At 47.3% G+C, this 70,376-nt stretch overlaps 1 protein-coding gene across 1 annotated transcript; it reads right to left on the reverse strand.

Annotated features, from left to right (window-relative positions):
- Positions 1-21,570: 21,570 nt before the first annotated feature.
- On the reverse strand, positions 21,571-41,586 carry LOC147698216 (uncharacterized). The gene is made up of 5 exons (XM_086933409.1): positions 41,529-41,586; positions 36,353-36,388; positions 26,135-26,572; positions 22,408-22,623; positions 21,571-21,894 (listed from the first exon to the last, which is right to left on the reverse strand). Exons 3-5 carry the CDS (start codon positions 26,570-26,572, stop codon positions 21,610-21,612), a joined length of 939 nt encoding a protein of 312 aa, XP_086789535.1. The 5' UTR covers positions 36,353-36,388; positions 41,529-41,586; the 3' UTR covers positions 21,571-21,609.
- Positions 41,587-70,376: the final 28,790 nt, after the last annotated feature.

The following is a 70,376-nucleotide window of genomic DNA, read 5'->3' on the forward strand; positions in this document are numbered from 1 at the left end:
ACCGCCAAAGAAGTCGTAGCAAAGTTTGAGAAAGTCATCACCACCCACTGCATTTTTGAGCGAGTCAAGACCGATAATGGACCACCATTTCAGGGACAAGAGTTTGCGGATTATCTCAAAGAGTGGGGAATTCAACACCGGAAGGTGACCCCCCGATGGCCTCAAGCCAATGGGGAGGTTGAAAGATTTATGCGCACTCTGAATAAAGTCATCCGGATCGCACACGCTGAAGAAGCCCCACTGGAGAGGGCTATCTACACATTCCTGAGAGAGTACCGGCTCACACCCCATCGCACTACCGAGGCCGCCCCAGGCCCGTCGGCAATGGGAAGGAAAGTCCGTGACACACTCCCCAACCATGACACCTGGACCCCTAACAAAGTAAGTCCCCGATGGACTCTGATCAACAGGAGGCGATCAAACGACTATGCCAGCTTCCGGCGCAGAGCCAAAGAACCTTCCATTCGGGAAAGGGATCGAGTCTATGTGAAAGACAGATATCCCGGGAGCAAGTTCAGGCTCCCATTCGAACCAAGACCCTGGACAGTCACATGCCGGACCGATACCATGGTGACAGCTCAAAGGAGCAGAGAAACCGTCACTCGGAACATATCTTTCTTTAAGAGAGCCGCCCTTCAACCCGGAGAGCACCCAGACCAAGAGCTACCCAGCTCACCGGAAGGACATGACAGTCTGCCAGGAAATGAACAAGGGACCCAATTGAACAGCTCACCAGCGGATCCCCTGGCCATGAGGACACTAACAACCACCAGCCCCCACCTCCCGGTGGGGCCCCGCCAGAGTGGAACACCTCAGCAAGATGCACAGCGGAGAGCACTATTCCGCGGAGAAGCAGCGGGCTATGGACTGAGAAGAAACCCGGCCCCCTCTTCGCAACTGGCTGACTTTGCTGTAGACTGAGACTGGAGTGATCAACCGCCGGACTGGTAACAGGCCACACGGCCGTTTTGTTTGATCTACCCACAGAACTCTTGCATAACGAACTTTGAGTGATTGTTGTAGTTTTTGTTCTAATAAAGGTTAAAAGGAATGTAATGTCCGTAGACTGCAGCCAGCAGTCTAGTTGTTGGAGCACGTACACGTGCGCATACGCGGTGTGTGTCATCACACCGCGTACATGATAAATAATAAAGGAGGCGTGGCCCGAGGTTAGTTCGGACCACGCGGACCATAATAGCGTGTCGGAGTCCGTGTGTGTCGCGCAGCGCTGGCGGCCCTGCGCCCGTGTTATTAAAACACGACAGGGCAGAAGCAGATGACAGGAGGGAATTTGAAAGGTGATTGGAGAGGGGGAACTTGATTGAAGGTGAGCAATTAAAGGAAACAAAAGGAAATTTAAAGAAAATGATAGGAGGGAGGCAAAAGAAGAGGAGCAATGAGGCATGTTTATGACTTCTGCTTGAAAGCTGTCCCGACACCTAATGGGAGCAGTAATGGGGCAATGTAACCTTCCCCGAAATAGCATGGGCTATTGGACAGGCCGTCAATTAATGTTAAAACATGAAAACACATAAGAACCAACAGCTGATCAAAAGGCTATTCTTTCTGAACTAAGTCTTAGATCTATGTATGTAGAACGTTGATAATCTTGATTTCTCCCAGATAGATAAACCTCAGGGTTGTAACAAGCATTGGAAATGCAATAGGTCTCGCAGCATTAGAGTTAGTGCTTTTAGAATTGTTTATGGGTTTTTTGTTGTAAATCTTTAGCATTTTTATTTTTTGTAGCCAATGCTAAAGAATTACAAATCAAAAAAGCCATAAACAATTGTAAAAGCTTTAACTAAAAATCCTCTGAGACCTATTGCACTGTGTGAGGGTGAGGTGTTGAGGGTGAGTGAGGGTGAGGGTGAGTGAGGAGTTGAGGGTGAGTGAGGTGTTGAGGGTGAGTGAGGGGTTGAGGGTGAGTGAGAGTGAGAGTGAGTGAGGGTGAGGGTGAGTGAGGGTGATTGTGAGTTAGGGTGAGGGGTTGAGGGTGGGTGAGGGGGAGGGTGAGGGGGTGAGGGTGAGTGAGGGGTTGAGGGTGAGTGAGGGTGAGTGAGGGTGAGTGAGGGTGACTGAGTGTGAGTGAGTGTGAGTGAGGGTGAGTGAGGGTGAGTGAGGGTGAGTGAGAGTGAGTGAGGGTGAGGTGTTGATGGTGAGGGGTTGAGGGTGAGGTGTTGAGGGTGAGGTGTTGAGCGTGAGGTGTTGAGGGTGAGGTGTTGAGGGTGAGGTGTTGAGGTTGAGGTGTTGAGGGTGATTGAGTGTGAGTGAGTGAGGGTGAGGTGTTGAGGGTGAGTGAGTGAGGGTGAGGTGTTGAGAGTGAGTGAGGGTGAGGTGTTGAGGGTGAGGAGTTGAGGGTGAGGGGGTGAGGGGGTGAGGTGTTGAGCGTGAGGGGTTGAGGGTGAGGGCGAGTGAGGGTGAGGGGGTGAGGGGTTGAGGGGGTGAGGGTGAGGTGTTGAGGGTGAGTGAGTGAGGGTGAGGCTGAGGTGTAGAGTGTGAGTGAGAGTAAGAGTGAGGGTGATTGAGGGTTTCAGTGTTAGTGAGGGTGAGGTATTGAGGGTGAGTGAGGGGAAGGGTGATTGAGGGATTGAGAGTTAGTGAGGGTGAGGTGTTGAGTGTTAGTGATGGTGAGGTGTTGAGGGTGAGTGAGGGTGAGGGTGAGTGAGGGGGAGGGGGAGGCGTTGAGGATGAGTGAGGTGTTTAGGGTGAAGTGTTGAGGGTGTGGGTGAGGAATTGAGGGTGAGGGAGGGTGAGTGAGGGTGAATGGTTGAGGGTGAGTGATTGAGGGTGAGGGGTTGAGGCTGATGTTTTGTGGGTGAGTGAGGGTGAGATGTTGATGGTGAGTGAAGGTGAGGTGTTGGGTGAGGCGTTGAGGGTGAGTGAAGTTGAGGGTGGTTGAGTGAGGATGAGTGAGAGTGAGGGTGAGTGAGGAGTTGAGGGTGAGGTGTTGAGGGTGAGTGAGTGAGGGTGAGGTGTTGAGGGTGAGTGAGGGTGAGTGAGTGTGTGGTGTTGAGGGTGAGTGAGGATGAGTGAGAGTGAGGGTGACTGAGGATTTGAGGGTGAGGCGTTGAGGGTGAGGCGTTGCGGGTGAGTGAGGGTGAGAGTGATTGAGGGTGAGTGAGTGTCAGTGAGGGTGAGGTGTTGAGTGTGAGTGAGGATGAGTGTGAGTGATGGTGAGTCAGGTGTTGAGGGTGAGTGAGGTGTTGAGGGTGAGTGAGGAGTTGAGGGTGAGTGATGTTCAGGGTGAGTGAGGGTGAGGGTGGGTGAGGTGTTGAGGGTGAGGTGTTGAGTGTGAGTGAGGGGTTGAGGGTGAGTGAGGGTGAGTGAGGGTGTGCAGTTGAAGGGGAGGCGTTGAAGGTGAGTGAGGGTGAGTGAGTGAGGGTGAGGTGTTGAGGGTGAGTGAGTGATGGTGAGGCGTTGAGGGTGGGTGAGTGAGGTTGAGTGTTTGAGTGTGAGGCATTGAGCGTGAGTGAGTGAGGGTGAGGTGTTGAGGGTGAGGTGTTGAGGGTGAGTGTTGTTGATAGTTGTTGAGTGAGGATGATTGAGAGTGAGTGTGAGTGAGGTGTTGAGGGTGAGGTGTTGAGGGTGAGGGGTTGAGGGCGAGGCGTTGAGGGTGAGTGAGGGTGAGGGTGAGTGAGGGTGATGTCTCGAGGGTGAGTGAGGGTGAGTGAGGGTGAGGGTGAGTGAGGGTGAGTCAGGGTGAGGATGAGTGAGGGTGAGGGTGAGGGTTTGAGGGTGAGTGAGGGTGAGTGAGGGTGAGTGTTTGAGTCTGAGTGAGGGTGAGATGTTGAGGGTGGGTGAGGGGGGTGAGGGTGAGGGTGTGGGTGAGTGGTGTGAGTGTTAAGGGTGTTGTGTATGAGGGGTGTTAGTATGAGGGATTTGAGGGTGAGGGGGTGAGGGTGAGTGTGATGGGAGGGGAGGCATAGTGAGGGATGTTGAGGGGGTGAGGGAGTGTAAGGGAGAGTGAGGGTGAGACTGAGCGGGTGTGAGCGGATGAGTGAGGGAGTGTGTGAGAGTGTGAGTGAGGGAGTGTGGGAGGTGGTGTGTGAGAGCGTGAGTGATGGGGTGTGTGAGGGGTGTGTGAGAGGGTGTGTGAGAGTGTGAGGGTGTGTTTGGGTGAATGAGGGTGAATGAGGGGGTGTGAGGGGGTGAGGGTGGGGTGTTGAGGGAGTGAGTGTGAGTGTGTGAGGGGTGAGGTTGAGGGGGTGAGTGTGAGGGGGTGAGTGTTAGGGGGTGTGAGGGGGTGAGGATGAGTGATGTTGTTTGCGTCAGAGAGTGTGTGAAGTGTCGTGAGTGTGAGAGTGTTGTGATGATTTTTAGGGGAGCGTGTTTGTGTGAGGGTACGTTGTTTGAGGATGAGGGGGTGTGTGTGTGTGAGGGTGATTGAGGGTGTGTGAGGAGTTGTTATTCAGAGTGTGTCTGAAGGTGTTTGACGATGTGTGAGGGTGAGGGTGTGTGAGTGTGACTTTGAGTCGTTGGGAGTGAGTGGGGGTGTGAGGGTGATGGGGTGTGAGGGTGAGGGGGTGTGAGTGTGTGAGTGTGTGAGTGTGAGGGTGAGTAAGTGTGTGTGAGGCTGAAGGTGTGTGATGGTGTATGAGGGAGATGTTGTGTTAGCGTTATTGAGCGGGTGTGAAGGAGTGTGATAGTTTTGTTGTGTGAGGGTGATGTTATGAGTGTGTGTATGTTAATATTAATTAAGTAATGTGTTGTTTTTAACAAAAGGTGTCAGATGTCCCCTTTCTATTCCTTCTGTCTTATGTGTATATTAGTATGTAATTTAAGTGTGTATGTTTTGTACTAACTGTGTCTTTTTTTTTTTAACGTGTTTGTGGAGTCCCTTTTTTATTTTTTTTTCAAAATGGCCGACGTATTGCGTCACGTCGACGTCGGCTATGTTTAGCGGTCTAGTTTATTTTTGAGTTGTGTGTGTTTTTTGTTTACGTTTATTTTTAGCCAATCGGAGCGCGACCTTTTTGACGTAGCGTTCCGATTTGCATACGTCAACCGTGGAATTCCCCAGAGATCGAGAATGTTGGTGCGCGGAAGGCGTGTTCTTGTTCCTGTGGTGTTGCTGCGTCGTTTGACAGGTAAGAATGTAATCCTAAGTTTCTTTTAATGTAATGTAATGTAGTATATATACTATGTTAAAGTTAAATACTTGCGAAATGTATTTATTTCGCTCGTAATATTTGTAAATGTTTGTAATGTAACGTAAAGTTTTGTTTTTTATTGGCGATATGTGATGCATATGTTTTGTTAAACTGTAATGTAATGTATTTTTTTGCTGTTTTTGGTAATTCGACGTACAAAAGGTGTTTGTTGAATTTTGAAGTGCTAAATGTGTTTTAATATATTGATGTAAGTTGTGTTTGCATTATCTTTTTGTGTGATGCTGAAGTAGTCGGATAATATGTTATTGACGTACTTGATGTATGAAATGAAACTTTGTGTCTTTGCTGACTGTAGTATTCTTAGCAATGTATGAATGACATGTACAGTGAAGTAATGTATTTTTCGTTTGCTTTTTGTGAATGAATAGTTCTATGTTCGTAATATGTTTCTTATATTAGAACTAATTCCGTCTGAATAACTGCTATTGTGTTATGCGTATCTCTTTTTGTGTAACTGTCGACTATTGTCTTAAATGCGTCCCATTTTCCGGATGAATCGTTCTTGTTTATTGCCCTCAGAAAAATTTGACTGTTTCCGAATAGTTGTATTTTCGTAATATTTTCTTTATATTAGATGGAATTCCGTGTGAAGAAGTGCTATTGTTGTATGCGTACGGTTTTTTGTGTAACTGTTGACTATTGTCTTTAATCCGTCCCATTCTCCGGATGAATAGTGCTTGTTTATTGCTCCACGAAAAAGTTGGCTGTTTCACTTGTGTCTTTGTACATCCTCGTCCTCGCTTCCTGCCACATATTTGTATTTGTTTCCTTTGTGTAATATTGTTGTAATATCGTACGAATTAGATCTACTTTTTGGCCCGAAGCCTGATTAACATCCTTGCATCCTTTTAGGTCAATTATGTTAAGTATTTTTTGTGTCTAACGTATCTGATGCAGTACTCCGTCGACCCCCTTGTTTTCCGTTGTGAAATTTCTTTATGTGTATGAAAATGGCCTAACATTCCTAAAATTGCAGAGTGGGTGAATGCTGCAGAGTGGGTGAATGCTGCAGAGTGGGTGAATGATGCAGATTGGGTGAATGATGGAGATTGGGTGAATGATGGAGATTGGGTGAATGATGGAGATTGGGTGAATGATGGTGAGTGGGTGAATGATGGTGAGTGGGTGAATGATGCAGAGTTGGTGAAAGATGGATAGTGGGTGAATGATGGATAGTGTGTGAATGATGGAGAGGCAGAGTGCTGTTGCGTTTTTGAGGGTCAGTGTGTGTAACTGAGGTTGAGTCGTTGAGGGTGAGTGAGGGTGATGTTGAGTGAAGGTGAGGGTGAGGTGTTGAATGTTATTGAGGGTGAGGGTGAGGTGTTGAGGGTGAGTGAGGGTGAGTGATAGTGAGGGTGAGTGAGGGAGGGTCATTGAGGGTGATGTTTTGAGGGTGAGGGGGGGAGGTGTTGAGAGTGACTGAGGGTGAGGTGTTAAGGGTGAGTGAGTGTGAGGTGTTGAGGGTGAGTGAGGATGAGTGAGGGTGAGTGAGGTGTTAAGGATGAGATGTTGAGGGTGAGTGAGGGTGATGTTGAGTGTAGATGAGGGTGATGTGTTGAGTGTGAGTGAGGGTGAGGGTAAGGTGTTGTGGGTGAGTGAGGGTAAGGTGTTGAGGGTGAGTGAAAGTAATGTGTTGAGTGTGAGTGAGGGTGAGATGTTGATGGTGGGTGTGGGTGAGGAGTTGAGGGTGAGTGAGGATGAGGGGTGAATGAGTTGTTGAGGGTGAGGTGTTGAGGGTGAGTGATGTTGAGGGTGAGTTAGTGTTACGGGATGATGGTGTGATGGTGAGGGTGAATGATGGTGGGCGAGTGTGAGTGTGTGAGACTTATTGAGAATGTGTGTGGGTGTGTGCGGATGTGTGATTGTTTGTGAGGGCGTGTGTGTGTGAGGGTGGGAGTCTGTGAGTGTTGGAGCATGTGCGGGTGTGTTTTTGTGGTCATGAAGGTGAGTGTGGGTGAGGGTGGGTGAGTGTGAAAGAGGGTGAGGTGTTGAGGGTGAGTGAGCGTGAGTGAATTTGAGAGTGATAGTGAGTGTAGGTGAGTGTGAAGTGTTGTGGGTGAGTGAGGGTGAGGGTGAGGGTAAGGTGTTGTGGGTGAGTGAGGGTGAGGTGTTGAGGGTTATTGAGGGTGAGTTGTTGAGGGTGAATGAAGTTGAGCGTGATTGCGGTTGAGATGTTGAGGGTGAGTGTGTGTGACTGAGGGTGAGGCCTTGAGGTTGAGTGAGGGTGAGTGATGGTGAGGGTGAGTGAGGGTGTGGAATTGTGGGTGAGGTGTTGAGGGTGAAGTTAGTGAGGGTGAGGTGTTGAGGGTGAGGGTCTGAGGGTGAATGAGGGTGAGGTGTTGAGGGTGAGTGAGGGTGAGGTAGTGAGGTCGCACTCTGATGTTTATTTTTTGTCTGACTTGGCTTAGTCTTGTGTTTTTTGGACCCGTATGTGACTTTTTTCGCCACTATGCATTTTTTTTTGTTTGTTTATTGTTGTAGGGAAAAGTATTATGTATGCACTGTTTATGTTCTCTTTGTGTGTTTTGTTTTTTATATTTTCTTCATTTCAGGGAATGAGCTGCTACGATCGACAGGTAATGACAATTTAATTTTCATATTATTAAAGAGTGTCTTTGTGACTTTTATACTTTTGTTTATGCATTTGCTTATTGTAAAGCTAATGTAATTATTGTTTTAGCTCTCTCTGCTCGCATTTACTTTCTGCCTGGCTTCTTTCATTAGAGTGTTTTTTTTATTTTATCAATGGCTGCTATTTCGGTGTATTTGTTGCCATGGATTGAGTTCCGTTTTGCCGTACGTGTTTTTTGGTCGCACTTGGCTTGTATTTAGTATTTTTCTCTTCCAAGGCATCCCTGAAGTCCATTTCTGCAGCACGCAGCAATCGCACATTATTAACATTCGGCACCCCCACAGTACCATTGAGCAACATCACATCATCACTCTTGCCCACTAGAGCCGTATTTAGTACACCCCCAGTGTCATTTAGATATAGTACTGCAGTACTGTACAGCAGCAAAGCATGCTTCTTTTGCTGTAATTGTGTGTGCAACGTAAAAAAAGTTGTCCTAAAGCCTGCACTTCTGGCTGGTGGTGTGTGTGACTGTTGAAAGCGTGGACTGATGCCTGTTTGTGTGCGTGTATGCATGGTGAAAGGATGCACTGCTGACTGATGCGTGTGTATGCCTGGTGAAAGTGCCCATTGCTATCTATTGGTGTATGTGCCTGTTAAAAGCGCACATGTTTTGATTGTATGACATTTGCCTGCTGAGTAATGCTGTAGTGGTAATGAGTGGTGCTGTGGTGGTAAATGTTTGTGTGTGGTTGTAGTGTGATAGTGTGTTCTTGTTGAATGATACTGTTTTGTTGGTGTAGAGTGATGTTGGTGTGTTGCTGAGTGATGTTAGTGTGGTGCTTAGTAATGCTGTTGTTGTGATGTGTTGTTCTGTGCTAGTGATGAGTGGTGCTGTGTTGGTGTTTAATAATTACCAGCACAGCATATCTCAGCACCACAACAGTTGCACTTCTCCCAACAATGGCATCACTGATGTCCACGAATGCAACACGCAGCAATTCCACTTTATCATTCTGCACCCCCACAGTACCATTGAGCAACAAAACAGCATCACTCTGCACCACCACAGCCCCATTTAGCTCACGAACAGTCTCATTCATACATACTACAGCAGTACTGATGACTGTTGTGTATATACGCCTGGTGATAGAGTCCATTGATAGCTGTGTGTGTGTGTGCTTCTTAAAAGCGTCCATTTTTTTATTGTATGAAGTTTGTCTGCTGAGTAATGCTGTAGTGGTGATGAGTGGTGCTGTTGTGGTAAGTGTTTTTGTGTGTAGTTGTAGTGTGATAGTGTGTTGTTGTTGAATGATGCTGTTGTGGTGGGGCAGAGTGATGTTGGTGTGTTGCTGAGTGATGTTAGTGTGGTGCTTAGTAATGCTGTTGTTGTGATGTGTTTTTCTGTGCTAGTGATGAGTGGTGCTGTGTTGGTGTTTAATAATTACCACTACAGCATAACTCATCACCCCAACAGTTGCACTTCTCCCAACAACGCCATCACTGATGTCCACGAATGCAACACGCAGCAATACCACTTTATCTTTCTGCACCCCCACAGTACCATTGAGCAACAACTCAGCATCACCCTGCACTACCACATCCGTCTTTCGCACAACAACAGTCTCATTTATACCTACTACTGCAGTACTGATGACTGTTATGTGTGTATGCCTGTTGAAAGTGCCCATTGATAGCTGTTGTTGTGTGTGTGACTGTTAAAAGCGTACAAGTTTTTATTGTATGACCTTTGTCTGCTGAGTCATGCTGTGGTGGTGATGAGTGGTGCTGTGGTGGTAAGTGTTTGTGTGGTTGTAGTGTGATAGTGTGTTGATGGTGAGTGTGGGTGAAGTGTTGAGGGTGAGGGGATGATGGTGTGAGGGTGACGGTGTGAGGGTGAGGGTGAGTGATTGTTGGCGAGGGTGAGGCTATGAGGCTTATTGAGAATGTGAGTGGGTGTGCGAGGATGTGTGAGAGTGTGTGAGTGTGTGAGTGTGGATGTGTGTGAGGGTGGGGGTGTGTGAGCGTGTGGGCATGTGAGTGTGTGGTAGAGGTCATGAGGTTGAGTGAGGGTGTGTGAGGGTGTGAGGGTGAGTGAGGATGTGTGATGTTGAGGGTGTGAAGGTGTGTGAAGGTGGGGGTGGGTGAGGGTGCCTGAGTGTGATTGAGGGTGAAGCGTTGAGGGTGAGTGAGGGTGAGGTGTTGAGGCTCAGTGAGGGTGAGGGTGGGTGAGCGTTAGTGAGTGAGGGTGATTGAGTTGTTGAGGGTGAGGTGTTGAGGTTGAGTGAGGGTGATGTGTTGTGGGTGAGTCAGGGTGAGTAGTTGAGGGTGAGGGTGAGGGTGAGTGAGGGTGAGGTGATGAGGGTGAGGGCCTGAGGGTGAGTGAGGGAGGCTGATTGTGGGTGAGGTTTTGAGGCTGCGGGTGAGTAAGGGTGAGGTGTTGAGGGTGAGGGGCTGAGGGTGAATGAGGGTGAGGTGTTGAGGGTGAATGAGTGTGAGGGTGAGTGAAGGTGAGGGTGATGTTTTGTGGGTGAGTGCGGATGAGTGATGGTGAATGAGGTTGAGGGTGATTGAGGGTGAGTGGATGATGGTGTGAGGGTAACGGTGTGAGGGTGAGGGTGAGTGATTGTGGGTGAGGGTGAGGGTGTGAGCCTTATTGAGAATGTGTGTGGGTGTGTGAGGATGTGTGAGAGTGTGTGAGTGTGGGTGTGTGTAAGGGTGGGGGGTGTGTGAGGGTGGGGGCATGTGAGGGTGTGGTTGAAGTCATGATGTTGAGTGAGGGTGTGTGAGGGTGAGTGAGGATGTGTTATGTTGAGGGTGTGAATGTGTGTGAGGGTGGGGGTGGGTGAGGGTGCGTGAGTCTGATTGAGGGTGAAGCGTAGAGGGTCAGTGAGGGTGAGGTGTTGAGGCTGAGTGAGGGTGAGACTTGTTGAGCGTTAGTGAGTGAGGGTGATTGAGTTGTTGAGGGTGATGTGTTGAAGTTGAGTGAGGGTGATGTGTTGTGGGTGAGTGAGGGTGATTGGGTGAGTGAGGGTGAGTTGTTGAGGGTGAGGGGCTGAGTGTGAGTGAGGGATAGTTATTGTGTTGAGGTTTTGAGGGTGAGGGTGAGTGAGGGTGAGTTGTTGAGGGTGAAGGGCTGAGTGTGAGTGAGGGATAGTTATTGTGTTGAGGTGTTGAGGGTGAGGGTGAGTAAGGGTGAGGTGTTGAGGGTGAGGGGCTGAGGGTGAATGAGGGTGAGGTGTTGAGGGTCAGTGAGTGTGAGGTCTTGAGGGTGAGTGAGGATGAGTGAGAGTGAGTGAGTGTGGTGTTGAGGGTGAGGTGTTGAGGGTGAATGAGGGTGAAGGTGAGTGAAGGTGAGGGTGAGGTGTTGAGTGTGAGTGTGAGTGCGGGTGAGTGAGAGTGAGGGTAAGGTGTTGTGGGTGAGTGAGGGTAAGGTGTTGTGGTGAGTGATGGTGAGGTGTTGAGGGTGAGTGAGTTGTTGAGGGTGAGGTGTTGATGTTGGGTGAGGTGTTGAGGGTGAGTGATTGTGAGTTGTTGAGGGTGAGTGAGGGTGAGTGAGCATGAGGTGTTGAGGATGAGGGGCTGAGGGCGAGTGAGGTGTTGAGGGTGAGTGAGGGTGAGGTATTGAGGGTGAGTGAGGGTGAGGTATTGAGGGTGAGTGAGGGTGTTTTTTTGAGGGTGAGTGAGGGTGAGTTGTTAAGGGTGAGTGAGGGTGAGGTGCTGAGGGTGAGTGATGTTGAGTGAATGTGAGTGAGGGTGACTGAGGGTGTGATTGGCATATGTGAGTCTCTATCATGTGTTAATGTTGATTATAATGTAAATATTTTTTTTTTTAGTATGTGTATACGTTTGTAAAAGTATTTAGTGTATGTACTTAAACTGTGTTTTATTTCTGTTCTGGTAAAGAGTATTACGCAATGTATTCCCTTTACGTTTGTTACGTAAGGGATGTTAGCGTTCTATTTTTTTGTTGATGGTGATGTAATGTTTAGCGTTACGTAATTTTTAGCCAATCGCAGCTCTACGTTGTGTGACGTAGCGTTGCAGTTGACGTGCGTCAACGGGGCGTTTTCTACATTGGTGTGAATGTTCGTGCGGTAAAGGTGTGTTATTCCTCCGTCGTTGTTGCTGCGTCGTCTGACTGGTAAGATGTACATTTTTTAACATTGAGTACATGAATTTGAATGTATTAATACTTGTGTGTATATACGTATTATTAATAATGTTTTATTAGGATGTATGAGTGTTTTATTTGTATTGCACCTTGTGTATTATCGAGTTTTGAGTTACAATATCCTTTAGTACTGTTCTAAAAGATATATGTTTGAATAATGGGATTCTTTCGAAATGTTACATAAAGCAATGTTTATTTTTGTATGTGTTATGTCTTTGAAATTGCGTCCGTTGTTATTTCGCGCTCACTTTCCTAGTGTTTTGAATTTTTCTTGATCTTTATGCGAATGTTGGCTCGTGTTTAAGTTGATTGTTCGGCATGCATTGACTAATCTTTGCTAGTGTCTTCCTGGTATGTAGTTTCTGTAGTTTCGTTTCGCCTGAGGTGGCACTGTGATGTTTATTTTTCCTCTGACTTTGCTTTTTCTTGTGTCATTTGTACCCGTATGTGACTTGTTTCGCCGCTATTCATTTATTTTGTTTGTTGCTTGTTGTAGTTAAAAGTATTATGTATGCACTGTTTATGTTCTCTTTTTTGTGTGTTTTTTTTATATTTTCTACATTTCAGGGAATGAGCTGCTACGATCGACAGGTAATGACAATTTTATTTTCATATTATGAAAGAGTGCCTTTGTGAGTTCTTATACTTTTGTTTATGCATTTCCTTATTGTGATGTTAATGTAATTATTGTTTTCGGTCTTGCTTTGCTCGCACGTATTTTCTGTCTGGCTCCTCTCATTAGAGTGTGTTTAGTATTTTATCAATGGCTGCTATTTAGTTTTATTCTTTGGCATGGATTGAGTTCCGTTTTGCCGTACGTGTTTTTCGGTCGCACTTGCCTTGTGTGTAGTAATTTTCTCTTGCACGGCATCCCTTATGTCCATTTCTGCAGCAATAGCACATTATTAACATTCGGCACCCCCACACTACAATTGAGCAACATGAGATCATCACTCTTTGCCACTAGAGCCGTATTTAGAACCCCCCCAGTCTCATTTAGACATAGCCATTACAAGAGGGGAGGGTTTTACCCAAGCAGTCACGGGGACCTGGGCGGTAAGTAGTACATGTAAGGGGAGGGGGGTCCCCGTCTGAAGAAAGGTTATATTGCACAACCTACGCAAAATGGTTCAAAACATATTGGAAAGGAAAGAATACAAGAAATTCTTCACTTTTGAGAAGTGTGTATTGTTAATTATTCACAATACATTGATGAACAACTTCAAGCAATTTCATATAATTATCACAGAATAGTTGTGCCCCGATGGGAAAAAGGGGAAAGGGGAGAGAAGGGGGTGCTCGGGGGAAGGGTTAGTGGGGGATGAATGAACACAGTTGTGGGTGATGAGTACACACAGTATAGATACAGTCAAAACAAATACAACAACAAAGGCCAATTGATTAATAAAGGCATAAATTGATAAATAATTTTCTCAAAAAAACTTTCGACGGACACTAAGTCAGTGCTAGACTGTAAAGGACATGTGCCGGAAGTTGAGTGGTAGACACCGTCGACGTTTCGACCCCTGTGAGTAGGCTCGGTTCAGTCCTTAAGTGGGGTCTTCATCAGGACTAGGAAGGTGGGGGGGAGAGTGGGGCGGTCCTGTTGAATAAAGTAGGGAATCTATAAATCAATGATTTAGGTAAAGCAGCAGCTTAGTCAATGCATTCAAACTATGATGGAGGGCCATAAGGAATTACCATGGATTCGTGGCCTGTAGGGCTCACGTTGTGGAACAACGGCGGGCTGTTGAGAGTCACAAGTCACATGCCGGGAGAGTCAATCTCACCTTGAACTACAGAGGAGTATCAGAGACAAAGAAACCAGTCAGGGTGGCATGGTCCTATACATCTGTCACACAATTAAAAAACACACCTAAAGCTAAAGAAGCCTATTGGAGTGAAAGGTGGAGCACCTTAAAGGTGCCAATGTACAGCTCTGGTTGGAATGTGCATCACTGGTAGCTGTGGCAATGATGTAACTAAGTCGAAAAATAGAGGTGAGCATCATGCAATTAAAAGAGGGGGAGCCTGTGTGTGAAAGAATGATCAATATTGGAATTAAAGTGCAGACAAGTGTACGTAGGCCAAACTCAACAGAAGATCAAGTCACGTATCTCTTCCCACTCCAGCAGGCTACGCTGTAATGTGGTAGGGGCCCCTTTAGTTGACCACTGGCAAAAGAAAGGACATGCTGTCTCTGATCTAAGATGGTTTGTAGTCGAAAGGGTTATCTTGGGTAGAAGAGGAGGGAATTTGCCATCGGTGCTCAACACCAGAGAATCCAAATGGATGTCCCTCTTAGACTCTATCCAACATGGCTTGAATGAACAAGATAGCAGTTTAGCTCAGCTGGCAGCCCTGGGTTAATTTTACCGATTATCCTTTACATTACTGTATACTCATATCTTTACGCAGAAGACTGGTTAACGCATCTTCCTTTCAACCTCATGCTCGAGAGTTGCAGGACGTACTTTAACTGTATCTGATGAGTGTACCCTTTGTTTTTTCCAGCCAATGAACCTTATTAGTCCAACATAGCCGGCATGCGTGAGTTACTGCATCACTTTTATATTCCCAATTCATTATTCATCTTTCCCTCTTCTTGCAAGAGAGCTGTAGGACCTATATCATTGACTGTATTTGATGAGATTGCTCAGTAATATGTATTCATTTCCAACGGTAGTCCGCATACAGTACCTATTTGGGTTTATTTAATTTTATGATCAATGTACCCGCTTTCAACCTCTTGTTAGAGAGTTGCGCGGTAATCTTCTGACTCTATTTGATGAGCTTGTTCAGTAATATGTATTCATTTCCAAAGGTAGTCCGCATACAGTACCTATTTGGGTTTATTAAACTTATGATCAATGTACCCGCTTTCAACCTCTTGTGAGAGAGTTGCGCGGTAATCTTCAATTGTAACAGTTATAATGGTAAAACTTCATGTGCCAGAGTTGTGTGACACAATATTAAATCACGTTAATTTAGTGCATCAATTCACTGAAAATGCACCCCTTTTTACCCCATGTGCTTGAGTTGCGCAAATATTATTAAATCTCTCAATTCACTGTGAGCCATTATGTATTACCCCAGCCGCATAGTAACTCCTCGTTTTCCATGACTCGCGTCACACATCTAATAGCGAGGCCCCGCCCACCCGAACTCCGCGTAGCAGTCTCCGGCGGAGTTTTGGAGCCGTGACAGCAGCACTAACGGTATGTTTACCGCGATGCGCTAAGGCGTGTTAACGGTTGGGTCAACCACTCGGCCCCCTCTCGCTTTCTTACCGAGTCCCGCTTCTCTTTCATAGACTCGAGATCGAGCACGTCGCCCCAGCCTAACGAGCCCATCGGGCTCTGAATTCAGAACGCGTGCACCGGGTACCTCAACGGACCTGTTTCCCACAGAAGAAACTCTATTTAGGTATGAGATGCAGCCCTAGCGCTGCTTGTGCTCTTTACCATATTTGCCTTTTATTATTCATCATTAGAGAGTGCGATTACATACGAGATTTTATCTGTTTCCTTTTAAGACCCTTCACTCTATATATATATGCTGCCAGCAAGTGACGAGCAAACATCCTAACCTGTGGGCCACTACTTCTTATGTACAGGTAATCTTCCCTTCTCCAACAGGCATGATGCCCCAGCAGCTGGCGACCGATATTCATTAGTGACGCCCCGTTTGCATCGCTTTCATATATAAGCTGGCCTTATGACAATTGCATCACGCTGGGCACTTTAATTCCAATATTGATCATTCTTTCACACACAGGCTCCCCCTCTTTTAATTGCATGATGCTCACCTCTATTTTTCGACTTAGTTACATCATTGCCACAGCTACCAGTGTTGCACATTCCAACCAGAGCTGTACATTGGCACCTTTAAGGTGCTCCACCTTTCACTCCAATAGGCTTCTTTAGCTTTAGGTGTGTTTTTTAATTGTGTGACAGATGTATAGGACCATGCCACCCTGACTGGTTTCTTTGTCTCTGATACTCCTCTGTAGTTCAAGGTGAGATTGACTCTCCCGGCATGTGACTTGTGACTCTCAACAGCCCGCCGTCGTTCCACAACGTGAGCCCTACAGGCCACGAATCCATGGTAATTCCTTATGGCCCTCCATCATAGTTTGAATGCATTGACTAAGCTGCTGCTTTACCTAAATCATTGATTTATAGATTCCCTACTTTATTCAACAGGACCGCCCCACTCTCCCCCCCACCTTCCTAGTCCTGATGAAGACCCCACTTAAGGACTGAACCGAGCCTACTCACAGGGGTCGAAACGTCGACGGTGTCTACCACTCAACTTCCGGCACATGTCCTTTACAGTCTAGCACTGACTTAGTGTCCGTCGAAAGTTTTTTTGAGAAAATTATTTATCAATTTATGCCTTTATTAATCAATTGGCCTTTGTTGTTGTATTTGTTTTGACTGTATCTATACTGTGTGTACTCATCACCCACAACTGTGTTCATTCATCCCCCACTAACCCTTCCCCCGAGCACCCCCTTCTCTCCCCTTTCCCCTTTTTCCCATCGGGGCACAACTATTCTGTGATAATTATATGAAATTGCTTGAAGTTGTTCATCAATGTATTGTGAATAATTAACAATACACACTTCTCAAAAGTGAAGAATTTCTTGTATTCTTTCCTTTCCAATATGTTTTGAACCATTTTGCGTAGGTTGTGCAATATAACCTTACTTCAGACGGGGACCCCCCTCCTTACATGTACTATCATTTAGACATAGAACTGCAGTACTGTACAGCACCAAAGCATGCTTGTATAGCTGTAATTGTGTGTGCAACGTACAAAAAGTTGTTCTAAAGCGTGCACTTCCGGCTGGTGGTGTGTGTGACTGTTGAAAGCGTGGATTGATGGCTGTTTGTGTGGGTGTATGCATGGTGAAAGGATGCACTGATGACTGTTGTGTGTGTACGCCTTGTGAAAGTGTCCATTGCTAGCTATTAGTGTGTGTGCCTGTTAAAAGCGCACATGTTTGGATTGTATGTCGTTTGTCTGCTGAGTAATGCTGTAGTGGTAATGAGTGGTGCTGTGGTGGTAAGTGTTTGTGTGTGGTTGTAGTGTGATAGTGTGTTGTTGTTGAATGATGCTGTTGTGGTGGTGCAGAGTGATGTTGGTGTGTTGCTGAGTGATGTTAGTGTGGTGCTTAGTAATGCTGTTGTTGTGATGTGTTGTTCTGTGCTAGTGAGGAGTGGTGCTGTGTTGGTGTTTAAGAATTACCACCACAGCATAACTCAGCACCACAACAGTTGCACTTCTCCCAACAATGGCATCACTGATGTCCACGAAAGCAACACGCAGCAATACCACTTTTTCATTCTGCACCCCCACAGTACCATTGAGCAACAACAGAGCATCACTCTGCACCACCACAGCCGTATTTAGCACACCAACAGTCTCATTCATACATACTACCGCAGTACTGATGACTGTTGTGTATGTACGCCTGGTGAAAGAGTCCATTGATAGCTGTTGGTGTGTGTGCTTCTTAAAAGCGTCCATAATGTTATTGTATGTCGTTTGTCTGCTGAGTAATGTTGTAATGGTGGTGAGTGGTGCTGTTGTGATAAGTGTTTGTGTGTAGTTGTAGTGTGATAGTGTGTTGTTGTTGAATGATGCTGTTGTGGTGGTGCAGAGTGATGTTGGTGTGTTGCTGAGTGCTGTTAATGTGGTGCTTAGTAATGCTGTTGTTGTGATGTGTTGTACTGTGCTAGTGATGAGTGGTGCTGTGTTGGTGTTTAATAATTACCACTACAGCATAACTCATCACCACAACAGTTGCACTTCTCCCAACAACGCCATCACTGATGTCCACGAATGCAACACGCAGCAATACCACTTTATCTTTCTGCACCCCCACAGTACCATTGAGCACCAACACAGCATCACCCTGCACTACAACATCCGTCTTTCGCACAACAACAGTCTCATTTATACCTACTACTGCAGTACTGATGGCTGTTATGTGTGTATGCCTGTTGAAAGTGCCCATTGATAGCTGTTGTTGTGTGTGTGACTGTTAAAAGCGTACATGTTTTTATTGTATGACCTTTGTCTGCTGAGTCATGCTGTGGTGGTGATGAGTGGTGCTGTGGTGGTAAGTGTTTGTGTGGTTGTAGTGTGATAGTGTGTTGATGGTGAGTGAGGGTGAGGTGTTGAGGGTGAGGGGATGATGGTGTGAGGGTGACGGTGTGAGGGTGAGGGTGAGTGATTGTTGGCGAGCGTGAGGCTATGAGGCTTATTGAGAATGTGAGTGGGTGTGCGAGGATGTGTGAGAGTGTGTGAGTGTGGATGTGTGTGAGGGTGGGGGTGTGTGAGCGTGTGGGCATGTGAGTGTGTGGTGCTTAGTAATGCTGTTGTTGTGATGTGTTGTTCTGTGCTAGTGATGAGTGGTGCTGTGTTGGTGTTTAATAATTACCACCACAGCATAACTCAGCACCACAACAGTTGCACTTCTCCCAACAATGGCATCACTGATGTCCACGAATGCAACATGCAGCAATACCACTTTATCTTTCTGCAGCCCCACAGTACCATTGAGCAACAACACAGCATCACTCTGCACTTCCACATCCGTATTTTGCACACCAACAGTCTCATTTAGACATAGTACTGCAGTACTGATGACTGTTGTGTGTGTATGCCTGGTGAAAGTGGCCATTGATAGCTGTTGTTGTGTGTGTGACTGTTAAAAGCGTACATGTTTTTATTGTATGACCTTTGTTTGCTGCAGTGGTGATGAGTGGTGCTGTGGTGGTAATTGTTTTTTTGTGTGGTTGTAGTGTGATAGTGTGTTGAGGGTGAGTGAGGGTGAGGTGTTGAGGGTGAGTGAGGGTGAGGCGTTGAGGGTGAGTGAGGTTGAGGGTGAGTCAGTGTGAGGCGTTGAGGGTGAGTGAGGGTGAGGCTCTGAGGGTGAGTGAGGCGTTGAGGGTGAGTGAGGGTGAGGCGTTGAGGGTGAGTGAGGGTGAGGTGTTGAGGGTGATTGAGGATGAGTGAGAGTGAGGGTAAGTAAGGGGTTGAGGGGGAGGTGTTGAGGGTGATTGAAGTGGTTCTGTGGTGGTAAGTGTTTGTGTGTGGTTGTAGTGTGATAGTGTGTTGAGGGTGAGTGAGTATGAGGGTGAGTGAGGGTGAGAGTGAGTGAGAATGAGGGGGAGGTGTTGAGGGTGAGTGAGGATGAGTGAGGGTGAGGAGTTGAGGGTGAGTGAGGGTGAGGGGCTGAGGGTGAGTGATGTGTTGAGGGTGAGGTGTTGAGTGTGATTGAGGATGAGTGAGAGTGAGGGTGAGTGATGTGTTGAGGTTGACTGAGGGTGAGGTGTTGAGGGTGAGTGAGGGTGAGGTGTTGAGGCTGAGGGTGAGGGGCTGAGGGTGAGTGTGGGTGAGGCGTTGAGGGTGAGGCGTTGAGGGTGAGTGAGAGTGAGGTGCTGAGGGTGAGGGGGTGAGGGTGAGTGTGGGTGAGGCGTTGAGGGTGAGTGAGGGTGAGGTGTTGAGGGTGATTGAGGATGAGTGAGAGTGAGTGTGAGTGTGAGTGAGGAGTTAAGGGTGAGGTGTTTAGGGTGAGTGAAGTGTTGCTGTGGTGGTAATTGTTTGTGTGTGGTTGTAGTGTGATAGTGTGTTGACGGTGAGTGAGGGTGAATGAGGGTGATGTTTTGAGGGTGAGTGAGGGTGAGTGAGTATGAGGGTGAGGTGTTGAGGGTGAGGTGTTGAGGGTGATTGATGATGAGTGAGATTGAGGGTGAGTGAGGAGTTAAGGGTGAGGTGTTGAGGGTGAGTGAAGTGTTGCTGTGGTGGTAAGTGTTTGTTTGTTGTTGTAGTGTGATAGTGTGTTGACGGTGAGTGAGGGTGAATGAGGGTAAGGTGTTGAGGGTGAGTGAGTATGAGGGTGAGGTGTTGATGGTGAGTTGTTGAGGGTGAGTGAGGGTGAGTGAGGATGAGTGTGGGTGAGGTGTTGAGGGTGAGGAGTTGAGGGTGAGTGAGGGTGAGGGGCTGAGGGTGAGTGAGGTATTGAGGGTGAGGTGTTGAGAGTATTGAGGATGAGTGAGAGTGAGGGTGAGTGATGTGTTGATGATGAGTTGTTGAGGGTGAGTGAGGGTGAGGTGTTGAGGGTGAGTGAGGGTGACGTGTTGAGGCTGAGGGTGAGGGGGTGAGGGTGAGTGTTGGTGAGGCGTTGAGGGTGATGTGTTGAGGGTGATTGAGGATGAGTAAGAGTGAGGGTGAGTGAGGGGTTAAGGGTGAGGTGTTGAGTGTGAGTGAAGTGTTGCTGTGGTTGTAAGTGTTTGTGTGTTGTTTTAGTGTGATAGTATGTTGAGGATGAGTGAGGGTGAGTGAGGATGAGTGAGGGTGAGTGAGGGTGAGGTGTTGAGTGTGATTGAGGGTGAGGTGTTGAGGGTGAGTGAGGGTGAGGGGCTGAGTGTTATTGAGGAGTTGAGGCTGAGTGTGGTTGAGGTGTTGTGTGTTATTGCGGATGAGTGAGAGTGAGTGTGAGTGAGAGTTTAAGGGTGAGGTGTTGAGGGTGAGTGAAGTGGTGCAGTGGTGGTAAGTGTTTGTGTGTTGTTTTAGTGTGATAGTGTGTTGAGGGTAAGTGTGGTTGAGGGTAATTGAGGCTGATGTGTTGAGGGTGAGTGAGGGTGAAGTGTTGAGTGTGAGTGAGGATGACGGTGATTGAGGGTGAGGTGGTGAGGGTGAGGGGCTGAAGGTGAGTGAGGGGCTGAGGGTGAGTGAGGGTGAGGCGTTGAGGGTGAGTGAGGGAGAGGTGTTGAGAGTGAGGGTGAGTGAGGGTTTGAGGGTGCGGTGTTGAGGGTGAGTGAGGGTGAGTGAGGGTGAGGTGTTGATGGTGAGTGAAGGTGGGTGAGGGTGATGGTGATGTGTTGAGGGTGAGTGAGGGTGAGGTGTTGAGGGAGAGTGAGGGTGAGGTGTTGAGGGTGAGTGAGTGTAATTGAGGGTGGGTGATGAGTTGAGGGTGAGTGAGTGTGAGTGAGGGTGTGATTGGCAAATGTGAGTGTTTTGCATGTGTGAATTGTTATTTTAATGTAAAGTGTGTTTGTGTTTTTGTATGTTGTTGTTGTAGAATGATGCTGTTGTGGTGGTGTAGAGTGATGTTGGTGTGTTGCTGAGTGATGTTAGTGTGGTGCTTCCTAATGCTGTTGTTGTGATGTGTTGTTCTGTGTTGATGATGAGTTGTGCTGTGTTAGTGTTCAACTATTACCACCACAGCATAACTCATCCCAACAACAGTTGCACTTCTCCCAACAACCTAATTTGTGATGTCCACCAATGCAACACGCAGCAATACCACCTTATCATTCAGCCCCCCCACAGTAACATTGAGCAACAACACAGCATAACTCTGCACCAGCACAGGCGTATTTAGCACAACAACAGTCTCATTCATACATACTACTGTAGTGCGTGCAAGCTACAAAGTATGTGTATTTTGTATATGTTTTTGTAATGTCAAATGGATTGGCTGAATGTTGTATGTGGGTGTGACTATGTTGTATAAATTGAGTGTATTAGTTATAATTTGCCTTTTGTATTGAAAAAATTACCATAGAAGTTGTAAAATTTGTATTCCACACTTTTTTATTTTTGAAAAAAAAACACAAATATTTATTGTTTAACTTTGTACAAAAATAAGATATCCTGGCAACATGCAAATTTTAGTCAGAACATATTTCATCGTCTTTTTCTTTCAGAATCTTTATGATTTTGCCATTACAAAAGACAACTTCAAAAGTTTGTGGCAAAAAATGGACAAGGGCATCCCCGATGTTGTCAACTTCCTCATCTAACATAAACCATTTAATTAAGATCTCGTTTTCGATGGGCATAGATTGATATTCGTCTGTGTTTGTCACTTTTATTGTGATAATACTATTTTCCTCTGTGGTGCTTTCAACACCATAAATTTGAATGTCCATCTTTTCCTCTGGTGGGGCTGTTACCTGTTGAGAGAAAACAAAAGCAACAATTAGTTTTTAAATTTGTATACTTTATGTTTTGTGTAAGGCCTATAGTGGGTGAAAGGGACAGAGTGGTTGAAAGGGACACATTGGGTGAAATGGACTGAGTAGGTGAAAGGGTCCCAGTTGTTGATAGGGTTTGAGTGGGTGATAGGTCGAGAGTGGGTGATAGGTCTAGAGTGGGTGATAAGTCTAGAGTGGGTGATAAGTCTAGAGTGGGTGATAAGTCTAGAGTGGGTGATAGGCCTAGAGTGTGTGAAAGGGCCAGAGTTGTTGAAAGGTCCCGAGTGGGTGAAAGGTCCCGAGTGGGTGAAAGGTCCCGAGTGGGTGAAAGGTCCCGAGTGGGTGAAAGGTCCCGAGTGGGTGAAATGTCCCGAGTGGGTAAAAGGTCCAGAGTGGGTGCAAGGGGCAGAGTGGGTGAAAGGGCAAGACTGGGTGAAAGTCCAAGAGTGGCTGAAAGAGATAATTCCAAAAGGTTTTGTTTGTTGTGCTTACCTCCATTTTGCTATGGCGCGTTGTATTCAATATTTTTTGGCAATTGAATTCATGTACAGTGACATGAGTCAGGGTGACATATTTGCCAAGATGTATTTTAAATAGTGACGCTTCTCTCCACAGTGTCACTTTTATATCATCAGTTGCATCTTTTATTGTAATCGATTTGAGTGGGGTATCTTGCCCATTGATAAACACAGTCTTTGCGTCCTCTTCCTACACAAAAAGTAAGCATTCTATTAAATAGTGACTGTAAAAACACATATTACTAGTGCATTGTATGAAAGGCAATATAATGTATCATATTTAACGACCCAAATGAACATCCTTTCTAAAAGATTGAATTGTTTATTGCAAAAAATGGCTTTGCAGAGACTACTTGTGTTTGTAGTATACACCAAAGCACTGCCATCTTATAGTTTTCAAAACTCGTACTTGCTACATAGTGTGAAGGGTGTATAATTCTATTTTTTTTGAGTTAGTTATTGAAGTTACTAAAGGTGTAATGTGTGTGTAAGTCAACTATGCATTTTTTAAGTAGACATGATGACATGAGTGAGGGTGAGGGTGAGTTATTGAGTGTGAGGTGTTGAGTGTGAGTGAGTGAGGGTGAGGAGTTGATGGGGAGTGAGGGTGAGTGAGGATGAGGTGTTACGTGAGGGTGAGGGTGAATGTAAGTGAGGGTGAGTGAGGGTGAGGGTGAGTGAGGGTGAGAGGGTGAGGGTGAGAGATTGAAGGTGAGTGAGGGTGAGAAGTTGAGGGTGAGTAAGGATGAGGGTGAGTGTGAGTGAGGCTGAGTGAGGGTCATTTAGGGTGAGGGGTTGAGGGTGAGTGAGAGTGAGTGAGTGTTGAGGGTGAGAGATTGAGGGTGATTGAGGTTGAGAAGTTGAGGGTGAGTAAGGATGAGGGTGAGTGTGGGTGAGTGAGGGTGAGTGATTGAGTGAGGGTGAGGTGTTGAGGGTGAGTGAGGGTGAGGGTGAGGCTGAGGTGTTGAGTGAGAGTGAGGGTGACTGAGGAGTTGAGGGAGAAGGGTTAAGTTTTTGAGGGGGAGGTGTTGATGGCTAGTGAGGGTGACTGAGGGTGAGGAGTTGAGTGTGATTGAGGGTGAGTGAGATTGAGTGTGAGTGAGGCATTGAGGGTGAAGTGTTGAGGGTGAGGTGTTGAGGGTGAGTCAGTGTGAGGTTTTGAGGGTGAGTGAGGGTGACTAAGGGTGAGGCATTGAGGTAAACACAGTGTTTGCGTTCTCTTCCTAAACAAAAAGTAAGCATTGTATAAAATAGTGACTGTAAAAACACATATTACTAGTGCGTTGTATGAATGGCCATATAATGTATTATATTTAGCGACCCAAATGAACATCCTTTCTAAATGATAGCAATATTTATTGCAAAAAATGGCTTTGTAGAGAGTACTTGTATTTGTAGTATACAGCAAAGCACTGGCATATTATAGTTTTCAAAACTCGTACTTTCTACATAGAGTGAAAGAGTGTATAATGCGATTTTTTTTAGCTTGTTAATGAAGTTACTAAAGGTGTAATGTGTGTGTAAGCCAACTATGCATTTTTTTAGTAGACATGATGACATGAGTGAGGGTGAGGGTGAGGGTGAGTGATTGAGGGTGAGGTGTTGAGGGTGAGTGAGGGTTAGGGTGAGTGAGGGTGGGGTTGAGGGTGAGTGAGGGTGAGTGAGGATGAGGTGTTACGTGAGGGTGAGTGTGAGTGAGGCTGAGTTAGGGTGAGGGGTTGAGGGTGAGTGAGAGTGAGTGAGTGTTGAGGGGGAGAGATTGAGGGTGAGAAGTTGAGGGTGAGTAAGGATGAGTGTGAGTGTGGGTGAGTGAGGGTGAGTGATTGAGTGAGGGTGAGGTGTTGAGGGTGAGGCTGAGGTGTTGAGGTGTTGAGGTGTTGAGTGAGAGTGAGGGTGACTGAGGAGTTGAGGGAGAAGTGTTGAATTTTTGAGGGGGAGGTGTTGAGGGCTAGTGAGGGTGAGTGAGGGTGAGTGAGTGGGAGGTGTTGAGGGTGATTGAGGGTGAGTGAGATTGAGGGTGAGTGAGGCATTAAGGGTGAATTGTTGAGGGTGAGGTGTTGAGGGTGAGTGAGGGTGAGGTGTTGAGGGTGAGTGAGGGTGAGAAGTTGAGGGTGAGTAAGGATGAGGGTGAGTGAGGGTGAGTGATTGAGGTTGAGGCGTTGAGGGTGAGGCTGAGGTGTTGAGGTGTTGAGTGAGAGTGAGGGTGAGTGAGGAGTTGAGGGAGAAGGGTAGAGTTTTTGAGTGGGAGGTGTTGAGGGCTAGTGAGGGTGAGTGAGGGTGAGTGAGGGGGAGGTGTTGAGGGTGATTGAGGGTGAGTGAGATTGAGGGTGAGTGAGGCATTAAGGGTGAATTGTTGAGGGTGAGGTGTTGAGGGAGAGTGAGGGTGAGGTGTTGAGGGTGAGTGAGGGTGACTGAGGGTGAGGCATTGATGTAAAGACAGTCTTTGCGTCCTTTTGGTAAACCAAAAAAGAACCATTCTATAAAATAGTGACAGTAAAAACACATAGTACTAGTGCGTTGTATGAATGGCAATATAATGTATTATATTTCACGACCCAAATGAACATCCTTTCTACCAGATTGCATTATTTTTTGTAAAAAATGGCTTTGTGGAGAGTACTTGAATTTGTAGTATACCCCAAAGCACTGGCCTATTATATTTCCCAAAACTCTTACTTTCTACATAGTGTGAAACAGTGTATAATGCAACCTTTTTTGAGCTTGTTAGTGAAGTTACTAAGGGCCCGATGTAGGTAAATCCCATTTACCTATTTTGAAATACCGAATCCTACCGATTCGGTATTTCAAAATCGGTAAATGGTATGTAGGTCCCAACATCTGGATTCGTTACCGAATCCTTAACAATTCTTTAATTACCGATTCGGTAAATACCGAATCGGTAATGCCCATTCATTCCTATAGGCTTTGAAGCCCATAGGAATGATTAGGCATTACCGATTCGGTATTTACCGAATCGGTAATTAAAGAATTCACAAGGGTGCAGGGGGTGTCACTTTGACACCCTCTGGCACCCCCAAAACAGGCACAGGTGCCATGTGGCAAGCATACCTGCCCTAAGGGCAGGTCTGCCTGTCACATGACATAGGTGTGCATGCACACATGTGCATGCACACCGGAATCGGTATTTTACCATGGATTTGTATTCCATGGTAAAATACCGATTCTGTAAGCCATGTGCAGAAGGTACATTGCCTACCTACATTGCATTTTCGGTAATTTTACCGAATGGGTAAATATTACCGAATCGGTAATTATTTTACCGATTCGGTACATATTACCGAATCGGTAAATTTATCGATTCGGTAATGATACCGATTCGGTAAAATTACCGAAAATGTCCCCCTACATCTCAATAGCCCTTTACCGATCGGAAACGGCCGAAAATCGGTATTTTCGGCCGATTCGTATCGGTAAAGGGCTACCTACATCGGGCCCCTAAATGTGTAATTTGTGTGTAAGCCAACTATGCATTTTTTTAGTAGACATGATGACATGTTTGCGTTCATACTTCTGGCACATATTGTCCCTGAAACAGTCATAAGACTATTTAGACTTGCAATTTAAAAAAGTAAAAAATACATAAGATATGTCATTTACAATACTAATAAGTCCAACTTTTCAAATGCGAGACAATGGTTTTTTTTTAGTTGACATGATGACATGTTTGTGTTCATACTTACGGCAATTATTGTCCCTGAAACGGTCATCAGACTTTTTAGACTTGCCCGTTTTATTTCCTTGATGGGAGAAGCCGATGGTGCAGGCGGATGCAAAATGTTGTTTGCTTGTTGGATCAGGCCCTCCTCAATTGTCATTGCGGGAAATTTGGTTACTTTAGTTTGCTTTGTAATTAAAATTGTTTTGTTTTTGATAATAAAGTTTCGTATCAGTAGTCCACAGTTAGTTTTAGTTTGCTCATATACATTTTCTTGGTAACAAGTACATTTTATGGTTCCAGTTTTATCTGCTAAAGCCAAATGGAATAAAATTTTCTGCTCTTGTTTAGCATTTTTGTAAGTAGTTTTCCCTGAGCAGTTGATGACATTAACTCTTATGGGTTTCTGGTATGGTTTGTTGTCATCGGTATTAATGTTCATTATTTCTTCAATAGACATCATCTGAAATAGAAAATGTGATATAACATGTTAAATACAAACCCATATTGCTTTATGATCACTGTAATAGCATTCTAAAGTACCATAGTTGTGTAGTTGGTCATTTGTATATATATGATCTAAAATGGATTGGTAGTTAGTTGTGTAACTGTTAATGAGTGGGACACCCCCGCGCCGCACGGCCACCAGCTGCTGCGTGTGCCCCTTGCCTGCCCTCTGCCTCGCTGCTGCCTCGTTTTGCCGATTGCCGGCGGGCGCCGCCGCGGTTGTTTTTGCCCTTGTTTTGTCCAACATTTGTGCCTGTTTGATATAACTTTGGTTTTCTCCTTGTTTTCCTTGTTTTGTCGTGAATTTGTGCCCGTTCTGTATAAATTTTATTTCCCCCGTGTTGTGGTTTCCTTCCTTGTTGTCCGCCTACCTCGCCGCCCTCCGCCCTCCCTTCCCGCCACCGCCGCTTTTCCCCGCCCCTTTTTCTATTCTGTACCCTCCCCGCTCCCGCCTCCCAGCTGCTCCGCCCACCCGCGCACTTCGCCTTAAATGGCGACCGTGCGAACGCGCAGCGGTCACGCGCAGCGGGCGCGCCGATTGTGCGCCGAAGGGGCGCCAAAGGTAAGCCCGTCTACGCCCTTCCGCGACTGGACCGCGCCCAGTGCCAGGACCCCTGGACCTCGAAGACCCCGACCGACCCGCCTGACGTACTCCGCCGCCACCCTCACCGCTCTCAACACCGGCCGACTCCCAGAATGCCATCAAGCCTCTCCACGACGTACCCACGGACCCTTCAGCTGCCACGCCTGCAAGTTCACTTGCATCCGAACCTGCCTCGCACCAGCACCCACCAAGCCGAACACCAGCAGCACCCACCTCAAGTGCATCCTACTCAACACCCGCTCCGTCCACAGACATGCCATCGAACTCTGGAACCTCCTCGACACCACAGCTCCAGACGTTGCCTTCCTCACGGAGACCTGGATGAACGCCTCTTCAGCTCCCGACATCGCCATCGCCATCCCAGAGGGCTACAAGATCGTCCGGAGGGACCGAAACGCCAACCAGATGGGAGGAGGCATCGCCATCATCCACAGGAGCACCATCCGTCTCACGACCAGCACCGACAACTCCCTGACCACCGCCGAACACCTGCATTTCCAGATCCACACCAACCCGAACACCACCCTCAGAGGCACCCTGATCTACCGACCCCCTGGACCACGCACACAATTCAGCGAGGACATCGCCGACTTCGTCAGCCCACATGCCCTCCCCTCCGCTGACTACATCCTCCTGGGAGACCTCAACTTCCATCTGGAGAACAACAACGACCGCAACACCAGCACCCTGCTCGACAACCTCGCCAACCTGGGACTCAAGCAACTGGTGTCCACCCCCACCCACCTCGCCGGACACACACTCGACGCTGTCTTCTCATCCAGCAAGGACATCGACTTCAGCCACGCCACAGAGCTTCAATGGACGGACCACAGCTGCGTCCACTTCACCTTCAAGAAAACAACGACCCACCACCACCAGCAACAGGCCGCCCGCAGAAGCTGGAACAAGATCACAGCAGACCAGCTCGCCACCTCCCTGAGCCAGCACCCTCCTGCCAGCTCAGCGAACCCCAGCCAGGCCGCCGACAACCTCACGAAGTGGATCAGCAACTGCGCGGACGAACTCGCCCCACTGAGGACCCCGCCCAGCAGACCCGGCAGCAAGAAAGCCCCATGGTTCACCGACGAACTCAAGAGCTCCAAGAAGAACTGCCGAGCCCTCGAGAAAGTCTGGAGAAGGGAACCGACACCGGACAACAGGACCTCCTTCAAACTTGCCACCCGGAAACACCACCAGCTGATCCGCGCCGCCAAGAAAACAGCATTCAAGGACCGGTTGGACAACAACGCACACAACTGCAAGGAACTCTTCAACATCGTCAAAGAGCTTTCCAACCCCAGCGCAGGAAACAACGACATCACCCCATCGCAAGACCTCTGCAACTCCCTGGCTTCATACTTCCACAACAAGATCGCGGACATACACAACAGCTTCAACAACCAACCAACGCACACCATGACCGAACAACCACCCCCCACCACCACCCTCCACGCCTGGACCCCGATCAGCACCGAAGACACCATCCGCACGATGAACTCCATCCACTCCGGATCACCGACCGACCCCTGCCCTCACCACGTCTTCAACAAGGCCGACGCTGTCATCGCACCCCACCTGCGAGACATCATCAACACATCCTTCGACACCACCATCTTCCCCGAGAGCTGGAAACACGCCGAACTCAGCGCTCTACTCAAGAAACCAACAGCGGACCCCACCGACCTCAAGAATTACCGCCCCATCTCGCTCCTCCCGTTTCCAGCCAAAGTCATCGAGAAGACCGTCAACAAGCAGATGGCCGCTTTCCTCGAGACGAACGGATCCCTCGACCCCTCACAGTCCGGCTTCCGAGCCAACCACAGCACCGAGACCGCCCTCATCGCCGCCACCGATGACATCCGAGCCCTGATGGACAACGGAGAAACAGCGGCCCTCATCCTCCTGGACCTCTCCGCGGCATTCGACACGGTCTGCCACCGCACCCTAGTACGGCGCCTCAGCAACGTCGGAATCCAGGACAAGGCGCTGGAATGGATCATCTCCTTCCTCGACGGGAGAACACAGAGAGTCCGCCTACCACCGTACAAGTCAGAGGCCACCGAAGTCATCTGCGGCGTCCCCCAAGGATCATCTCTGAGCCCCACCCTCTTCAACGTCTACATGAGCCCCCTCGCGGCCATCGTACGCAAACACAACCTCAGCATAATCTCCTACGCCGACGACACCCAGCTGATCCTCTCCCTGACCAACGACCCCGCCGCCGCCAGAGCCAACCTGCACGAAGGGATGAAAGAGGTAGCCGAGTGGATGACGACCAGCCGCCTGAAACTGAACTCGGACAAGACGGAGGTCCTCATCCTGGGCTCCTCTCCCTCCGCCTGGGACGACTCCTGGTGGCCTCCCGCCCTGGGCACCGCACCCAAACCGACAGACCATGCACGCAACCTGGGCTTCATCCTGGACTCCTCCCTCTCCATGACCAGGCAAGTCAACAACGTCTCCTCGGCATGCTTCAACATCCTACGCATGCTACGGACGATCTTCTGGTGGATCCCCACCGAGACCAGGAAGACCGTCACCCAGGCCCTCGTCACCAGCCGACTGGACTACGGCAACGCCCTCTACGCCGGTACCACCGCCAAGCTCCAGAAGAGACTCCAGCGGATCCAGAACGCCTCAGCCAGACTCATCCTCGACATCCCACGAACCAGCCACATCTCCGGACATCTGAGAGACCTTCACTGGCTCCCCGTCAACAAAAGAATCACCTTCCGCCTCCTCACCCACGCACACAAAGCCCTACACGACCAAGGCCCGAGCTACCTCAACAGCCGAGTCAACTTCTACGCTCCCAAACGCCACCTCCGATCAGCCAACCACGCCCTCGCCGCCGTCCCCCGCATCCGAAGAGCGACTACAGGAGGAAGGTCCTTCTCCTACCTGGCCGCCAAGACCTGGAACTCCCTCCCGACCGACCTGCGCCTGACCCAAGACCACCTCTCCTTCAGGAAGAAGCTGAAGACCTGGCTGTTCGAGCAGTAGCGGCTCCCCCCCCCCCAGCGCCTTGAGACCCTACGGGTATGTAGCGCGCTTTATAAGTGTCACTGATTGATTGATTGATTGATTGATTGACATTGTAATTTTGTTTCAAAGAATCCAAGTAATTGCTTGCTGTTTGCATTTTGTTGAGATACATCCACATTGAAATCCCCTATAATAATCAATTTGTGTGTGGGGTAAAAATCCGTAATATTTGTGATGAAATCAAAAAGAGAAGTTATACTTTTTTGGGGTGGTTTGTATAAAATAATAATAAGGTAATCTGTGTTATCAATCTGTAGAGTAAAATGTAAAATGTCTATCCCTTCAAGTGTCTCATAAATAGGCAATATAAATAAATCTTTTTTGTAGTACATAATCATTCCATGGTTTGTGTTGTATGTATGAAATTTATCAAATATAATGTGATGGTATTGTTCTATCGTGAAATCATTAGCTGTAGCATTTCTTGTAGTGTTGATCTCAGTTAAGCAAATAATGTCTGCTTCTAATATATTCCTATCCGCTACCATAGATGAAAAAATTTTCTGTAGTGATCTTATATTGTGTGCAATGATATTGAAATGTGCACTGTATGTATGTAACTGTGGGATATGTATTTCAAGTGGCATTTCTGTCCTTAATCTGTGCATTTCCTCATTAACTTGTGGATGTACTAAAATTTTACGTTCATCAAAATTGTGTACATATACATTTTGTATTGATTTTGCCCTGCTAATAGCAACATAATGCAAATGATGAATCTTGCTGTTATTAAAGTGTATATAAAGTGGTTCGAGAGTTGCACCTTGTGTGCGATGTATAGTGCGTGCTGATGCTTGGCGTAAAGGAAATTGCTTCCGTATAATGGTAATACATTTTTTAGTGTATTGGAAATGTCTAGCTATAGCATGTATTGGTGTCCATGTATTTTGTATTTGTGAATGAAATAAGTGTTTATATTGTTGTCTGGTTGTTTGTCCTATAGTGGGATTGTCAAATAACAACCAAACAATAATAGGTGTGTTGTTAATCAATTCAACTAATTGTACAACACCAGTTGCGCCATTTGTTAAACCATCATTGACATCCACATTGCAACTTAAATCATAACGAAGTTGTAAGGCAATGTGTAATGTATGTGAAAGGCCCATTGTTTTCTGTGGATCTTTGGGCAGTTGCTTAAGAATAGTTTTTTTCACATTTTCAGACAAATCAGAACTGACGGTATCGCTTGCTACTGTTATGTAGACTGGATAATCTTTGCAATGTTGTTCTAAAACCTTTTGGTTAATTTCATTAACTTCTAGATTAGTTGACATGATATATGGAATTGTTTCTAATAAACTCTCATCAGGTTGTATTTCCCTTTGCTTAATTTGTGAAATATCTTCTTCAGTATGCTTGCCTTCTCTCAATCGGTTTAGTAATTGAGCAAATTGTAGATCTTCTTTTTGGCGCATCATTTTTGTTAATTCAAAAATTTTAAAATGTTCTTTCCATAAGTTAGCACTTAAAGGACCATACATTTGTGTAGAATCCTGAAAAATGTATCTGTCAAATACAGGTTTTAATTGGTAAAAGTCACCAATGGCTAAAATAGAAATTCCTCCGAATGGTTCATTAGATGATTTAATTTCTTGAAGCCTGTTATGTATAAAATTCAACATATTGTGTCCTACCATTGAAATTTCATCAATAATAACAACTCTAACATGCATCATTTCCATTTGTAGAGCAGTTCTATGTTCATGACTCAGTTGTTTATAAGTCAAACTTTGCGACACAGGTATTTTGAAAGTGCTATGCAGTGTTTTGCCATTAATATTATGGGCAGCCTTTCCTGTTGGAGCAGTAAGTAAGATATAAACATTATCAGGATTTTCACCGGCCTTAGTGTTATAGTAGCGTAGTAAAGTTTGATATAGTGCAGATATTACAAAACTTTTCCCAACACCAGCCCCTCCAGTGCAAAAAGTATAGCATGGAGTGCTTGTAGTTTTAAACCAATGCAAGTGATGGTAAACAAATTTAAGTTGTTCTTCCGTTAAGTTTTGCATAAGTTGTTGGTATTTTTCATTGGGTAAAATAACGTTAGTTGAGCTTTGTTCTTCAGTTGTAGTTCTAATTCCTAAATCTAGAGCCAAATCATATCTATTATTATGTTCTGGATTTTGGTCTTCTGTCTGTATATTAACAGTTGGTGATAGAGGAGGTGAAATTACATTTTCATGACACTGTTCATGAATAATGTTTGTAACTTCGCCATGCTGTTTGTTATAGATTTTTAGTTGTGTGTCAACAAATGTTTTAACTTCCAGATACCTATCATAGTAAGTTTCCTTGTTGATTAGTATTTTTTCTTCTTCCCTCCATGGATAGTGCAACATTAATATTTCTCTATAATACTCTTCTGGTTCATTATTTTTGCTAAATCTGCAAAAGCGTATTATTTTCCCTTGTCTGCGCTTATTTAAAGCATAATCATAATTCTGTTTCTGTTGTTCTTTATTTCCGTCACTACATTCTATTTCAAATTCTTCCTCATCTGAGCTGTAAAAGTTTTGTTCTGCAAGTAAATCTTCGCAATCATTTATTTCTTTCCCATGTGTTTTTTTCTTCACATAGTTGAAATTAGCCGCATAGTCTGCTAACGTGCACATCTCTAATGATTGTGGCCGTTTGCAGTACTTAATAATAATATTTTCACATTGAATGTCAGTTGAATTTTCGGGCAAGTTATTAATAGTTTCGATATCACGCATTAAATAAGTTCTTTTCTCTGGACGGCTAGTATTAATAAATACAAATGATCGTGAGCTTTTCCGTAATGGTATTTGAAGAATTAGATATGCTGCTTCTTGAGCACTAATTTCTGTGCAGTTGAGGAATTTGTTTCCTATGTGTTTAAGTTGATCTTTGATATTACTATTGCTTGTTACCTCTTTAGCAGCTTGCGCTAGAAGTTTGCTAATTCCTCTTTGCGATTTACTGATATATGAGATAATATAGACTGCACAAGCATAAGGGTCTAGTATAAACTGCAAGTCTATTTTTGCTCGCCAAGCTTCTAAAAGAGTACTATTGTAGTTATTGATGAAGCATTCGCCTGGTGTTCTTTTAAAAAAAATAGTTGTTTTTTGTAAGCTAGTTTGTATAGAAGTAATATATTCTTTATCATCCATTTTAATGAAGTCTAAAAATTCCTCAAAAGAAAGTGTATTAAAAGTAGTATTATTCATAGCTTCATGTATTATTTTCATATTATCTTGCCATTGCTTATTTGTCTCCTCAAGTGTTAATGGCTCTAATATGAGCGTTCTTGACATTGGATATTTTGGATATTGATATTTGCATGTCCGTTGCTGTTTACGTCTGCAATTTTTGGTGTGACCATGCCTTTGTAGATTTATTAACGGTTGTAAAACAGGGTTCTCAGACTTATGACAAGTGATATATTTGTCAATAAAGCTATTGACTTCTTCCACTGGTGAAACACCATACAATGGTGCTTTGTTTACCCAGAGTAATGCATGTATATGTGGAGAACCTCTTTGTTGGAATTCGACTCTGTAAAAGTAGTCTACTATTTCCCCAATTGGATTAGTGCCATTCAGCAAAACACAATTAAAGAATTTCCTAACTTGATAGTCAAACTGTCTTGCACATGTTATTGGATCTTCTTGTATTAATTTACTTTTAGTTTCCCAAGACATGTTTAAGAATTCTTCCTCTGTACATTCCTTTAAGTTTCTAACTCTCAATAGTATATTTATTAAATGGTGCCATTTTGTTTCAGCAGCAGATAAAGTCAAAAAGAAAGTGGGTATGCCAAGTTGCCTTATCATTGCAAAAATATCTTTTTTGCAACCTTCCCAATATGGAGGTGAACTGCGTATAGTTTTTAATACTTTGTAACCCTCATTAAACTGTAAAACATTGGCAATATTACATTTAATGTCTTTAGCAGTTATTTTATTTCCATCTGTAAAATGTTTTCTGATGGAAATGTTGATTTTACCATGGATCTGCTTAATATGTAATTTCTTCAGTTTAAAAAACACATTAGTAATAGATTTAGCGACTCTTCTATCATAACTCCTTAACTCTGCTTGGCAAATAGTACTATAATGTACCGGTATGTGTCTTTCCTTATTGTTAGGCCTTCGTTCACCACAAAAAATAGTAGGGAAAGCCAAAAACTCTGAATCTTTATCCTCATATAAACCTCTTGGCGTGTTATGTTCAGCTGGAGCGAAACTTAACACATTCAGCGAATTACTAGTAATAGTTTCATTTGTTAACATAGTATCCAAATTCCCAGCTTCTATGTTGTCAGAACTATCAGATGAATTGTTTGTCTCAGAAGTCTCATTGTGAGATTCTATTTCTGGAGGTATATACTCCCAGTCAGGGTTAATCGTAACACCATATTCATTAAACATTGTACTATTTTTAGCTAGCCATGTAGCTGCCTTTTTTACTGTATTTGGTCTAATATTCTCATAATGTGTATATGATTTATAGATTAATTTCCTTTTTAATTTCACTGGGATTGTCATGGCGTCATTAATTTGCCTTGGTAAAATTGTAACAGTTGTCATAACATCTGCAGGTACATTAACTACTGCACCTGATAATGATTTTTGAAAACCGCGTGGCAGACTCCGAATTTGTAAGAATGGTATCCTAGGTGAAACTAATCTTTCTTCTAAATCATATAATTCTAATTCAACTGGTACATTTGGGAAGCCCATGCCATTTACAATAGAACATGGTGGTATTTTGTTTTTGCGAATGTAATAATAGCAAGTCTTACAAATAAAATTGGTTTTCTTGTTACTAATGTTACACTTGTTGAAAATTTCGGATTGGCTAACACTGCGTATATTTAGCAACGTTTGTTTATGCCACAGTTGATTGCAAAGAGTACAAATGTACTCTGGCCCATGCAATATTTCCCGGTGGAATTTGCGAATGATTGTATGGATTTGTTTACCTCGTTTCTGTCTTTGGCCCTGCGTGAATATGGGTATGTTATTATCAGTAGCACTTAGTTGACTGTTGGTAATGTCTTCTTCAGCTGTATTAACTTTTTTTCTTTGTACAACTTTAGTTGGACATGTACTTGAATCCCTTTTTCTTTTCCGAGACTGTTTATTTGTTCCCTGTATAGCTTTACTATTACCTGGTAATTGTGCTAAATGATTAGTATTGCTATTCCCTCCCTTACTTTTATTCAGTAAATCATCAGAAGACATTGTTGTTGATGTTATAGTCTGATTAGGAGTACATTCAGTAGTATGTACCCAAATTTTTCTTTCTTGCGGTAGGTGACTATTTTTTTTGTGCACAGTAAGTGCTTTTGTAAAGGATTTCCTTTTAATGACTTTTATATCTATTGGTGTTAATTCAAATTGGACACATTGCTCAGCCTGATGTGTAAAGTTATATGCTAGTTTCATAACATATTGAATTAGCCCTTCAAAAGAATTAAATGCAATTGTAACACATGTTCCGTTTGAATGAGGCATGCCTTCATGGTCCCTACTATGTGAATCAAATACAAAGTATGATTGCATATGTTTGAAAATAGCTATTACATAAACATTCATACAAAGTAGAACACCACAGTGCTTATTAATAGTAACATTTAATGCTGTGCTAATATCTGGGTAGGCTTTATCAAAACGTTTAAGGACATCACCGTAGTAAGCATTCCGTAGCAAAAGTGAATATATCTCTTGATTGTGGTCTATATACCTTGGCAGGTCATCTGGATGCATAAGTGTTTCTTTGTTAATAGAATGCATTTGTAGATATAAAGCGTCCCCACGGTCCATTATATAATGCAGATCATTAGAGTTCCAAGTAGTTACTGGCTTGCATTAATTGTGCAAGACAGCAAAAGCACTATTTGGTAAGCATTGCTTACCTTGTGATTTGCTATTAAATTTGCTATTCCCTTGATGGTAACTTGCTTTCAAGCATCTCTGCATCTTATAAGTTATACTGAAATGTTTTTATCAACAAATGTAAATTAAGAAGGTTTGTGAAGTAACAAATTTTTTTGGGGACTGTAAGGTATGAACTTTTTACAAATTTTAAACTAAGTGGCAAAGTAGTATTTACCTTAACTTCTGTTTCTTTTGTTGTTGTTTTAATAATCTGAAAGGAGAAAAAAAACATAATGGTTAGAATATATCTTTTCGAATTCTTCCCGTAAAGGCCACATTAGCATGTAAATAGTCTTTTAAAGACCTGTTAAGAGCTCTAGTGCTGCTGTGAGTGTATGCGCCACGGCTGGCACACAGGCAGGGTGAGATGATAGAGGGAGAGAGAGGGAGTGGGAGGAAAAGGGGGACAGAGAGAGAGTGAGTGAGTGCGTGAAAAGTTAATACTGAGAGACGTAAAAAAATGTGTGTGTGTGTTATCTTGTAACTTGGACTGGTTAATGTGTTGCATTGAATCTGAGAATGAATGCGGTGTGCGTGTAATATTGAAAGTGTACCCAGTTAGTGTGCAAGTAATGTACAAAGACAGAAAGGGAGGGAAATGCCGAGGGAGTAAAAGGGAGGGAGAGTGAGGGAGATGGAGAGTGAGGGAGAGGGAGGGAAAGTGAGGGAAAGGAAGGAAAATGGAGTGAAAGGAAGGGAAAGGGAGTGAGAGGGAGAGTGATAGGAAGGGAGACGGGGATGGAGGGAGGGAGAGAGAGGGGGAGGGAGACAGAGGGATTAACAAAGTTAGAGTGAGAAAGAGGAAGGCAGGAGAGAGGGAGGGGGAGCTAGAGAGGGAGAGAGAGGGTGAGTGTGGGTGAGGGGTTGAGGGTGAGTGAGGGTGAAATGTTGAGGATGTGAGTGTGAGGGTGAGGTGTTGAGTGTTAGTGAGGTGAGGTGTTGAGGGTGAGGGTGAGTGAGGGGGAGGGGTTGAGGGTGAGTGAGGGTGAGTGGTATTGAGGGTGAGTGAGGGTGAGGGGTTGAGGGTGAGGGATTGAGGGTGAATGAGGGTGAGGGTGAGGGTGATTGAGGGTGAGGGGTTGGGTGAGGGTGGGTGAGGGTGAGTGAGGGTGAGGGGTTGAGGGTGAGTGAGGGTGAGGCGTCGAGGGTGAGTGAAGAGTTGAGGGTGAGGCATTGAGGGTGAGGGGTTGAGGGTGAATGAGGATAAGTGAGGGTGAGTGAGGGTGAGTGAGGATGAGGTGTTGAGGGTGGGTGAGGGTGAGTGAGGGTGAGTGAGATGAGGGAGGGTGAGTGAGGTGTTGAGGGTGAATGAGGGTGAGAGTTTGAGGGTGAGTGAGGGTGAGGGTGAGTGAGGGTGATGGTTTGAGGGTGAGTGATGGTGAGGGTGAGTGAGGATGATGTGTTGAGGGTGAGTGAGCATGAGGGTGAGTGAGCATGAGGTTGAGTGAGGGTGAGTGTGAGTGAGGGTGAGTGAGGGTGAGGGGTTGAGGGTGAGTGAGGGTAGGTTAGGCTTAGAGATTGAGGGTGAGTGAGGGTGAGAAGTTGAGGGTGAGTAAGGATGAGGGTGAGTGTGGGTGAGTGAGAATGAGGTGTTGAGGGTGAGTGAGGTGTTGAGGGTGAGTGAGGGTGAGGGTGAGGCTGAGGCTGAGGTGTTGAAGTGTTGAGTGAGAGTGAGGGTGAGTGAGGAGTTGAGGGAGAAGTGTTGAGGGTGTGTGTGTGAGGTGTTGAGGGCTAGTGAGGGTGGGGGAAGTGTTGAGGATGAGTGAGGGTGAGTGAAATTGAGGGTGAGTGAAATTGAGGGTGAGTGAGGTGTTGAGGGTGAGTGAGAGTGAAGTGAGGGTGAGTGAGGGTGAGGGGTTGAGTGAGGGTGACTGAGGGTGACTGAGGGTGAGTGAGGGTAAGTGAGGGTGAGTGAGGATGAGCGTGAGGGTGGGTGAGGGTGAGTAAGGGTGAGTGAGGCTGAGGGTGAGGGAGGGTGAGGGAGGGCGAGGGGTTGAGGGTGAGTGAGGGTGAGGTGTTGAGGGTGAGTGAGGGTGAGGCATAGAGGGTGAGTGAGAATGAGGGTGAGTGCGGGTGAGGGTGAGGCGTTGAGGGTGAGTGAGGGTGAGGGTGAGGGAGGGAGAGGCGTTGAGGGTGAGTGAGAGTGAGGGTGAGGTGTTAAGGGTGACTGAGGGTGATGCGTTGAGGGTAAGTGAGGGTGAGGGTGAGTGAGGGTGAGGGGGAGTGAGGGTGAGGTGTTGAGGGTGAGTGAGGGTGAGGCGTTGCGGGTAAGTGAGGGTGAGTGTGTGTGAGGCTTCAAAAAATAACGACCCCCTTAAAGTAGTGTCGTTATTTGTATTAGGAAAATAGTTGAGAATTGCTGAGGATGTGGGACTTGAATGTGTCTGTGGGTAGTTTTAAAAGCTGGAATTGTTGTTGGGGATGGAGAGGGAGTGAGTGTGTGCATGAAGAGTTAATAGTGAGAAACGTACCGAAAAATGTGTGTGTGTGTCATCGTGTAACTTAGATTACTTACTATATTGCATTGAATATGAAAATGAATGCGGTGTGCGTGTAATATTGAAAGTGTACCCAGTTAGTGTGCAAGTAATGTAGAAAGATAGAGAGGGAGTAAAGGGGAGACAAATGGAGAGTTATGTACAAAGACAGAGAGGAAGGGAAAGTTAGGGAAAGGAAGGGAAATGGAGGGAGAGGAAGAGAAAGGGAGTGAGATGCAGGGTGATAGGGAGGGAGACGGAGAGGGAGGGAGAGAGGGAGAGAGAGAGAGGAGGAAGAAGAGAGGGGGAGTGAGACAGAGGGAGGAACACAGTTAGAGTGAGACAGAGGAAGACAGGAGAGAGGGAGGGGGAGCTATAGGGAGGGAGAGAGAGCTATAGAGATGTAGGGAGACCGAGAGAGAAAGAGAGCGAGAAAATTATGTGTATGCCGGGAGGGCTCAGTGCACGAAGCCTTCGGCTGCAGGGTCCTGTGATTAACCTCATGGTCAGTTTTATGTTGTTGCTGTAGCCCCGACCCTTAACCACTAACCCTGCCCCCACCGATGCGGTCCTTGGACACAAAGTAAACAGTAAATTTTGCCCCTGCGAGAAAGATTGTGAGTAGCCATGTAATAGAGGGTGTGGGCGAAAGTCCCCTTGATCGTGGATTGTGTGTATGAAAAGTTTGTTGTGGTGTGGCGAAGTGTTGCGAACGGATTATGGCTGTACTATTCCCCCTAATGTTCCAATGTGCCTGTGAATAATGTAGTAAGTGTAAGGTCAAGTTTTTTTTTTGGTAGGCAGCTAATCCTGGCTAATGTGTTATTGGATGTGTGCTTGTGAAAATGTAATACTAGTAGTTGTACGAGCGGCTGTTTTCGTGTGTCAGCTTGTAATTTGGATTACTAACTGTGCAAGTAAAGCTGCGAATGAATGCATTCTGCGTAAATGTTGTAAAGTGTTGCCTGTTTGCGTGCAAATTAATGTGCAATTAGAAGTTCTGACTGAAAGTTTGGTGCTGTAGTGGCGAAGTGCTATGATCTTACATTGCGTAGGAGTTGCACGTGCTGTATAAGGGTGGCAGTCAGTGTTTTGCCTAATGTGACAGGGTGTGTGTGATTAGTGTGCTATAGAGAGGGAGGGAGACCAAGAGAGAAAGAGAGCGAGAAAATTATGTGTATGCCGGGAGGGATCAGTGGACGAAGCCTTCGGCTGCAGGGTCCTGTGATTAACCTCATGGCCAGTTTTATGTTGTTGCTGTAGCCCCGACCCTTAACCACTGACCCTGCCCCCACCGATGCGGTCCTTGGACACAAAGTAAACAGTAAATTTGGCCCCTGAGAGAAAGATTGTGAGTAGCCATGTAATAGAGGGTGTGTGTGAAAGTGCCCTTGTTCGTGGAATGTGTGTGAAAATGTTGTTGTGGTGTGGCGAAGTGTTGCGAACGGTTTATGGCTGTACTATTCTCCCTAATGTTACAATGTGCCTGGGAATAGTGTAGTAAGTGTAAAGTGAAGTGTTTATTTTTGTAGGCCGCAAATCCTGGCTAATGTGTTATTGGATGTGTGTTTGTGAAAAGGTAATACTAGTAGTTGTACGAGCGGCTGTTTTCGTGTGTCAGCTAGTAACTTGGATTACTTACTGTGTGCCAGTAAAGCTGCGGGTGAATGTTGTGAAGTGTAGCCTGTTTGCGTGCAAATAAATGTGCAATTTGAAGTTGTGCCTGAAAGTTTGGTGCTGTAGTGGCGAAGTGCTATGATCTTAGATTGCGTTGGAGTCGCACGTGCTGTATAAGGGTGGCAGTCAGTGTTTTGCCTAATGTGACAGGCTGTGTGTGATTAGTGTAAGATGCAGCTCTGTTCACTCTTGAGTCCGATCATCCTGTTTACTGTCTTGCTATGAAGCTGTCAATGAAAGCGTAATGAGTGTTCTAATGTGGTCGCACTCAATTCGGCGTGCGTGTGATATAGTATGTGTTCTTAACAGTGTGTGCGTGAAAAGTTAATACTAATAGATGTAAAAAAAAGGGTGCGTATGTGTCATCTTGTAACTTGCACTGGTTACTGTGTTACATTTAATCTGAGAATGCAAGCGGTATGCGTGTAATATTGAAAGATAATCTGACAAGGTGTGTGTGAGTAGTGTAAGCTGCAGCTCTGTTCACTGTTCAGTCCGATCATCCTGTTTACTGTATTGCTGTGAAGCTGTGACTAAAATCGTAAGGAGTGTTCTGTTGTGGTTGCACTCAATTCGCCGTGCGTGTTATATAGTATGTGTTCTTAACCGTGTGTGCGTGAAAAGGTAATAGTAACCGACGTAAAAAGAAGGTGTGTGTGTCATGTTGTAATTAGGAGTAGTTAGTTACTGTGTTGCATTAAATATGAGAATGAATGCGGTTTGCGTGTAATATTGAAAGTGTACCCAGTTAGTGTGCAAGTAATGTATGTAGTTGAAATTGTGAAGGAAATGTTCCTGGGAGTGTGGCGAAGTGTTATGATATGAGATTGCGGCCGAATGTTCCGAAAGTAGTTCGCATGGTGTAACGGGGATGTTTGTTCCTATGCATGTGAATGTGATAATGTGTGTGCGCTTTTGTGTGTTAGGTGCAAGGTGAAGCTGTGGGTACTGTTGCTCTTGTTGATAGTGTCAAGTAACTTGAAGTTGTGCTTGCAATCAATATGTCGTGATTGTAATTTAGTAAGTCTTTTTAGTTGTGTGTGCGTGAAAAGGTAACACAAGGAGATGTACGAGAGGGTGTGTGTCAAACTTATGTTGTGCCTTGAATTATTGGAAGAAATGTTCTGTGTGGCGAGTCGGAGTGTTAGGAACGGAAGTAAAAATTGTGTAGAAGAGTGAACAGTTGGCTGTACTTACATGATATATGTTGGTGCGCAGTTTCTTTCCCCCTATCAAGGAAATGTTGAAAGCGTACGAATAACCTACAAGATATAACGATAAAAAAAACAATATGTATCGGTTGGTTTAAACAAAGGTATGACCTGTTTGAGAAATTACGTAGTCCTTTGCTAAGTATTACCATAGAAAATGTAGATTTGCAAACAAACATGTCGCACAATAATTTAACACAGGTGCAATGTTGATATAGTAACCGTTCTAATAAACGCAAGTAAATTTATCAATACTGTCCCTTAGATGTATAGAAATAAAACTTGCATGCACTTACGTTCTAAGATTGAATGGCGTAATTTTTCAGTGGCTGTTGGTCGATAGCAGCAAGTACAGCGCCGTTCTGTAAGTCGAAGTTCTGTCCTCGCAGGTAAAAAGAGAGTATGACTTAAAGTGACCCGTCCCTCTGCTTAAATAGGGGGTAACGATGCAAGAATCTTTTTTTTTTTTTTGGTTTAAGAAAGGATCAAAGCTTTTAGTCCTTCCCTTGCCCCAAGGAAAAGTCACACTAGCTGATGTGCGCGACTTGGAAGTGTGAATGTCTGAATGTGTATGCAGATGGAGTTTCGACATTGGCGCGACAGTAGACTTCCCTGGGCAACTCCCTTAAGCGCACATAAGATTTTGCTCGGAACTGACAAAGCAAAGGGCCTTTTTTTTTTACGTTAGTGTAATTGGACTTCAACTGTCTGCTCGAAGTTACACTTAAAAATGGCATATATAAAGCATCCAAAGTATACAAAGTTTCACTTTTAAACATACAACTCTTGTAATATACTGGCTCAAAGTTGTGGCGTTTATGTTTAGTATGAAAATACTGAAAATTGCTGCGGATGCGTCCATTAATGTGTGTGTGGCAACGTGAAAATACAGTGGGTGAATGAGAAAGATGGTCGATGATTTTGTTTGGCAAAAAAGAAATGTAAAGACAGGTGTGGCGAAATGTTATGAGCTGATACATGGTGCTGAATGGGTCAGAGGCCGGATGCAATATTTGCCATAAAAGTTGTGTTCTTCGTTTTATTATGAAAATCGTGAACATTGCTGCGTAAGTGGCCCTTAAATGTGTCTGTGGGTAGTTTTAAATGCTAGGATAATTTTGGCTGTGTGTGTACGTGTTGTAAATACAGAATTTCGCTGCGGGTGCGTCCCTTAATGTAAGTCTTGTAATATACAGGGTCAAAGTTGTGGCGTTTATGTTTAGTATGAAAATACAGAACATTGCTGCAGATGCCTCCATTAATGTGTGAGTGTCACCGTAGAAATACAGTGGGAGAATGAGAAAGATGGTCGATGATTTTGTTTGCCAATACATAAATGTAGAGACAGGTGTGGCGAAATGTTATGAGCTGATGTATGTTGCTGAATGGGTCAGAGGCTGGATACAATATTTGCCATCAAAGTTGTGTTGTTAATTTTAATATGAAATTCGTGAGCATTGCTGAGGATGCGGCCCTTGAATGTGTCTGTGGGTAATTTTAAATGCTAGGAATGATGTTGGTGTGTGTGTACGGCATGGTATGTAAACTATAGGAGTTTTGTTAAGAAAACATAACGTTTCCAGACGCCATTTTCTCCTTTACTGTAATTCGACTTGAACTGTCTACTCAAAGTTACCCTTAAAAATGGCATGAGGGGTTGAGGGTGAGGATGAGTGAGGGTGAGGCTGAGGTGTTGAGTGTGAGTGAAAGTAAGAGTGAGGGTGAGTGAGGGGTTGAGTGTTAGTGAGGGTGAGGTATTGAGGGTGAGTGAGGGGAAGGGTGATTGAGGGATTGAGAGTTAGTGAGGGTGAGGGGTTGAGGGTTAGTGATGGTGAGGTGTTGAGGGTGAGTGAGGGTGAGGGGGAGGGGGAGGGGTTGAGAATAAGTGAGGTGTTTAGGGTGAAGTGTTGAGGGTGTGGGTGAGGGGTTGAGGGTGAGGGAGGGTGAGTGAGGGTGAATGGTTGAGGGTGAGTGGTTGAGGGTGAGGGGTTGAGGCTGATGTTTTGAGGGTGAGTGAGGGTGAGATGTTGATGGTGAGTGAAGGTGAGATGTTGGGTGAGGCGTTGAGGGTGACTGACTATAGGATTTTTGTTAAAAAAACATCACGTTTCCAGATGCCATTTTCTCCCTTACTGTAATTCGACTTGAACTGTCAGCGCCAAGTTACCCTTAAAAATAGCATGAGGTGTTGAGGGTGAGGGCGAGTGAGGGCGAGGCTGAGGTGTTGAGTGAGGGTGAGGGGTTGAGGGTGGGTGAGGGTAGGTGAGGGTTGAGGGTGAGGGTGATTGAGGGTGAGCATGCCTCCATTAATGTGTGTGTGGCAACGTTAAAATACAGTGGGCGATTTAGAAAGATGTGAGATAATTTTGTTTGGCAATACATAAATGTTGAGACAGGTGTGGAGAAATGTTATGAGCTGATGTATTTGCCATCCAAGTTGTGTTGTTATTTTTAGTATAAAAATTGTGACCATTGCTGAGGATGCGGCCCTTGAATGTGGCTGTGTGTAATTATAAATGGTGGGATTGTTGTCGGTGTGTGTGTACGGCATGGTATGTAGACTATAGGAGTTTTGGTTAAAAAACATAACGTTTACAGACGCCATTTTCGACCTTACTGTAATTTGACTGTAACTGTCTGCTCCAAGTTACGCTTAAAAATGGCATGAGGAGTTGAGGGTGAGGGTGAGTGAGGGTGAGGCTGAGGTGTTGAGTGTGAGTGAGGGTAAGAGTGAGGGTGAGTGAGGGGTTCAGTGTTAGTGAGGGTGAGATATTGAGGGTGAGTGAGGGTAAGGGTGATTGAGGGATTGAGAGTTAGTGAGGGTGAGGGGTTGAGGGTTAGTGATGGTGAGGTGTTGAGGGTGAGTGAGGGTGAGGGTGAGTGAGGGTGAGGGGGAGGGGTTGAGGGTGAGTGAGGTGTTTAGGGTGAAGTGTTGAGGGTGTAGGTGAGGGGTTGAGGGTGAGGGAGGGTGAGTGAGGGTGAGTGGTTGAGGGTGAGGGGTTGGGGGTGAGGGTTGGGGGTGAGGGGTTGAGGGTGAGGTGTTGAGGGTGAGTGAGGGTGAGATGTTGATGGTGAGTGAAGGTGAGGTGTTGTGTGAGGCGTTGAGGGTGAGTGACTATAGGAGTTTTGTTAAAAAAACATCACGTTCCCAGACACCATTTTCTCCCTTACTGTAATTCGACTTGCACTGTCAGCTCCAAGTTACCCTTAAAAATGGCATGAGGGATTGAAGGTGAGTGAGGGTGAGGGTGAGGCTGAGGTGTTGAGTGTGAGTGAGGGTGAGAGTGAGGGTGAGTGACGGGTTGAGTGTTAGTGAGGGTGAAGTATTGAGGGTGAGTGAGGGTAAGGGTGATTGAGGGTTTGAGAGTTAGTGAGGGTGAGGGGTTGAGGGGGAGTGAGAGTGAGGTGTTGAGGGTGAGGGGGAGGGGTTGAGGGTGAGTGAGGTGTTTACGGTGAAGTGTTGAGGGTGTGGGTGAGGGGTTGAGGGAGGGTGAGGGAGGGTGAGTGAGGGTGAGTGGTTGAGGGTGAGGGGTTGGGGGTGAGGGGTTGGGGGTGAGGGTTTGGGGGTGAGGGGTTGAGGGTGAGGTGTTGAGGGTGAGTGAGGGTGAGATGTTGATGGTGAGTGAAGGTGAGGTGTTGGGTGAGGCGTTGAGGGTGAGTGACTATAGGAGTTTTGTTAAAAAAACATCACGTTTCCAGACGGCAATTTCTCCCTTACTGTAATTCGACTTGCACTGTCTGCTCCAAGTTACACTTAAAAATGGCATGAGGTGTTGAGGGTGAGTGAGGTCGAGGCTGAAGTTTTGAGTGAATGAGGGTGAAGGGTTGAGGGTGAGTGAGGGTGAAGGTAGGTGAGGGGTTGAGGGTGAGGGTGATTGTTGGTGAGCATGCCTGCATTAATGTGTGTGTGGCAACGTTAAAATACAGTGGGCGATTTCGAAAGATGGTAGATAATTTTGTTTGGCAATACATAAATGTAGAGACAGGTGTGGCGAAATGTTATGAGCTGATGTATTTGACATCAAAGTTGTATTATTTTTAGTATAAAAATAATGAGCATTGCTCAGGATGCGGCCCTTGAATGTGGCTGTGGGTAATTTTAAATGGTGGAATTGTTGTCGGTGTCTGTGTACGGCATGGTATGTAGACTATAGGAGTTTTTTTTAGAAAAACATAAAGTTTACAGACGCCATTTTCGACCTTACTGTAATTCAAATAGAACTGTCTGCTCCAAGATACCCTTAAAAATGGCATGAGGGGTTGAGGGTGAGGGTGAGTGAAGGTGAGGCTGAGGTGTTGAGTGTGAGTGAGGGTAAGAGTGAGGGTGAGTGAGGTGTTCAGTGTTAGTGAGGGTGAGATATTGAGGGTGAGTGAGGGTAAGGGTGATTGAGGGATTGAGAGTTAGTGAGGGTGAGGGGTTGAGGGTTAGTGATGGTGGGGTGTTGAGGGTGAGTAAGGGTGAGGGGGAGTGAGGGGGAGGGGGAGGGGTTGAGGGTGAGTGAGGTGTTTAGGGTGAAGTGTTGAGGGTGTGGGTGAGGGGTTGAGGGTGAGGGAGGGTGAGTGAGGATGAGTAGTTGAGGGTGAATGGTTGAGGGTGAGTGGTTGAGGGTGAGGGGTTGAGGGTGAGGTGTTGAGGGTGAGGGATGGTGAGATGTTGATGTTGAGTGAAGGTGAGGTGTTGGGTGAGGCGTTGAGGGTGAGTGACTATAGGAGTTTTGTTAAAAAACCATCACGTTTCCAGACGCCATTTTCTCCATTACTGTAATTGGGCTTGAACTGTCAGCTCCAAGTTACCCTTAAAAATGGCATGAGGGATTGAAGGTGAGTGAGGGTGAGGGTGAGGCTGATGTGTTGAGTGTGAGTGAGGGTGAGAGTGAGGGTGAGTGAGGGGTTGAGTGTTAGTGAAGGTGAAGTATTGAGGGTGAGTGAGGGTAAGGGTGATTGAGGGTTTGAGAGTTAGTGAGGGTGAGGGGTTGAGGGTGAGTGAGGGTGAGGGTAGGTGAGAGGTTGAAGGTGAGGGTGATTGAGGGTGAGCATGCCTCCATTAATGTGTGTGTGGCAACGTTAAAATACATTGGGCGAATTAGAAAGATGGTAGATAATTTTGTTTGCCAATACATAAATGTAGCGATAGGTGTGGCGAAATGTTCTGAGCTGATGTATTTGCCATCAAAGTTGTGTTGTTATTTTTACTATTAAAATCGTGAGCATTGCTGAGGATGCGGCCCTTGAATGTGTCTGTGGGTAATTTTAAATGCTGGGATTGTTGTCGTTGTGTGTACGGCATGGTATGTAAAGTATAGGAGTTTTGTTCTAAAAACATAACGTTTCCAGACGACATTTTCTCCCTTACTGTAATTCGTCTTGAACTGTCTGCTCCAAATTACCCTTAAATATAGCATGAGGGGTTGAGGGTGAGTGAGGGTGATGGTGAGTGAGGGTGAGGCTGCTGCGGATGCGTCCCTTAATGTGTGTGTATAAGAAATATGGTGGTTATCCAAAAGAAGGCAACATCGGAAATTTTTCACTGAAGGCAACATCGAAAATCTTTAGTCTGTACAAGCGTCGACGTAGAATAGGCCGATGTTACATACTACGCTGTACAGGAAACTTGGGCCCGATTCACAGAATGAACTTACTACTTTTGGCATTCACAGAATGCACTTACTACTTTTGGTATTCACAGAATGAACGTACTCATTTCGGTATTCACAGAAGTTAGGACTACTAACTTTAGAACTCCTAAACGCCTTCTGTGAATACCGAAAGTCTTAAAATTAGGATTTTTCTCAATTTAGTAGTACTAAAGTTAGGATTCTTAACTTTAGGACTCCTAAATGCCTTCTGTGAATACCGAAAGTCCTAAAATTATGATTTTTCTCAATTTAGTAGTAGTAAAGTTAGAACTACTAACTTTACTACTACTAAATTGAGAAAAATCGTAATTTTAAGAATTTTGGTATTCACAGAAGGCATTTAGGCATCCTAAAGTTAGTAGTCCTAACTTTACTACTACTAAATTGAGAAAATTCCTAATTTTAAGACTTTCGGTATTCACAGAAGGCATTTAGGAGTCCTAAAGTTAGTAGTCCTAACTTCTGTGAATACCGAAAAGAGTAAGTTCATTCTGTGAATACCAAAAGTAGTAAGTGCATTCTGTGAATGGCAAAAGTAGTAAGTTCATTCTGTGAATCGGGCCCCTTGTGAAATACTAGGCCTGGTTATGTAAAGTAAATAAGTTTTGTTAAAAAAAAATCACGTTTCTAATGTTCGTATTTTCGTTCAGTGGGATTGTTTAAGTTTAGCGAAAAAGCATCACGTTTTTACTGTTAGTATTTTTTTTTTTTTGGGGGGGGGTTTGTTGTTGTTCTCGAGCTAACACCCGGCTCGCAGTCCTTCCCTTGCCCCAAGGAAAAGTCACACTAGCTGATGTGCGCGAATTGGAAGTGTGAATGTTTGAATGTGTATGCAAATGGAGTTTCAACATTGGCGCGCCAGTAGACTTCCCTGGCCAACTCCCTTAAGCGCACATAAGAGTTAGCTCGGAACAGACAAAGCAAAGTTTTTTTTTTTTGTTTTATTTAACGTTAGTGTAATTGAACTTCAACTGTTTGCTCGAAGTTACCCTTAAAAATGGAATATATAAAGCTTGTAAAGTATACAAAGTTTCACTTTTAAACATAGAACTCTTGTAATATACAGGCTCAAAGTTGTGGCGAAGTTGTGGCGTTTATGTTTAGTATGCAAATACTGAACATTGCTGTGGAGCCGTCCATGAATGGGTGTGTGGCAACGTTAAAATCCAGTGGGCGAATGAGAAAGATGGTCGATGATTTTGTTTGGCGATACATAAATGTAAATACAGGTGTGGGGAAATGTTATGAGCTGATGCATGGTGCTGAATGGGTCAGAGGCCGGATGCAATATTTGACATAAAAGTTGTGTTATTGTTTTTATTATGAAAATCGTGAGCCTTGCTGCGTACGCGGGCCTAAAATGTGTCTGTGGGTAGTTTTAAATGCTAGGATAGTTTTTGCTGTGTGTGTACGTGTTGTAAATACAGAACTTATCTGCGGATGCGTTCCTTAATGTAAGTCTTGTAATATCCAGGCTCAAAGTTGTGGCGTTTATGTTTAGTATGAAAAGAATGAACATTGCTGCAGATGCCTCCATTAATGTGTGTGTGGCAACGTTAAAATACAGTGGGCGAATGAGAAAGATGGTGTATGATTTTGTTTGCCAATACATAAATGTAGAAAAAGGTGTGGAGAACTTTTATGAGCTGATGTATGTTGCTGAATGGGTCAGAGGCTGGATACAATATTTGCCATCTAAGTTGTGTTGTTATTTTTACTATGAAAACAGTGAGCATTGCTGAGGATGCGCCCCTTGAATGTGTCTGTGGGTAATTTTAAATGCTGGGATTGATGTTGGTGTGTGTGTACGGGATGGTATGTAAACTAAAGGAGTTTTGTTTAAAAAAAAAACATTTCCAGACGCCATTTTCTCCCTTACTGTAATTCGACTTGAACTGTCTGCTCCAAGGTACCCTTAAAAATGGCATGAGGGGTTGAGGGTGAGGGTGAGTGAGGGTGAGGCTGAGGTGTTGAGTGTGAGTGAGGGTAAGAGTGAGGGTGAGTGAGGGGTTGAGTGTTAGTGAGGGTGAGGTATTGAGGGTGAGTGAGGGTAAGGGTGATTGAGGGGTTGAGAATTAGTGAGGGTGAGGGGTTGAGGATTAGTGAGAGTGAGGTATTGAGGGTGAGTGAGGGTAAGGGGGATTGAGGAGTTGAGAATTAGTGAGGGTGAGGGGTTGAGGGTGAGGGAGGGTGAGTGAAGGTGAGGGTGAGGGGTTGAGGGTTAGTGATGGCGAGGTGTTGAGGGTAAGTGAGGGTGAGGGTGAGTGAGGGGGAGGTATTGAGTGAGTGAGGTGTTGAGGGTGAAGAGTTGAGGGGTTGGGTGAGGGGTTGAGGGTGAGGGAGGGTGAGGTGAGGGTGAGTGGTTGAGGGTGAGTGGTTGAGGGTGAGGTGTTGAGGGTGAGGTGTTTAGGGTGAGTGTGGGTGAGATGTTGATGGTGAGTGAAGGTGAGATGTTGAGTGAGGGTGAGGTGTTGACGGTGAATGAGGGTGAGGATGAGTGAGGGTGAGGGGCAGGGGTTGAGGGTTAGTGAGAGTGAGGGGTTGAGGGTTACTGATGGTGAAGTGTTGATGGTGATTGAGGGTGAGGGTGAGTGAGGGTGAGGGGGAGGGGTTGAGGGTTAGTGAGAGTGAGGAGTTGAGGGTTAGTGATGGTGAGGTGTTGATGGGGAGTGAGGATGAGGGTGAGTGAGGGTGAGATGTTGATGGTGAGTGAGGGTGAGGTGTTGGGTGAGTGAGGGTAAGGGTAGGTGATGTGTTGAGGGTGAGGGTCATTGAGTGTGAGCATGCCCCCTTGAATGTGTCTGTGGGTAATTTTAAATGCTGGGATTGATGTTGGTGTGTGTGTACGGGATGGTATGTAAACTAAAGGAGTTTTGTTAAAAAAAAAAACATTTCCAGACGCCATTTTCTCCATTACTGTAATTCGACTTGAACTGTCTGCTCCAAGGTACCCTTAAAAATGGCATGAGGGGTTGAGGGTGAGGGTGAGTGAGGGTGAGGCTGAGGTGTTGAGTGTGAGTGAGGGTAAGAGTGAGGGTGAGTGAGGGGTTGAGTGTTAGTGAGGGTGAGGTATTGAGGGTGAGTGAGGGTAAGGGTGATTGAGGGGTTGAGAATTAGTGAGGGTGAGGGGTTGAGGATTAGTGAGAGTGAGGTATTGAGGGTGAGTGAGGGTAAGGGGGATTAAGGAGTTGAGAATTAGTGAGGGTGAGGGGTTGAGGGTGAGGGAGGGTGAGTGAGGGTGAGGGTGAGGGGTTGAGGGTTAGTGATGGTGGGGTGTTGAGGGGAAGTGAGGGTGAGGGTGAGTGAGGGGGAGGTATTGAGTGAGTGAGGTGTTGAGGGTGAAGAGTTGAGGGGTTGGGTGAGGGGTTGAGGGTGAGGTGAGGGTGAGGTGAGGGTGAGTGGTTGAGGGTGAGTGGTTGAGGGTGAGGTGTTGAGGGTGAGGTGTTTAGGGTGAGTGTGGATGAGATGTTGATGGTGAGTGAAGGTGAGATGTTGAGTGGGGGTGAGGTGTTGACGGTGAATGAGGGTGAGGATGAGTGAGGGTGAGGGGCAGGGGTTGAGGGTTAGTGAGAGTGAGGGGTTGAGGGTTACTGATGGTGAAGTGTTGATGGAGATTGAGGGTGAGGGTGAGTGAGGGTGAGGGGGAGGGGTTGAGGGTTAGTGAGAGTGAGGAGTTGAGGGTTAGTGATGGTGAGGTGTTGATGGGGAGTGAGGATGAGGGTGAGTGAGGGTGAGATGTTGATGGTGAGTGAGGGTGAGGTGTTGGGTGAGTGAGGGTAAGGGTAGGTGATGTGTTGAGGGTGAGGGTCATTGAGTGTGAGCATGCCCCCTTGAATGTGTCTGTGGGTAATTTTAAATGCTGGGATTGATGTTGGTGTGTGTGTACGGGATGGTATGTAAACTAAAGGAGTTTTGTTTAAAAAAAAAACATTTCCAGACGCCATTTTCTCCCTTACTGTAATTCGACTTGAACTGTCTGCTCCAAGGTACCCTTAAAAATGGCATGAGGGGTTGAGGGTGAGGGTGAGTGAGGGTGAGGCTGAGGTGTTGAGTGTGAGTGAGGGTAAGAGTGAGGGTGAGTGAGGGGTTGAGTGTTAGTGAGGGTGAGGTATTGAGGGTGAGTGAGGGTAAGGGTGATTGAGGGGTTGAGAATTAGTGAGGGTGAGGGGTTGAGGATTAGTGAGAGTGAGGTATTGAGGGTGAGTGAGGGTAAGGGGGATTGAGGAGTTGAGAATTAGTGAGGGTGAGGGGTTGAGGGTGAGGGAGGGTGAGTGAGGGTGAGGGTGAGGGGTTGAGGGTTAGTGATGGTGAGGTGTTGAGGCTAAGTGAGGGTGAGGGTCAGTGAGGGGGAGGTGTTGAGAGTGAGTGAGGTGTTGAGGGTGAAGAGTTGAGGGGTTGGGTGAGGGGTTGAGGGTGAGGGAGGGTGAGGTGAGGGTGAGTGGTTGAGGGTGAGTGGTTGAGGGTGAGGTGTTGAGGGTGAGGTTTTTAGGGTGAGTGAGGGTTAGATGTTGATGGTGAGTGAAGGTGAGATGTTGAGTGAGGGTGAGGTGTTGACGGTGAATGAGGGTGAGGGTGAGGGGCAGGGGTTGAGGGTTAGTGAGAGTGAGGGGTTGAGGGTTACTGATGGTGAAGTGTTGATGGTGAGTGAGGGTGAGGGTGAGGGGGAGGTGTTGAGGGTTAGTGAGAGTGAGGAGTTGAGGGTTAGTGATGGTGAGGATGGTGAGGTGTTGATGGGGAGTGAGGATGAGGGTGAGTGAGGGTGAGATGTTGATGGTGAGTGAGGGTGAGGTGTTGGGTGAGTGAGGGTAAGGGTAGGTGAGGTGTTGAGGGTGAGGGTCATTGAGGGTGAGCATGCCTCCATTAATGTGTGTGTGACAACGTTCAAATACAAATGTGTGTGTGACAACGTTCCAATACAGTGGGCTATTTCGAAAGATGGTAGATAATTTTGTTTGGCAATACAAAAATGTAGAGACAGGTGTGGCGAAATGTTATGAGCTGATGTATTTGCCACCATTTTTTTTTTTTTGTTGTACAATAAAAATCGTGATCATTGCTCAGGATGAGGCCCTTGAATGTGTCTGTAGGAGGGTGAGGGTGAGGCTGAGGTGTTGAGTGTGAGTGAGGGTGAGAGTGAGGGTGAGTGAGGGGTTGAGTGTTAGTGAGGGTGAGGTATTGAGGGTGAGTGAGGGTAAGGGTGATAGAGGGGTTGAGAGTTACTGAGGGTGAGGGGTTGAGGGTTAGTGATGGTGAGGTATTGAAGATGAGTGAGGGTGAGGATGAGTGAGGGTGAGGGGGAGGGGTTGAGGGTGAGTGGTTGAGGGTGAGTGCTTGAGGGTGAGTGGTTGAGGGTGAGTGGTTGAGGGTGAGTGGTTGAGGGTGAGTGGTTGAGGGTGAGTGGTTGAGGGTGAGTGGTTGAGGGTGAGTGGTTGAGGGTGAGGTGTTGAGGGTGAGGTGTTGAGAGTGAGATGTTGATGGTGAGTGAGAGTGATGTGTTGGGTGAGTGGTTGAAGGTGAGTGAGGGTGAGGGTAGGTGAGGTGTTGAGGGTGAGGGTCATTGAGGGTGAGCATGCCTCCATTAATGTGTGTGTGGGAACGTTAAAATACAGTGGGCGATTTAGAAGATGGTAGATAATTTTGTTTGGCAATAAATAAATCTAGAGACAGGTGTGGCGAAATGTTTTGAGCTGATGTATTTGCCATCAAAGTTGTGTTTTTTTTTAGCATGTCTCAATTAATGTGTGTGTGGGAACGTTAAAATACAGTGGTAGATGGTATGTAAAGTATAGGAGTTTTGATCAAAAAAAACATAACGTTTCCAGACGCCATTTTCTGCCTTACTGTAATTCGTCTTGAAATGTGTGCTGCAAGTTACCCTTAACAAAATAGCAAGAGAGGTTGGCTGCAAGTTACCCTTAACAAAATAGAAAGAGAGGTTGAGGGTGAGTGAGGGTGAGGCTGCTGCGGATGGCTCCCTTAATGTGTGTGTATAAGAAATATGGTGGTTATCCAAAAGAAGGCAACATCGGAAATGTTTCACTGAGGCAACATAGAAAATCTTTAGTCTGTACAAGCGTAGACGTAGAATAGGACGATTTTACATACCACGCTGTAGAGGAAAGTTGTAAAATAATAAGCATGGTTATGTAAAGTAAATAAGTATTGTTAAAAAAACTTCACGTTTCTAGTGTTAATATTTGCGTTCAGTGACATTGTTTAAGTTTTGCGAAAAAGTATCACGTTTCTAGTGTAAGTATTTCCTTTCAGTGGGTTTTTTTTGGGGGGGGGGCGTTTGTTGTTGTTATCGAGCTAACACCCGGCTCGCATCCTGCTGTTCTAAATTAGCACATCCCCAAAGGAACTTCACAAGTGATTACAATCTTGACGACGGCGCTTAAAGTAGTCTAGCATCCTGTAGTTTTCTTGACGAAAGCCTTGGAGTCTGTGGCCTGGCTTTGTGTTCATGTAAATGGTATGAAAGAATTGTCCCAGCAGGTCCGGCGTATTGTTGGGGGTTATGGCGGGTTGCGAGGACTGTTTAGTCACGTGGATGTGCTAGAGGCTCTGTGAGGTCACGCTGTGTCGGAGGAGGGGAATAGTAGGCCCGTTGAATTGAACTGACTCTGTGTGTTTCATTTCGTTTATAAACATGTCAAAATATCTCTTTTTTTTTTAGGTGCAATGCTAGAGATACAAGCGCTATTTTGGGCGTAGCACGCTGTAGAGGGAGGGATGGGAATAGTAGGCCTGCAGATTAGGGAATGTACAAGCCGATGTAGCTTGTAATGCGTCTGTCATTATTTCTTTGTGTAGACGATTTCAGTTTAAAGTCTTTTTGTATTCGGAGAGCCTGGATGGGTGCAGGGACAGAGAGGGGAGGTCCTGGCGTCTGGAGAGGGGGAGTTGAATTGCGAGCCTGGCTGTGTACGGGAACAGAGGGGGGAGGTTCTGGCGTTTGTGGGTTGTAATCTTAACTTTTTTAGGTGCAATGCTACGATGTAGCTTGTAATGCGTCTGTCATGATTTCTTTTTGTCGACGATTTCAGTTTAAAGTCTTTTTGTGTTCGGAGAGCCTGGATGGGTGCAGGAACACAGAGGGGAGGTCCTGGCGTCTGGAGAGGGGGAGTTGAATTGCGAGCCTGGCTGTGTACGGGAACAGAGGGGGGAGGTTCGGGCGTTAGTGGGTTGTGGAAGAGATGTGGAAGGCTGTAGAAATGTTTGGTAACAAATAAGTATGTGGTCCTGGCGTCTGGAGAGGGGGAGTTGAATTGCGAGCCTGGCTGTGTACGGGAACAGAGGGGGGAGGTTCGGGCGTTAGTGGGTTGTGGAAGAGATGTGGAAGGCTGTAGAAATGTTTGGTAACAAATAAGTATGTGGTCCTGGCGTCTGGAGAGGGGGAGTTGAATTGCGAGCCTGGCTGTGTACGGGAACAGAGGGGGGAGGTTCGGGCGTTAGTGGGTTGTGGAAGAGATGTGGAAGGCTGTAGAAATGTTTGGTAACAAATAAGTATGTTTCATTGTCCCGTAAAATAGATTTGGCGAAGTTAGAGTTGAAGACAAAAATCATTTCTGAAAGGAAATAGGTCGTGGTAATGGTAAGACTTTCGTGTGCCAAACAGTTTCACGGTGGTAGACAAAATGGGGAGGGGGCGGATCCGGAGGTGCGTCGTGAGGGGGAGTGGAGAAGGAGGGGGGAGTAGAGTAGGGGAGGCACGGCCTAACGGCCGTGCAATCAAAAAGTGAGGAGGCGGAGCTGGGGGAGGCTGTGAGAGAGAGAGCAGGCAATGCAGGCGGATGGGGGCTTGTGCACGCGCTTTGAAGCTCATTGCGCATGCGCATTGAGCTTAAATGTCTCGTGCACTGCAAGGAATCGCCACGATTCCTTGCAAGTTGGATAAAGAGTGGATAAGCCCCCATAGTCTCGCAAGCTCGATGCGCATGCGCATCGACAGGCGAGACCTAAAAAGGGGAAAAGGATAAACCACCCCAAAGCGTATGATTAGCTTACTAGATATTCACCTGAAGAACTCGTCTAAATGCATATTAAATGTGATGAAAGATAAGACAGGTGCAACAGAAATTGTGGATTTCCTCCGAAGAGTATTCAGGAAGGGACACTCCACAGACAAAGAGAAAAGTGAACTAATGTTGCCCCACGTTATTTATCCTGTATACCTATGTATATTAACATTCAGTGGATTTAACTGGTGATATCACAAAATAGAAGGTAGTGAAATTCAAATGATCCTTTATGCAAATGTCCTTACGGCGCATACACCTGCCCTGCCTAAACATTTACTTACATTGACCAAGACTTATTGGCGTTAAAAGTACATCATTACAAATTTTAAATAATGCTCATCCACCTTTCAAATAAACAGTCGTATGGTGCAGCACATATAACTTCCTCTTGTTTATTGTTTAACAGTGATTGAAAATGGCTCCTTGATTTCTTACAAAGGCTACTGACATTTTTTCAGTTTCAAATAGGAATACTAATTGCTGTTGAATTGCAAGCCATGAAAGCTATATACAGTCGACATATTAACCAGACGTGTATCATCGTGGTATTTGATCCCGGCCTTTGAAAGAAGATATACTTAATCTTCCTGGGAGCTGAGCAGAATTTTTAAAGCAAATGCATGAATGGTATTTTCTGGTAAATGTGTATTATTTACAATAACTAATAACTAGAAACCGAAAGGAAAAAAGTAATTGTTACACGTTGATGTTACCGATTTCGCAAGTAGCTCAATGCACTTCAAATGACGGGAATTTCTCGTCAGCGCTCTGGTGACTTCCAGTCATTGTTTTTGGCAATCAGCCGATTACATCCAGAATATGGGTACTTCTGCTATTACTCAACGGTGGAAGCACACGCCCTACACACAGCAGTGTGACCAGAGTCGGACGGAGACAGACACAGGCCCAGGCACCAAAATGAAAGTGCTCCACATTAGCGAATTAAGAAGCTAAAATGTGTCCCATGTTTCCAAATTGTGGCAGGTCTAAACTTGTAAAGACACCCTGTGTATGCCTTATCCAAGGTATGGAAGACTGCATGGATTTGGGGTTGCTGCAGGCAATGTTTTATTTAATGTCAGGTAAACAACAATAACAAGCCTTGGCAAGCCCAATACAGTGGTGTGGAATAGCATTAAGTGGATTTGCATTGAGTGAGGTCGGGTGGACGCTCCATCAGGGGTGGTAGACCCTATATAAATACAATTACAATTGAGTGGAGTGGAGTGAAATGGCATTGAGTGGAGTGGGAAGGCATTGTGTGGTATGGATTGGAGTGGCATTATGTGGATGCTGTGGTATTGTGTTGTGTGAAGTGAAGTGAAGTGAAATGGTATTGTGTGATGTGTAATGGTGAGGAGTGGCATGGTGCGGCGTTGTGGATCATGGTGTGGAGTGGTACTGGGTGGTGAGGAGTACAGTGACTTTGCGTGAAGTGGAGTGGTATTGTGTGGCATGGAGCGGAGTAGCATTGAGTGGGCTGGAGTGGCACTGAGTGGGGTCGAGTGGCATTGTGTGGCGTGGAGTAGTCGAGTGGCATTGTGTGGAATAGAGTGCGATGGCATTGTGAGGTGTGGAGTGGAGTAGAATTGTGTGGAATACAGTAGAGTGGCCTCACTTGATATCTGCACTCCACCCAGCTGCTAAGTTTCACTTCATGCCCATCTCAGTTCATTATTGCGGGTGGGCCCCCATTGTTCCTTGCTGCACACCAGTGCCACACTGGGAGGCGGAGCCCGCAGGTTCAGCGCCTCGTGGTAGATCAGCCCCCTCAAGCGCAGCCGCGTTTCACCCGGAGCTGCAGTCCTCGCTTCACTGTGTGGCGCATCTCAGGCAATAATCCACCCCTGTTGCTGCAGAGTAGGTCCGATGGGAGCTGGGGTCTCAGATATCAGGCAGGGAAGCAGGGGCACAGATGTATTCCCAAGGCTCACGGTGTAAGAAGGATATTGTCGGGTTGGAGTAGAGCTGCTCGGTTAAGCGTTTGTCATGTTGGCTCTCAAGGCCAGGCCCATTTTTTCCTTGTTAATGTCTAGATGATTTTTCTTCCAGTATAATCATCTGGATACAGTAAACAAGAAACATTGGGCCATATTATCCAGAAAGGGCGATACATTATCACCGCTTTTATCGGCAGGAAACTGCTGCTAAAGCGGCGATAATGGGCTTGATAATATGCCCTTGTGAATTCCCATAGAAGCCCAGGTTCTGGTGTTAACCTGGGCTTATATGGGAATTCACAAGGGCATATTATCAAGCCCATTCTCGCCGGTTTATTGGCAGTTTCCTGCCGATAAAATCGGCAGAAATGTATCACCCTTTCTTGATAATATGGCCCATGGATCCTCCTCATTTTAGGGGATAAAGAATGTGTACTGCGTATATTACTCGGAGGTCTGCTAAGTATAGTGCAAACCTAGAGGGTGATAAAACACATCTTTGACGGAGCCCATTTTTATAGGATTTTTGTTAAAGGGACCCTATTGAATCTTCTCGATTCTAGCCCACTTCCCTCTATGTGGTTCTCTCAAGATAATTCAGAGGTCCCTTGGAATTTTGATATCTTCCTATTTACACCAAAGTATCACCCTATTTATGAAGTCAAAGGCTTAGCGGAAATCTACAAAACAGTAATATAAATTGCCCCTTGTTTCTATTGCATTTTGAGCAATTCCTCAATCAATCAATCAATCATGGGTTTGTTCTGTGTGACTACTCACCCGTAAGGGTCTCAAGGCGCTGGGGGTGGGGGGATGCTCAGGGACCTGTCCATCAAGGAGGAGGTCTATCGAAGAGCCATGTCTTGAGGTCCTTCAGGAAGTTGGGGAGTGATGTCGCCTATCAGAGGTGGAGCGGGAGGACGTTCCAGGTGCTTGCCACGAGGAAGGAGAAGAAGCGGCCTCCCAATCTGGACTTCCTGGTGCGTTGGAACATGGCGTGGGAGAGGTGGGCTGATCGTAGGGTCCTTTGGGGCACATGGAATGTGAGTCGGCTATTCAGGTATGCTGGTCCGATGTTGTGGAGGGCTTTGTGTGCGTGGGTGAGAATCTTGAAGGTGATTTTTGCCTCGATGGGAAGCCAGTGTATTTTGTGCTGGTGCTGGGTGATATGGCAGTGCAGTGGCAGATTGAGGATTGGTCTGGCGGTGGTGTTTTGGATGTTTTTAAGTTTGCAGGTGAGATTTTTGTCAATTCTGGCATAGAGTGCGTTGCCGTAGTCAAGTCTGCAAGTGACGAGGGCGTGTTTGACAATCTTTCTGTGTTCGAGGGAGATCCATTTGAAGGTATTACTTAGGAGGCGGACGGTGTGGAGCAGGAGGATGTGACAGAGTTGATCAGGCGGTCCATTTTGAGTTCGGAGTCCAGGATGATTCAGAGGTTGCGTGCGTGCGTGGTCCGTGGGGGTGGGTGGGCTTCCTAGGGTAGGGGGCCACCAGGTGTCGTTCCAGGCATGGGGGTATGGGCCCATGATGAGTAAACCTGTTTTGTCCATGTTAAGTTGTAGACAGCTGCTCCTCATCCATTTGACGAATGCTTCCATGCCTTCTGAAAAGTTGTGTTTGGCTGCGTTGGGTTCATTGGATAGAGAGAGGATTAGATGGGTGTCGCCTGCATATGAAACAATGTTGAGTCCGTGGCTTCTGATGATAGGGGCTAGCGGAGCCATGCAGATGTTGAACAACGTGGGGCTGAGGGAGTATCCTTGGGGGACTGTTGGACTTGGCCCGCAGGGCAGGTTCACCCCTAGACTTTTTGCCTTATTTGTGACCCTGTGTTAGTGATTTTTGGGTCTCTGCGCACTTTCCCCTGGGTCCCAGAGTGAAAGTGCGTGCGTGTAGTATGGCTGGCCTGCCCTCCCATAGGAATGCATGGGGAATGTGTGTGTCCCTGGTAGTTCCTGATGCGTGGGGAGTGCAGGCTCGAGTTTGGTATGCTTAAACTCGTGAGAGTGAATGCTGCAAGATGGTGTCTGCGGCATGTATGTGTCTAGTTGGGAAGTGCTACTTCTGGACATTGAGATATGTGTGCAGTGAGGGTGCTGGAGCGTGATTGGCTGGAGCTGGCTGGCATGCCAGGCTCCAGGAAGTCTGGATGGGTCTGCCCGGTGGTGAGTGGGAGATTAGCATGAGTGATGTGTGGGAGGAGTGCACCTGGGTCCTGGATGGGCTGGGTTTTCCCCACACAATGCTGGCTCCGCCCCCCTGTGGTGTGTCTAATGACCCTAGCCTCCCCAGTGAAAGGAATGGGTGGTTGGGCCATCAAGAGTGCTCCGGAACCAGCTGCGACTGGTTTTTCCCCCACCCTGCACATTGTAACAAAGGAATTTACAGTATAAGAAGGGGCTGTGTCCCCACTGAAATTGTTCTTCTTTGGAATCCTGCCAGAGGGGGCTTGTGCCGCTGCTGGGGCCAGGAGGACCGCCACTTGGGGAGTCTCCCTGCCTGGAGACCCAGTGTGCTGGCTCTGGCCCAGCCTTGCCCCCCCTGCCTGCCTCCAGCCCTGCTGGAGCCCTGTCCTGTCCTCCAGTGCTGGGGAGCACTGAAGACTTCGTTGCCTGCAGCCTGAGAGCGCTGCTCTCTGCCCTTCAGCGCTAGGAGCGCTGAGATCGCCTGCCTAGCGCTTGGAAACGCTGGATTTTACCCCTAGCGCCTGGGAGCGCTTTTTGCTGCTGTTTAGCGCTTACGAGCGCTTATTTGTGCCTGCAGCGCTTGGGAGCGCTGTGGTCTGCAGAGGCCGGTGCCCACCCGGCCTCCGATCGCCCCGTGTGGTGGTTTGACGGCGCGGGTGCCACCCCGCTCATTGCCGTATTGTTTTGCCTAGGTCCGTGATTTATTGGATTCACGAGGGAGCCCACTCCTCGGATCCTGGGAAGCCCCCTGCCTGCCTAAAACGGGCCGCCGCGCTGCCCGCGACGACCCGGAAGTGCTCCGGCCGGCCGGCCGGCCAATCAGAGCGCGGCCCCGGAAAGGCCGACCGGAAGTCCCGCCTCCCTCGTCGAGCCGCGAGAGAGCCTGCCGAGGCTCCCCGAGAGGGAAGGAGAGCCCCGGGACCAGCGGGAGAGACCCGCCTCCGCTGAAGAGACCAGCGCAACCCGGTAGGTGCCTGCAGAGGAGGGGGGGAGCGTCGGGACACATCGCCGGTGTCCGCCCCGCCCCCTCTCGGTAGCGCGACCTCGCGCCTTTGTGTTTCGAGCCTGAGGGCTCCGGGGGCATTTGTGAGTGACCCGAGTCCCCAAGAGGGGGACTCCAACCCGAGCCAGAGAGGCTCCAACGAGAGAGAATATCTCCGCGTCTTTGGAGCCACGAGGTGCCCCGGGGGCACCAGTTGATTTAGAGCCCAGCGTGGCTCTTGGCCAGCATTATTGCTTTGGGTCCCCAGAGCGAGGGACCCCCCAGCCCAGCGAGGCTGCACCTTTTCCGTTGCTGGAGCCCCGAGAGGCTCAGCAGCCCCCCCTTACTGGTGAGAGAGCCTAAGAGAGGCTCACCAGTGCCACAAGTGGTGGTTCTTTGAGCCCAGAGAGGCTCCAACTCTGTGCTAACTTTCCCTGCTCCAGTTGTCCAGCACTTAGTGGACAACTGCCACGTTTAGGCCCTGACATTGGGACACCGGGACAGTCACAGGTGGTGACTGGTGAGTTTGGGGACATAGTTAGTGATTTTACACCTCTGAATGTTACGGCATCATGTGTTTTGCTTACACCTCTGAATGGGTAGATTATTCATCATGTGTTCTCTTGGTCCTTTTACACCTCTGAATGTTACGACATCATGTGTGTTGCTTTTGCACCCCTATAGGTATTGTGACATGTAGGTGGTTGTTTTCTCCCTAGTACAGGTGGTGCTAGAGAGGTCCTGTTACCAGTGATTACTGGTTGTATGCTCTACTGTTATATTTTTGTGCTACAGTAATTATTTCTAAAAGTGCTGATACCCTTGACAGTGGTCCAGGTGGCCCTGTCCTGTACAAATATCCCTTGTAAATTCCGCCCGTGCCTGTTGGCACCGTGTAATAAGATGTGTGTTTTATCTGATGTATATTTTTATAATACAAAGGCTATTTTTACATAACCATGTGTGGAGTGTTTTCTTTGTGGTGGGCCTTGGGTGTTGTTGCTGGGGTGCATGCGCAAATACTTAACTTACATCGCCTCCAAGTTTAGCCTTGACTGCTCGCGCCACGTTACCTAGAGGGCGAGTAGGGGTTGCCTTGGTGTGTGACTCCCTTGCCCTGACACTTAGAAATGGCGATCCCTGACTGACCTCGACGCGAGTCTTGGGCGGCCAGGGGCCCGTTTCCAACATTGGCGGCAAGCGGTGAGGATAAGAATTTGTGTTTGCGTTGTACCACAGTAGCAACTGGCCACTACAAAGCTCTGCATTTTAGATGACCACATTTTTGGGGATTATTGTGTTTTGGTGAAGTTCCATTATTGCTTCTCCTGAAGAGTGTCATTTGATAATTGTGTTCAGTACATTTGTCCCCCGCCCTGCTTCCAGAGTTTGGTACCTGTGTCACATGTGGTCAGGTTGAGAAGTCAGGGGTGGTAGAAACTGCCTTACCGATCCGAGGGGAGGGTGTGCGTGGATGAATGGTGTGGTTTCCTGGACGCATGAGTGAGTTCTTTTTTAAGGAGAGTGGAAGTTTTGGAATTGTGTACTTTTACTTCAGATTGCTAGTTCCCTTGTGTTGCACGTGTCTGTGAGCATCCTGTCAAGATGGAATCTCCTTTTAACCTGTGTGGCCTGTCTAAGTACAGTGTGCATGAGTTGGTACGGTTATGTAAGGAGAGAGACATCCCAGTGAGTGAGTCAGACACCCAGTCCAAGCTTAGGGATAACATGATCCTGTGGCAGAAGAGTGACTGGGAGCGTGAGCACAGTGAGAGGGAGAGGGCCCGGACCGCACACCATGAGGGTGGTGGGTCTGAGGGGAACCCTGAAGAGTCTGATGTGGAGAGTGAGTTTGACAGTGGATGGGCGCCAGCAGAGAGCGAGTACCCCCTAGATAGGGAGTCCCTTGCTGGGTCCCGTGTCAGATGTAGCCCCCCATCCCTTTCCCTGTCCCCAGAAGAGTGGGTGGATAGGAGAGAAGAGAGGGAACACCAGCTGGCCATGGAGAAGCTCAGGTTAGAGTATGCCTGGAAGATGGCGCAGCTGGGTGTGAATGAGCGGATTGCAGAGGCTGAGAGGGCCTGGGCCAGGGAGAAGATAGCCCTAGAGAGTAGGTTATCCCCTGCCCGCAGTCTGAATTTTCTGGATCCCCCAGGGAGGGTGGAGTCCAGTGGTGGCAGCTTTTTAAGTGTTGGTGTTGACAGTCCCACTCCCAGTTCCCAGAGTATGGTTCCTGTTTCTCCAGAGGAGGAGTTAAGGTTGAAATTCAGGGGCAGTAGGAGGCTGCCTCACCAGTCTTGGGTAGACTTTGAGGAGGGCTGTTGTGAAGCCCTGTGCGATTGGGTACAGGAGCCCACGAAATGTGATTGGGACATATTGTTCGATATGTTTCTCAGAGAGCAGTTGCTCAGTTGTTGTTCCCCAGGGTTGCGGCAACACCTGATGGGGTGTGGATTGTCTGAACCATGGGAGCTTGCACTGGAAGCAGACCGCTGGGAGAGGGCCAGAGGTGCTGTACAGTCATTAGAGAGTGAGTCCAACAGTAGTGGTACAGGGAGCTTCCAGCCCAGTGTGGTGGAAGAGGCTCAGTGTAGCCCAGCTAGGTCCCAGTATAGTGAGAAGGGTGAAGGGGCTGACTGCCTGGCTCAGCGGAGCAGGAGTCAGTGGGTGGCTGAGAGCACCCAGAGGCCCGAAGCCCTGTCTCAGAACTTGGGTGGTTTCTTGAGGGAACACCAGGTTAGGGACCTAGGCTGTCCTGTTAGTACACTTGAGGAGGATCTCCCAGTGTCTAGGGAACCTGGAGTGTCTGTAACCAGAACTCCAGGGGTTCCAGTGTCCGGCAGTGTCGCTCCAGTTGGGAGGGCACAGAAGTCCGAAGCGAGGAGTGATTGGGGGACGAGTTTCCCAGTGGATGCACCAGTGGACCAGAGACTAGCCAGTTGGGCTAGGTCTTGGGTGGACCCGGGTGGCGCCACTTCTGGTCTGGGGGATCTTTGCGCCCTGTCAGGTGGACAGGAAGCGGGAGATCTGCGCCAGACAGACCGTCACACGACACATGGGTCATGTGTCAGCCTCAGGGGGATTGCGTGTGAGTCCCCAGAAGTCCTGGAGTGCCAGGCAATTATTCCACCAAAGATTTTAGACCGGAGGTTGGGAGGCCAGGTGCAGGTTCGGCCTGACCTGAAGGGTAGGACGACTGTAAGCAGTGTCCTGACCGGTTCTTCCAGGGGAACTTCTCCAGTTGGGAGAGGGCAGACCTCTGGAAGAGGGTGCAGAGGGTGGGAAAGCCCCCCTCTGACCCCGGTGCAACCTGAGGGGTCAAACCCTGGGTTGGAGTGGCGTTGTAAGGGTACCCCTCGCAGGAGGAGGAGGAACCCTGGAAGACGAGGTAAGGGGAGGAGAGCCTTCCCTGAGACTCCTGGTCCGCCTGAGGTTGTAGACCAAAGGCTGGTGAACCAGTGGCAGTCTAGTCCTGTCTTACAGACAGGGAGAGTGGAGAATGGACACTGTGTGCCAGGGGTTACTACCCCCCGCTCTGCGAATTGCCAAGGACCGGTGGCACCTGGGTGGCCCAGGGCCGGGTCCTGGCCGCGGACAGCTGAGGAGTACCAGTGGGGTAGCCCAGTTGGTTCTTACAGGAGCTTTAGAAGGAACCCTAGGGGTTCACCGTGGCATAGAACAGGAGAGTGTCCCGGCAGTGGCGGGCCTGCGTCCATGTTCTATCGCCCCAAGCAGGGAAGTCCATCACGGTGGTGATTGTTCTCCCCTGCGTTTTGGCTGGAAGGGGGTTGTGTTGGACTTGGCCCGCAGGGCAGGTTCACCCCTAGACTTTTTGCCTTATTTGTGACCCTGTGTTAGTGATTTTTGGGTCTCTGCGCACTTTCCCCTGGGTCCCAGAGTGAAAGTGCGTGCGTGTAGTATGGCTGGCCTGCCCTCCCATAGGAATGCATGGGGAATGTGTGTGTCCCTGGTAGTTCCTGATGCGTGGGGAGTGCAGGCTCGAGTTTGGTATGCTTAAACTCGTGAGAGTGAATGCTGCAAGATGGTGTCTGCGGCATGTATGTGTCTAGTTGGGAAGTGCTACTTCTGGACATTGAGATATGTGTGCAGTGAGGGTGCTGGAGCGTGATTGGCTGGAGCTGGCTGGCATGCCAGGCTCCAGGAAGTCTGGATGGGTCTGCCCGGTGGTGAGTGGGAGATTAGCATGAGTGATGTGTGGGAGGAGTGCACCTGGGTCCTGGATGGGCTGGGTTTTCCCCACACAATGCTGGCTCCGCCCCCCTGTGGTGTGTCTAAAGACCCTAGCCTCCCCAGTGAAAGGAATGGGTGGTTGGGCCATCAAGAGTGCTCCGGAACCAGCTGCGACTGGTTTTTCCCCCACCCTGCACATTGTAACAAAGGAATTTACAGTATAAGAAGGGGCTGTGTCCCCACTGAAATTGTTCTTCTTTGGAATCCTGCCAGAGGGGGCTTGTGCCGCTGCTGGGGCCAGGAGGACCGCCACTTGGGGAGTCTCCCTGCCTGGAGACCCAGTGTGCTGGCTCTGGCCCAGCCTTGCCCCCCATGCCTGCCTCCAGCCCTGCTGGAGCCCTGTCCTGTCCTCCAGTGCTGGGGAGCACTGAAGACTTCCTTGCCTGCAGCCTGAGAGCGCTGCTCTCTGCCCTTCAGCGCTAGGAGCGCTGAGATCGCCTGCCTAGCGCTTGGAAACGCTGGATTTTACCCCTAGCGCCTGGGAGCGCTTTTTGCTGCTGTTTAGCGCTTACGAGCGCTTATTTGTGCCTGCAGCGCTTGGGAGCGATGTGGTCTGCAGAGGCCGGTGCCCACCCGGCCTCCGATCGCCCCGTGTGGTGGTTTGACGGCGCGGGTGCCACCCCGCTCATTGCCGTATTGTTTTGCCCAGGTCCGTGATTTATTGGATTCACGAGGGAGCCCACTCCTCAGATCCTGGGAAGCCGCCTGCCTGCCTAAAACGGGCCGCCGCGCTGCCCGCGACGACCCGGAAGTGCTCCGGCCGGCCGGCCAATCAGAGCGCGGCCCCGGAAAGGCCGACCGGAAGTCCCGCCTCCCTCGCCGAGCCGCGAGAGAGCCTGCCGAGGCTCCCCGAGAGGGAAGGAGAGCCCCGGGACCAGCGGGAGAGACCCGGCTCCGCTGAAGAGACCAGCGCAACCCGGTAGGTGCCTGCAGAGGAGGGGGGGAGCGTCGGGACACATTGCCGGTGTCCGCCCCGCCCCCTCTCGGTAGCGCGACCTCGCGCCTTTGTGTTTCGAGCCTGAGGGCTCCGGGGGCATTTGTGAGTGACCCGAGTCCCCAAGAGGGGGACTCCAACCCGAGCCAGAGAGGCTCCAACGAGAGAGAATATCTCCGCGTCTTTGGAGCCACGAGGTGCCCCGGGGGCACCAGTTGATTTAGAGTCCAGCGTGGCTCTTGGCCAGCATTATTGCTTTGGGTCCCCAGAGCGAGGGACCCCCCAGCCCAGCGAGGCTGCACCTTTTCCGTTGCTGGAGCCCCGAGAGGCTCAGCAGCCCCCCCTTACTGGTGAGAGAGCCTAAGAGAGGCTCACCAGTGCCACAAGTGGTGGTTCTTTGAGCCCAGAGAGGCTCCAACTCTGTGCTAACTTTCCCTGCTCCAGTTGTCCAGCACTTAGTGGACAACTGCCACTTTAGGCCCTGACATTGGGACACCGGGACAGTCACAGGTGGTGACTGGTGAGTTTGGGGACATAGTTAGTGATTTTACACCTCTGAATGTTACGGCATCATGTGTTTTGCTTACACCTCTGAATGGGTAGATTATTCATCATGTGTTCTCTTGGTCCTTTTACACCTCTGAATGTTACGACATCATGTGTGTTGCTTTTGCACCCCTATAGGTATTGTGACATGTAGGTGGTTGTTTTCTCCCTAGTACAGGTGGTGCTAGAGAGGTCCTGTTACCAGTGATTACTGGTTGTATGCTCTACTGTTATATTTTTGTGCTACAGTAATTATTTCTAAAAGTGCTGATACCCTTGACAGTGGTCCAGGTGGCCCTGTCCTGTACAAATATCCCTTGTAAATTCCGCCCGTGCCTGTTGGCACCGTGTAATAAGATGTGTGTTTTATCTGATGTATATTTTTATAATACAAAGGCTATTTTTACATAACCTTGTGTGGAGTGTTTTCTTTGTGGTGGGCCTTGGGTGTTGTTGCTGGGGTGCATGCGCAAATACTTAACTTACATCGCCTCCAAGTTTAGCCTTGACTGCTCGCGCCACGTTACCTAGAGGGCGAGTAGGGGTTGCCTTGGTGTGTGACTCCCTTGCCCTGACACTTAGAAATGGCGATCCCTGACTGACCTCGACGCGAGTCTTGGGCGGCCAGGGTCCCGGGTCTAACAGGGACTCTTCAGGTGGTCGGTGTAGGATCCAAGAGGAAGGGAAGGAGTCTGACCCACTGTGTTCTGACAGAGAGGAATGAGCGGATCCAGTTGAGGGCCTTGTCCCGGATCCCTGCACCGTGAAGTCTTCATGTAAGGGTGCAGTAAGGGACTGTGTCGAAGGTCGCTGAAAGGTCGAGGAGGATGAGGGCTACTGTCTCTCCTCTGTCCAGGAGGGAGCAGAAGTTGTCTGTTGCAGCAAGGAGGGTGGTTTCTTTGCTGTTGTTTCATTCTGAAGCCAGATTGGGAGGAGTCAAGGATGTTGTGCTCTTCGATGAAGGTGGCGAGTTGGTTGTTGATGGCTTTCTTGATGACTTTTGCTGAGAACGAGAGCAGGGAGACGGGTCTGTAGTTCTTGAGGTCGGTGGGGTCTGCCGAGGGTTTCTTCAGGAGGGGGTTGATCTCAGTGTGCTTCCAGTCATAGAAGAAGGAGGTGTTCACGAGGGAGCGGTTGATGGTGTGGTGAAGCATGGGAGCGATGGTGTCAGTGGCTCTGATGAAGATGTGGTGGGGGCAGGGGTCCTTGGGGGTCCCAGGGTGGATTAATTTCATCATCTTCAGTGTGTCTTTGGTGGTGAGGGCTGTCCAGTTGTCAATCATTGGCTTCAAGGTGTCAGGGTGGTTAGTGAGGGTTCTGTGTGTTGGCTGTTTTCATTGAAATTGTTGTAAATGTTCTTGATTTTGTGATGGAAGAAGATGCTGAGTTTGTCGCAGAGGTCTTGTGAGGGAGGGATGTCTGTAGACTCGCTGATGGATTGGGCGAACTCCTTGATGATGCTGAAGAGTTCTTTTCTGTTGTGCACATGTGTGGAGATTCTGTCTTGGATCACTTTCTTGCTCGTATTTCTGATGAGTTGGTGGTGGGCGTTGGTTGCGGCTCTGAAGTTGTTATGGGCTTCTTCTTGAGGGGTGCTATGGTTGTTGGCGCAGTCGGAGATCCATCTGTGCAAGGTTCGGGCTGCGGTGTTGGGGTTGTCGTTGTCCATTACGGTTGGGGTGGAGTTGCCGAGTTAGGTGGTGAGTTGGTCATCTGTGATTTTAGTCCAATTTTCGCGTGGGAACAGGTGCTGGGTTCTGTGGATGGTGGGTGTTCTGAGGGTGAAATGGATGCAGCGATGGTCTGTCCACAGGAGTTTGGTGGTGTAGCTGAAAGTGATAGTTTCCTGTGGGGAAGATGGGGTTGAGGGTGTGACCTGCTGAGTGTGTGGACTGATTCATGATCTGGCAGAGACCTATGCTGTGGAGGTTGTCCAGTAGGGATGTGGTGTTGGGGTCTTGTTGGTTGTCGAGGTGGAAGTTGAGGGCTCCCAGCAAGGTGTAGTTGGTGAACACGATGGCCTGCGGGGTGATGCTGTTCGTGATGGAGTTGTGGATGGTCCACAGGGACAGGGGGGTCAGTAGATGAGGGTTACCTGGAGGGTGGTGGTAGGGCTGGCCTGTATCTTGAAGTGTAGGTGTTCCATCAGGTCTGTGGGCTCGTCGGAAAGTTTGCTCAGGGTGGATTTGTGTATGATGGTGATTCCCCCCAGGGCAAGTGGGGCGGTCCTTCCTGGAGATCTAGTATCCTTGGGTAATGGCAATGGTGATGTCAGGTCCTGAGGTGGTGTTAGTCCAGGTTTTAGTGAGGAATGCGACGTCCGGGGTGGTTCTGTCAAGGACGTCCCAGATTTCAGCGGCGTGTTTGTGGAGTGATCGGACATTGAGCACGATACATTGCAGGGTCTTTGGTGCGGTCTCATTGTTGTGGGTGGGTTGTGCTGGATCCGTGGTCTTGGCGGTGCTGCAGGAGTGACAGCTGAAGGGTCCGTGGGTGTCACCTGGTGATGCTAGCTTGCAGTTGTTGCGACCTGGATTGAGTGCGTAGAGTGCCGCTGGGATGTAGCGTTGGCAGTTTGGAGGTCCCGGATTCCCGGCGCTGGTCGCGTACGGGTCATGGACGGGCACAGATGGGCTTGCCTTTGGTGTGCAGCGGCGTGCCCGCACAGTGGCCACCATTAAGTAGGGGTCAGGGAGGGCTGGACAGCTGGGAGGGGAAACTGGATTGGGCTGGTCGTGCTGGGGGGAGGGGGCGCTGGAGCAGCAGCGGCAGGGAAAATCGGGAGAGAGGTGCACAGAATAAAGAGTAGAGTGAAAACAGAGTAAAAGTGAAAAGGAGGATGGAAAGTGGTAAAAAGAGAGTGACAGTAAAAGGGTGATAAACAAGGGTGAAAGGAAAGAGGTGAAAGGAAAAGGCAAGCAGAAAAACGGAGCGAGAGAAAGAGTGAGAGGTCCACTGGACCACCAGGATTGAGGCGCAGGTATAGCCAGCGGGTGGAGCAGGGCCTCGAACACCAACACTTGAGAGTACAGGGGCTCAGGAGGGCCTCACTTGATGGTGGAGCTGTGAGGGTGGGACAGCAATTTCACTGACAATAAGTCAGTGGTCTTGTTCGCCTGTCCCCGCAGCGGCCACCATTAAGTAGGGGTCGTGGAAGGCTGGGCAGCAGGGAGGCGGGAGCAGGAAGGGGAAACTGGCTTGGGCTGGTCGCTTGGGGGGGAGGGGCAGTAGGGGCAGCAGCGGTGGGGAAAAGCGGGAGAGAGGTGCACAGAATAAAGAGTAGAGTGAAAACAGAGTAAAAGTGAAAAGGAGGATGGGAAGTGGTAAAAAGAGAGTGACAGTAAAAGGGTGAAAAACAAGGGTGAAAGGAAAGAGGTGAAAGGAAAAGGCCAGCAGAAAAACGGAGCAAGAGAAAGAGTGAGAGGTCCACTGGACCACCAGGGTGAGGCGCAGGTATATCCTGCGGGTGGAGAAGGGCCTTTAACACCAACACTTGAGAGTGCAGGGGCTCAGGAGGGCCTCACTTGATGGTGGAGCTGCAAAACTAAACTGTGGTCAGCTGTTCCATGACTTTCCTTGAACCCTTCCTGCTCAATTGGAATACATGTATTCATATCAATCCATTCATATATTGGATAATTGCTTTGACATAAATCTGAGCCTCTGCATCAAACAGGCTTATCAAGGGATAATTTTTCAGATCGTAGGGGACGTATTTTCTTGAATATTGGCTTTTTGGTTGGTCCTTTCCAGCTAATCATGAATTTACTTGATGTTGTAAATGATTCAAACACTGGTGCAAGAACTGTAATCCACCCAAAACATTTTAATAGTATTGTACTTACATCATTAGGGTCTGGAGCACTTGATAGACCAACCTTTCTTAAGGAAGTACTCGATGCATAAGCCAATATGTCTTCCTCTACTGTATAGTTCAAATTCTGCTTACCGTTATGGCTACCCTGTAGTGCTTACTCCAATTTGATTCCTAATCTTGTTCTGAAACCATATTATTATGAATTCCTAAGTCCTTCAGGCTCCTTTTTTGTACCATTAGCAAGTTTTTCAAAGTCTTATCACCTACTGATGAAGAAGGCAGAAAAAACATGAAAACTATGGCGTGGTTCACAAAGCCATTTGGTCAAGTAAATGATTTCACAAAAGGCAAGCTTGCAGTCAGAAATGCTTTTACTCATTCACAATATTGCCCCACAACTGTCAAATATTATGGGGACTAAATCGGAGGTAATAAGTGGGGAGCGGACATTTCAACATGTGGTTTGTTTTCACAGGCTGTGCACACCAGAAACATGTGAGACTGGGCGGTGCTTAATTT

This window comes from Lissotriton vulgaris, chromosome 8, assembly GCF_964263255.1.
Source record: "Lissotriton vulgaris chromosome 8, aLisVul1.2, whole genome shotgun sequence".
NCBI classification, from domain to species: domain Eukaryota; kingdom Metazoa; phylum Chordata; class Amphibia; order Caudata; family Salamandridae; genus Lissotriton; species Lissotriton vulgaris.

Bases quoted from the DNA above. Each gene is read 5' to 3' on its own strand.
- LOC147698216 (XM_086933409.1), bottom strand. From the start codon at position 26,572: ATGATGTCTATTGAAGAAATAATGAACATTAATACCGATGACAACAAA. The intron at 22,624-26,134 runs GTAAGTATGAAC...CTTTTTGTGTAG, and splicing joins TTTCAGGGACAATAATTGCC to GAAGAGGACGCAAAGACTGT. The intron at 21,895-22,407 runs GTAAGCACAACA...TTCTCTCAACAG, and splicing joins CGCGCCATAGCAAAATGGAG to GTAACAGCCCCACCAGAGGA.